The sequence below is a fragment of the Sceloporus undulatus genome, chromosome 3, assembly GCF_019175285.1.
Source record: "Sceloporus undulatus isolate JIND9_A2432 ecotype Alabama chromosome 3, SceUnd_v1.1, whole genome shotgun sequence".
NCBI lineage: Eukaryota > Metazoa > Chordata > Lepidosauria > Squamata > Phrynosomatidae > Sceloporus > Sceloporus undulatus.
In genome coordinates this window covers 256,486,443-256,558,531 of record NC_056524.1, presented here as the reverse complement: position 1 = coordinate 256,558,531, position 72,089 = coordinate 256,486,443, and the positions used below count along the sequence as shown (strand labels likewise).

Genomic DNA, 72,089 nt, shown 5'->3' with positions numbered 1-72,089 from the left:
TTTTTTTGGGCTATGTGGTCATGTTTTAGAAGAGTTTTTTCCTGACATTTCGCCAGCACCTGTGGCTGGCATCTACTACAAACTATCCAGAGAACATTCTTACTGGACACCATAGATCACAGATATAACAACATTCACCTTGAGGGCCAGATTCATTTTGAAGGACTCTTTTTCAGGAGGCCACATTCTAGTACTTGCTGGGTACAAAGACAAAAGGATGGGATCAAATATAACAAACCTCTTCCTGCCAAGCTGAAGAGAAGCATTTATATTTCTAGAATCGAGGGGAAGGGGGGCTGTGCAAAGGCTGAGAATCCACCAGGCTACGGTATCCTAGGAAGGGGCTACATGGCCATTTGGGGAAACACAGAGGGTCATAATTGAAATACCACAACCTGAAGTTCCCCAATCCTGTAAACAGAAAATATATATACATACACATAAAGCTCAGATCAAAAAAATCTTGTAAAAGTTCCAATTTTTTAAACTGTGCAAGGACTCTATGCACATGACAACATGCAGAGTTCAAACTACGACAGGTCTAAACCCATGGTTCTCAACCTTGGCTCTCCAGTTTTTGCAGACTTTTAATTCCCAGAAACCTTTGCTCGCTAGAGTTTTAAAGAACTGAAGTCCAAGCATCTGGAGAACCAAAGTAGAGAACCACTGTTCTAAAGAGATTTTAATATCCTACAGATCTGTGTCAGTTTCAAGTACAATGAATAAGCTTGACTTCCAGCCAAAGGTACTTTGGCAATATAGCAATGTAATGAAACTAGCGGTTTACCATAGCTGAAACCCCCAAGAGTAAACAGAAGACTAGCTCTCTTGTTTGAGATCTAGAGACATATCCATGTTAGTCTGGAATATCAGTATGCAAAGGGATGTTACAGAACCTTTGAGACTAATTGAGCAAAAGACATTGTAGCATAAGCTTTGACAGACTTGGTCTACTTCCTCTGATCGGAAGTAGACCAAGTCTATTAAAACTTATGTTGCAATGTTTTTAGTTCAAATAGGGCCAAGACACACTGCAAAAATAATCCAGTTTGAAACTGCCTTTAACTGCCCTGACTCAGTACTAGGGAATTTTGGGAACGGTAGTTTGTTGTGGCACTAGAGCTCTCTAACAGAGAAGGCTAAAGATCTCACAAAACTACAGTTCCCAAAATTCTCTAGCACTAGAGAATAGAGTAGTTGTTTGGGTGTTGGCCTAGGACTCTCAAAACCAGGATTCAAATCCCCACTAAGCTGTGGAAACCCACTGGGTGACCTTGGGCAAGTCATAATCTCTCAACCTCAAAGGAAGGCAATGGCAAAAAATCATTCTGTACAAATCTGGCTAAGAAAACTCTGTGATAGGCTTTAGGGTCTCCATAAGTTGGAAACAACTTGAAAGTACACAATAACAAGTTCTCTATTCCTGAGCAAGGTTGTCTCTCTTTAAAAATGAATGAAGTCTATTTCAAGAGTAATTTCCAAAGCAAAAATGAATAGACAAAGCAGCAACAGATACAATCCATGGGTCTTCTATTGTTTGGGTCCACTCCCTTTTCTTTCAGAGAAATTAGGTATTGTGTCTTAGGCTCCAGTTCCCATCTGTGAAATGGGAATACTATGGGCCTCTGGGGGGATGAGTTCTGCGCCTGAATGATAATACAATCTTTATCATTTTGAAAGGAAAGTAATCCATTTCACAAAGAATGTTGACTATCTGCAAGCAGGTGAATGCCGCATTGTTTGACAGCTCACATCCTTTTATGTTTACTTGCAGGTGGGAATAATAGAAGACTTCTTATACCAATTAGAAGATAGTTTCTTAAAGACCAAGAAACTCAGAACAGCGAGGAGGCAGAAAATGAAAATGAAGCGGCTTCAAAGTGAACAGCCGTGCTAGGCCTGCTAGGAGGAAAGAGGCTCCCATCCTGCACCAGAGATGGCAAGAGAGGACATTAATATAGCAGGAGTTTGACAGCTGGGACAACAAAGGCTGGCCTTCAAATTAATGAGGTGTCCCCTCCTGTACAGCTCATCTTTAGCAACCAGCTCCTGCACTTCATTAGTCTCATCTGACAGGAATAAACGTCCATGGGATGCTTGACTAGATTTCTATGCAGAACAGCCTTGTTTATTCAAACTTAGTGTGGAATTTGGATCATGGCAAAGTTCTTACATTTCAGCACTACCCAAGTGGTGCAGGTTTGCATAAATCTTCTCAATCCCGTCATTGGCCTTTTCCAAGAGAAAATCCTCTAGGAAAATGCATCATGGGCCCTTTAAATCCCCAGTGCTGTGAAGCAGGCTAGCTTCTCAACATAAACTGCATAGGCATGGACTTCACACACAACAGAGAATGGCTTACTTTACTGTTTTATTTTTGTTCTTAAACTGTTCAAAAATCCATTACCCAGTTATATTAGGCATGGCCACTGGGCTTGAAAATCTGTGGCAACAGGTGCCATAAGAGATTCACTAGCAAACCTCTGGAGTACTCTGTCAAGTCAAATATTGTGTAAGCACCCTAAAGACATTGGATCCCACCTAATCTTGGAAGCTAAGTGGCGTCAGGCCTGGTTAGTACTTGGCGGGAGGGCCATCAAGCAATACCAGGTACTGTAGGCTAGATTTCAGAGGAAGGTAACAGTAAACCACCTCTGAGGCTGCATCTATACTGCAGAAATAATCCAGGCTTACACCACTGTAACTGCCATGGCTAATGTTGTCGATTCTGGGAACTGTAGTTTGTTGTGGCACCAGAGCTCTCCGACAGAGAAGGCTAAATGTCTCACAAAATTAGTTCTCAGAATTCCATAGCATTGAGCCATGGCAGTTAAAATGGTGTCAATCTGGATTATTTCTGCAGCCTGAGTACTCTTTGCCTAAGAAAACCCTATGAAATTTAACAAGTTGCTGAAAGTCAACAGGCAACTTGAAGGCACATACACACACAGCATGGGGATAAACAAAAGCACATCCTTGGTGTGGGTGACTAAGGAAGATATCACACAAGGGAAATGTACCCTCATCCCGAAGAAAAGGGAAAGTAGACCCAATTCAAAAATAAGCCAAGTTATGTGATTAATTATCACCTGTGAAGAACGAAATTCTGGTCATTCCAAAGGCAAAGCAGAGCGAGTGCAATATAAGTTATCATATCAGTACATACCATGCGGATTCAACAATTCGAATGGCACCCTTGCATGTGCTCAGTGGGACTCTGAACGCATCGTGAACTTTTATGCTTCCGGGGTGAAGAAGGGGGCCATTTCCTGTTTCCTGTTTCTACCGCAATGTCTCCCTCCTTGGTCCTTTGCCCCTCTTTCCAGCCTGATGCCATGTCTTCCTCCTTGGCCCTTTGCCTCCAATTCCAGCCTGTTTCCATGTCTCCCTCCTTGGCCCTTTGCCCTCCTTTCCAGCCCGATGCCATGTCTCCCTCCTTGGTCCTTTGCCTCCGATTCCAGCCCAATGCCATGTCTCCTTCCTATACAATCATATGTAGCACAAGCATTCACACACATTCTATCAATCTAAAATCACCAGCATTCACACAATCTGTCAGAAAAAATGTTGCTTGCAAAGCGACTGGTGCGAGAGGGGAGGCATGTTCCACCCACTGCCCACCCTCTGCTCTGTCCACATTAAAATGTGAATACATTCATTCCCCAGTAGCTCTCTGCCCTTTCCCCAGTGGCATCAGAAACAGCCACTTTTCCTCTCCTCGCCAGCACTGGAAGCGGGAGGACTACCGGATGCAAAATGGTGCAAAATTGCAGCGCTGCACCATGGGATATGTGGTACCTTCGAGGTTGGCGGGGGGGGGGGGATACCAGGCCCTATGCAAACTTGCATTCCACACCAACACCACATCGAACTGACTGCGAATTAAACTTGGAATAAGATTTGTGAATTTGCTAGTTCACTGAATTTACCTATTTTTGGACTGACTTAGGATCAGGCCCGCAATGACAGCAACTGCGTGTGATAATCTCTCGCGAATTAATATGAATACCCATGATTGACTCCGGGATGACTTTGGAATAGACTGAACATTTTCATTGTGTGATAACGGCCTAGGTCTAATCCAAAGTTTCCAACATGCTCGGCTCAAGGCTTAACACTGTTTCCCACTAGTGGTGGGAATTATTTGACAGCATGTAGCCCTTTGGGAAATCTACCATAGCCTTTTGGACCTACACAGTCCTTGACATCCCAACCCAAAAAGTGCCAAAAAATAATTTGGAAGCAAGCAACTCTTCTTCTCACCCCATCCACCTCCCAAAACTTCTGCTTTTACTTGCTTTTAAAATACCTTGAAATGGTTTCTGGATCAGTCCACCTCAAGACTGCAAGGGAAAGGCCATTGAAAATCAGCCCAAGAGGCAATTGGCAGTGATATGAGATCAGGTTTGGGTACCCAAAATGGAAAGTGTATTCCTTAGGAGCTCAGGAGCACCCAAAAACAGGGCAATGGGACTTGATGGACTCAGGAATGTGTCTACCTTTGCTGTACAATTCTGAAACTAATGTGTAATCATTCAAGAAGGGGGAGGGAAAAGCTGCCCTTCCACCTCCTGCCCTGTCTGTAGCAAGCCAGCATGGTACAGGGCACAGCAGCTGGACTGCCATAAAATCTTTCCCTGTGCTCAGCGTAATAGAAATGTTTTGGCCATTATGTTTGGCTTACAAATTGGCTTACAGTTCTTAACTAAAGAAATGCATGGCCTTGATTTATTTCTCAAATAAATCAGGGTCATGCATATAAAGTCTGCAAGCAGTTTTCTACTCAGGCATTGAGACCTGCTGAGTTTCAGTAAAGTTATTCTGTAATATGCCTTTAGACTATTTACATACTTGCATTAAACGGTTTGCCATTGAGTTCAGCCAAAGCAAGTTTTGGCTAGCACAGCTTGTTTCTCCCTTTGGTTGCCCATGACTTTCTTGCCATGCATTCTCAGAATATATTGTCTCCTGAAGCCCAGCAAGATTTTCCTAAGCTCCTAAATCAAAATGCATGCAAAACACACAGGCCCACCAGCATAACAGATTGATTTATGCAACTGTGACTCAAAGAAATTGTGTAATGGAATCAAAAATTGATCACGTTTTCCACAAAATTCAAGCTACCTTGAGTCAGAGTAGACTCCTGAGATGGAGCTACAAAGTGTTATTGCACTATGGAGGCAAGGGTAGTTGTTCAAATCTTTTTTCCCCCAACAATGGAATTGTATGACACCATGACAAGCAGTCTTTCTTGATGAATGCAGGCAAAGCAAACAAGTAGGATAACTCCACATGCATCATTAAGGTTACAACCTAAATGTTTCATAAGTAAATTCTCTAGTGCTGGAGCTCTCATATCTAATGGCATCTCCTGCATAATGCAGTTTAAGATCAAGCTTTCCCCCATTACTCAGTTTCTTTTAGATATATAGGTTGAGTCTCCCTTATCTGGAATTCCAAAATCCAAAATATTTCAAGATCCAGGAGTGTCCACATGGGCGGCTGAAATAGTGACACCTTTGCTTTCTAATGGTTCAATGTACACAAACTTTCATACACAAAATTATTTAAAATATTGTATGTAAAATTCAGGCTATGCAACTAAGATGTATACAAAATATAAATCAATTACCTGCTTACAATTGGGTCTCATCTTCAAGTTATCTCATTATGTATATGCAAGTATTCCAAAATCCAAACACATCTAGTCTCAAATATTTCAGATAAGGGAGACTCGATCTGTAGATACCTTTGTTGTATAGAATTGCTCTATTCTGTTGTCTTTTCCAATTTCCTATTATTGTCAGAGGTGCTATTGTATTCTGAAGAGCATGTACCTATGCCTGACTGTCATCATCTGATGGTAGTTTAATTGTCCAGGTCAATACATGATTCTAGGATTGCAGATCAGAACTAACCTTGAGCCAAAAACTAGAGATCCCAGAGCCAAAAATTGAGACCTAGGCACCATCCTTTCTGATGTTACCAGGAGGAAGTGCTGGTGATGGTGTCATTAAGCATAATGCATTTAGCATCAGCCTCAGTTGTGATAAGTAAGCTATTCAGTTTTTAAAAAATTGTCTAACAAATGAGGAAAATACACACAGTGCTCTTCCCTTGAGATTCCCTTCCCTTTCCCCTGATGATGAGAGGCCTGGGCCTGAGATCTGGGAACCCTACTCAATTCACACCTCTCACAAAAAAAATAGTTTGCATTGGTGCTATCCTCCTAACCTTACATTTTATTACTGGTAGAAAACTACTCTTCCAAAGACGCACGTGGTGTCATTATCCTGAGTAAATATTTTTAGAAGTACATTTATTATAAAGATAACTTATATTTTAAAATAGTAATATCCTACCAAAAGGAGTTACCTGATGGTATTCAAATAGCAAACAGAGCAATGGGATAGGCGTGTGTGGAGAGGAATGACTGGATTGACCCTGTATGCATAACTAGAAGATAGGAAATGCATGGCCAGAAAGGAGGAAAGTACCAAAAATAAATAGAGGGGAGCAAATTAAGAAGTAACTATAATTTAAATAGCAGTGAAATGTTATTTAATCAGTGCAGTCTGTGCCCAGGTAACCTACAAGCCTGCTCCATCTGCTGTTTAAATACTTAGCTAGCAATAGGGAACTTCAACCTCACTTTCACACTGAAGTTCTTTTTCTTTAAACTAGGCTTAGAGCAGGCAGATTTTCAAACAGAGGACTGTTTTCTCATAGAAGCTTGTCTAATGATACCTAATGATGGGGTTTTCTTGGCAAAATTTGATCAGAGGGTGTTTGCCATTGCCTTCTTCTGAGAATGAGAAAGTATGACCTGTACAAAACTCATTGTGGCTGAGTGGAGATTCAAACCATGATCTATCTCCCAGCATTCAAACCACTACTACACTACACCAGCTTTTCATGGTCACATAGGAAAGATAAAATGCTAACCACTATAGTAGTGTCAACCCTCTGTTTTTGCAGGGATCCGTTCCAGACCCCCCCCCCCCCCCGCAAAAACAGAGTTTTGCAAATATTCAAGCCCCCTTCACTTGAATATAAGCACATGTCCCATTATTTCCCCCTCCATTCATCTCTTGTGGATAGGCAAGGGACGCAGGTTCAAAAGCTATGAGAACAGAGGGAGGACTGTGGACCTATATTGTTGCTAGATTTTAAAAAATATTTTAAAAAATATTTCTATATAATTAAATAATATTTAAATATATTAAATATATCTATACCATAGAAATATTTAAAAATATTACTATAGCACTGAAATAGTAACAGATCAGAAGAAAACAGGGAATGGGGAGGACAGCTATGAAAAAATTAGAAAATATCCTAAAATGTAGATATACAACTGAGCACAAAAGTTAGACTCATACAAGGCATTATTTTCCATATTATCATGTACAGATGTGAACACTGGACAGTGAGGAAAGCAGATAAGAGGAAAATGGATTCATTAAAAATGTTGTGCTAGAGAAGAGTGCTGAGGATACTGTGGTCAGCCAACAGGACAAACAAATGGGTCCTTGAATAGACCAAGCCAGAACTTTTCCTGGAAGTCAAGATGATAAAATTGAGGTTAACGTACTTTAGTCATGTCATGAGAAGGAATGATTCAATGGAAAATATGCTAATCCTAGGAAAGGTGGAGAACTTCCTTACAGGATGTAGAAAAACTGCACGATAGATGGACAAACTCTATTAAGGAGCTCACAGGCATGAATTTACAGGACCTAAACAGAGCTGTGGAAGATAGGGAATTTTGGAGATGTCTCATCCATGGGTTTGCCATGAGTCAGGATCAATTCAAGGGCAGTTAACAACAACAACAAATACCAAACCACCCACCCACTCATTATTCCTGACATACTGTGGATCTGCCTTGGTGCTTGATGACCAGTTTTTGTAACATCAGTCAGGCAACAAAAAGAATAGATGGGTGGAAATTAACTGAGATTGCACAAATGGCTGATGGCAATAGACACTAAATGCATTTTGGCATTTAAATTGGGCCTACTCTGTCTATCTCCTCAAAAAAACACTCTGAAGCAAAGTCTTAAAATAACTACATTTGAAAAGATCCTGCAGTCGTTTTGTATACACCACAAATTCAGAAGACAATTCTGTCAAGACAAAAGTCAAGTCTTTCTAAAAGAAACATTTGGTTTTGCTGATGAAAGTATGTTTTCTATCAGAAGAATGACATTAAACAAAAAATAGTCCTGGCCATCTTGAATGGTGAAGAAACCATGCATGTGGCAAGATTAAATTATAAAAAGGCAGAGGTGGGAAGGTGAGAACCTACTGAGAAGTTAAATGATTTGCTTAGGGGTGACAGCATGAGTCAGAGAAGAATAAGGAACCCCAGAGGATAAAATATCACCATGCAGTAATTACATTCAAAGGAGGAATGCAGAAATACACTAACCCACACTTGCTGGTTTTAAGAATAGCATCTGGCAATCTTCTCTGAGATGTGGCCTTCTGCATTATTTTAATCTTAAAACCAGCCGGGAAAGGTGGGTTACACTTTTCCAGACATCCATTTTTAAACAACAATTATTGTCACAAAGACCAGCTTTAACAGTTGAGCTCTTTCCTTGTTACAATCCATCATGAGGCGACACCAAAACTGGGACGCCTTTGTACAGCCTAAGAGAGATAATAATAGAATGCATTACCCTGACCTTTTCCATTTTGCCTGGCAATGCAGTTGGAAAGACTTTCCGTTCCTCCCTTCTTAACCACCTCATTAACCTGGGAGGAAAAAAGGGAGGAAGGGACAGACAATTAGCCTGCAGCATATTAAAAAGGTTAACACTGAATGACACATTCCCAGTCAGCCTCAGCCATGGTGAGGCATTAGAAATCTGGTATGGTGGTCTGCTTTTCTATGCTACCAGTGCCTGGATTTTAGACTGAAGACATGGGTGTTTTCTCGTGCATGACTGAGGGAGACATGTGTCCTATTTTACAAAAGACAGTCGAACTATGTTTTACAGCATTCCCAGGGGACAATCTTTTTAAAGTCTTTCTTTTAAGGGTTGTCTGGAATGACTCTGGTTTAAATATCAAATGTAAGCAAGAACAGAATGACACATACCTAGCTACTAAGAGCCAATGTGGTATGAGCACTGGACTACAACTCTGAAGACCATGGTTCGAATCCTTGTTCACATATGGAAACTCACTGGTGACCTTGAACAAGTCACACTTTCTCAGCTTCAGCAGAAGGCAAAGGCAAATGGACAAATCTTGTCAAGAAAACCATATGATAGATTTGCCTTAGGGTGACCATAAGTCAGAAATGATTTGAAGGCACAGAATGACAAGAACAGAATCCATAAAGGCGTCCAACAACTTAGAGGCTGCAGTCTTTCCCAATGTGGTACATTTGTTGAAATTCTGTTTCAATTACAATAATTATAATCTAATTATGCATCTATACATTTAAATTAGGGTGTGCTGCATCTATGCAGTTCTGGATCCTCCTTAGGGCTGGAGAGTGGCTTTGGTGCAACTTCTGGACTCTTAGGACGCATGCATCATTGAAACACCATACCTCCACTGTGACTCGAAGCAGCTTTATTTTGGCTGTCTGTAACAGGCCTTTGCCTTAGGCATGACACTTCACCAACCGATCTAGCATATCCTTGACTAAAACCAGTGCAGAGGAAGTACAACTTTAATGATATGAACACAGCTTACACAAAATGAACAACCAGAACAAACAAGTGACTGCTTTTGTTCTAGATCCAGCACTGAAAGGGGAAATTTTAACCCAGTTATAGAGGGAAGGGAAAATGAGAATCTCTGAATAAATAGCCTTTAATTATTGTTGCCTACTCCAAGCCCCTCTTCCCCATGATCTGCCTGAGCAAGGCCAAAAAATAATGTTTAAGCAATCTGAATGAGACCAGAAGTAAAAATAACTAGCGTCACAAATTCAAATCTGTCAGACTTAAGCTCATTGAAATTGTCCAGGCCAACTTTCAACAGGATGCACTAATGCAAACACAACCAATATTTTTATATTGCTGAGTTTGCTGCGCAATTTGCTAGTCTAGAAATGGTTGATGAAGTTTTGGATGGGCTTTCCTCAACCTGGTATCCTCCAGATAAATTTCAACAACAATTCCCATCATGTCTCATCAGCATAGCCAAGCTGACTAGGGATAATAACCATTACAGTGCAACTGATAAGGAGAGCATTGCATTGTGGAAAGGTCAGGATGCTTTATGACAAGGAGAACAACATACTCAAAGATCAAGAAGAAATTTTAAAAAATGTTGGTTGCAATACACAGAAGAGCTATGTGAAAAAGATGGGGAAAATGAATGACACAAGCAATGAAAAAAAGATACAGTGATGGAATCTAAATTATAGAAAGTGAGTGGGAAGCTGCATTAAGAGAAATTGGGAAGAAATAAATCAACAAGGATAGATGATATTCCAATTGAACTGCTACAATTCACACAGAAAATATCAGCTTTAATGGTAACTAAAATATGCCAACAAATATCGAAAATCATGTGCAATATTTATCCCCATCCACACAAAAAAGACACAAAAGATGCAGCAACTATGGGAGCATAGCATTAATTTCCCACATAAGCAAAATTATGCATAAAATTGTGCAGTATAGATTCTAATCATACATGGAGGGAAACATTCCAGAAGTGCAGGCAGGGTTCAGGAAAGGCAGAGGCACTAGGGACCACATAACAAACAGATGATGGTTAATGGAGCACACCAGCGAATTCCAAAACAAAATCAGCATGTGCTTTATAGACTTATAGCACAGCCTTTGACTGCACAGATCATGAAAAGCTATGGAATGCTCTTAAAGACATGGGAATGCCACTACATTTGATAGTCCTGATGAGAAATCTGTACTTTAAAGACAAAAAGCAACTGTTAGAACAGCATATGGGCAAACAGAATGGCTCCCAACTAACAAGGGGGTCAGGCAAGGCTGCATATGATCACCCAATTTGTTTAACTTGTATGCAGAAAATATCATACAAAGAGCAGCTTTAGACTCAGACGAAGGATGAGTACAGATAGGAGGAGGGAACTTCAACAATCTAAGATAGGCATGACACCATACTACTAGTGAAAAACATCATGGACTTGCAACAATTACTAAGGAAGATCAAGGAAGAAAGTGTAAAGGCAGGTTCGTTGTTGAACATAAAGAAAACAAAAATAATGACTATGGAGAATCTACATACATTCAACCTAGACAATGAAGAAATCAAAACTTAAAGATTTCCTATACCTTGGATAAAACATTGATCAGAACAGACTGCATTCAAGAAATAGGAAGACTCGAAATGGGAAAGGCAACAATGATAGAACCAGAGAAAACCCTAAAGGGTAAAGATGTACAACTGAGCACTAAAGTTAGAATAGTCTAAGCTATTGTATTCCCCATCACCGTGTATGGATGTGAGAGATGGACACTGAAGAAAGCTGATTCAACTCATTTGAGATGTGTTGTGAAGAATGCCGAGGATACCATGGATGGCCAAAAAGGCAAACAAATGGGTCCTTGAACAGATCATAGAATCATAGGGTTGGAAGAGACCACAAGGGCCATCCAGTCCAACCCCCTGCCATGCAGGAAATCTTAATCAAAGCATCCCCAACAGATGACCATCTAGCTTCTGTTTAAAGACCTCTAAGGAAGGAGACTCCACTACACTCTGAGGGAGTGTGTTCTACTGTCAAACAGCCCTTACTGTCAACAAGTTCCTCCTGATGTTGAGGTGGAATCTCTTTTCCTGTAGCTTGCATCCATTGTTCTGGGTCCTAGTCTCTGGAGCAGCAGAAAACAAGCTTGCTCCCTCCTCAATATGACATCCCTTCAAATATTTAAACAAGGCTACCATATCACCTCTTAACCTTCTCTTCTCCAGGCCCTGAACAATCCCTGGAAGCCAAGATGATTAAACTGAGGCTGTTGTACTTTGGCCACATCATTATTGGAAAAGACAATAATGCTAGGAAAGGTAGAAGACAGCAAAAAGAGAGGAAGAATGCACACCAAATGGAAAGACTCAATCAGAGAGATCATGGGTCTAAATCTACAAGACCTAATCAGAGCAGTGGTGGATAAGGGGGACTTGGAGCTGTCTCATACACAGGTTCGCCATAAGTCAAGGTTGGCTCAAGGGCAGCTCACAACAAATTTAGAGAACAACTTCTCTCTCTTACTTGTGACACAGCCTTTGATCTCCAATTCCTGAGTTATAAGATCTGAAACTCGTTAGAATAACTAGGTTCATTCCTCTCATGACTTCTCTGCTGATGCTGTGATATTGCTTTTCTCTTTTATGCATCACTGTAGTAACCAATTTTCATTGATTTATTTACTGGCATACCTCCTGCATTAGTCTCAACACTTATAGCTCTGGGCTATGATCACTTCTTCACTTTGGCCAATCTCAACACGGAGCCAAGAACTGACAATGACTAAAAATCATTAGCAACCTGATGAAGATTCAGTCTCTTGACCTAGAGGACAAGTCCTGAATTTCAATACTCAACTAATTCTCTTGGGATCTGTTTCCTAATTCAGTTAGCTCTTTCACTGTATACTCAGTTCTACCAGAATCACGTTCTAAGACCTTAGGCTATGGTTTACAGCAGGGGTAGGCAACCTTTTTGAGCCGGGGGCCGGGTTGCTGTCCCTCAGACAACTGGGGGGCCGAAGCCAATAAATAAATAAATAAATATTTAAATATTTAAATAAATAAATAAATAAATAAATAAATTTTAAATAAATAAATAAATAAATAAATAAATAAACCGGGACAAATGTAGGACAAAAATTTCAAGTGGAGGACACTTTTTTAAAAATATGGAGGACATGCTAAAAAATTTGCTGATTTTTTAAAAAATGTTAATATAAATGCATGTTTTGGAGGCTTCTATAGACAATTGCCCCCCTTGCCCGCCCCTTGCTCCCCTTGCCTGCTGCTTGCCCCCCCTTGCCCGCCTCCTCCTGATAGGCCAAAGGCTCCGGCGGCAATCGGCGGCAGGACCGGGCTGGGGCCGGTCCCAAGGCCTTGCCGGGCCGCGGGTTGCCTACCCCTGGTTTACAGCATCATAAACACACTTTCTTTACACTGCATTTGTTAAGACAAGTAAGAGAAAACAACATTTTTGAAGTAAAATGTCCACCCCCCCTTCCATGATTTCAGACATTACAACTGTCTTGCTTTGGTTGTTTTGTTTTTTTTAAATCACAGAATGGTCTTCTAGATCAAATAATGAATTTAACGTATCATCGATCAAAGGAGCTGCTATTCATTGGCACACTGCCTCTGAATTTAGGAGTTGCATACAGACATCATAATATCTTGAATTATTTGAAGATCTGTAATGTCACTGGTGTAGATAGTCCTTCCACCAATGTAGATTATAAATATTTTGTTCTGTTGCTCTGAATGCAGCTGTTTGTGGCCAAGCTTCTAGTGACAGCCCACTCTGTACTTAGCCAGTCTAAGATGATAAGAAAATACACCTCTGGGGCCACACTTGGAAGCCTTTCCAGGTTGGTAGGATGACCTGTCGGATCTTGAGCTCCACTGGCATAGCAGTTGAGAGCCCAGGATGACCCTATGCCACAGTAAGACAGCAGAGTATGGTTTTGTGTAAGATCATGATTAATAGCCGTAGGATGGTAGTTCTCAAGCTGTGGTTCTCCAGGAATTTTGCATTTCAATTCCCAAAAGCCCTAGCCAGCTTAGCCAACAGTCGGAAATCCTGGAAGCTGAAATACAAAACATCCATAGGACCAACATTTCGGAACCACTACCACATACCTTTTCTTCATGAACTGTCTAGTTTTTACTGTATCATGCGGCAATGAGTTCCATGAGTTTAAAAACTGTGAACACATTATATACCACCACATGGATACTGCTTTAAAGTTGACAAGTATGAATAATTTTCTTTGACTTCATGGTCATCCAACAAATTTAACTGACATTAGTTCAAAAAAGCTTTAAGGATGCCTCCAAAAGCAGCAATTTATCTTTTAAAGAGGTTGCAGCTCCCTGCACATCTCCTCCCTTCTAGTGGTTTGCCTTTGCTTTTATGTTTGTTGAGAGGGTTGGCGCTTTTGGTGGTCCTTGTGGCTTGCAGAGGGATCCAGGGCATAGAACTGGCCCCTTAACAGTTAGATTGGATTCCTCCGAATTCCCTGCATGGAGAAAGGGGTTGGTCTACAAGGTTTCCTCCAATTCTGGTAGCCTGTGTTAAGCAGTCTTTATGTTAACTGTTATATGGTAGACTATGTTACTGAGTCAGGCTGTGGTGAGGAACTTAGTGTTGCCAAGCAACAAGATTCTTCTTCACAAATGAAACAATTAGAGAACAGGACAGTTCACTAATACTTTTGCAGAGCTTGGAATATTTATTTTATTTATATCTTGCCTTTCTCCCCACATGGGACTCAAGGTAGCTTACAACAAGGAACAAATTGCTTTTTGAAAGCATTTCATTCCTTTTACTCAGTAGCAGGGAGGAGAATTATCTGGCTCTCCAGATTTTGCTTGTCATAACTCACCTTCTGAAATCTGAAAAGCAGACAGATTGCCAGGAGTTTATGGCTCCAGATAATGACAACCTTTGTGAATACAATGAACTGAAGGTTGAAGCTTCTCCTCAGCAAGATGTAGCAGACATTGGGGATGCTCCCCTTCCTTTGAAATCTGCAGGAGATAAGGAGAGGCTTCGTACATCCCAGCATCTGTTAATTAGGAAACACTGACTCATTAAGCACCTGGCAGCCAGAGGCAGCTGCCTATAAATCCAGCAGCTCCTAGTCTTTGTTGCTTGAAACCATTCAGTGATGGCAGCGCTTTCAGTGTTTCTGTGCTCTTGTCCATTGGACTGGCTGCAACTGATGGCTCCATGCTCTACCCCTTGTTGGCTTTGTTTATCTGGATTTCTGACTTGATATAATAACTCCTGGACTGGCTAATGGCTTTGTTTCCATTCCTCCCTTCATCATGCTAGATTATCTGTGACTGGCTTGGATTAGATTGGCTATTCTGCAGCTCTTTGCATTACAGTCACTTGACTCTTGGGTCCCTTGCCGATTGTATCACAGGGCACTGCTAATATTCAGCTCCCAGTAGCACATGCCAGGATAGCCACTGATTGGGAATGTTGGAAGTTGCAGTTCAACAAATCTGGAGGACCACATAATTCACATCACTTGTCAAGTTTTTGAAAAGTGATCCATTGTCATAACTCATCACAATGTTTTTTAAAAATAACTTGTTGTGGTATTCATTACATTAGCTGCTGGTTTTTTCCCCAATTTTTTTTTTTTATTACTTCTTGGTGAAAAATAATAATATGGATAAGAGATTCCTGCTAATTCCTATTGAAACACCTCTAGAAATACCCACTAAAACTAAGTAGAAAGTATTACTTTCACCATAACTTGCTTCCTGCTCATTACTGTTGACACGTCACTTCAATTAAACCGATGTTGGCAGAACAATAGTAACGTGAATGACTCACTGTAGGTAATGTTACTTCTAATTCAATAATTCCAAACTCTGCATGAGATGTAAAATAACAAAGAATCAGATCTGGTCACTTATATACATCCCCATCTACTCAAAACACCAGGAATTCTTTTATGGAAGGTTTGATGGAGAAAGCATTATGAACCCTGTTTGATGTCTCCTGTTTTCCTGCTAGGTACCAGGCAAATAGCTGGATCCATTTTGGGGACTTTATGCATTCTGAATATTCCCCAAGAAAGAGGACTCACACTGTACTGCCCTTGAATTTTCAACTCATTTCCAAAGATTAGACAAGAATGGTTTCCTTTTAGGAAGAAAAATAAGAGAAATCTCACCTGTATCTGAGAAAGGTAATCCTAATTAAACCTAAGGTTGTATCGCCTTGGGACGTCCTCCCAAGCATAATGCCCACTTTTTTAATGAGCTCTGAGTTTCATTTGAGTTACATTTTCAACAGCCATTCCTATGAAGTCTTCCATCTAATATGGCTTCCCAACTCATTGAGAGGTCCTGTTTCAATGATGGATGACAACTCTCTCTCAAAGAACTCCTACGCTTTACCTAACAATAGAAAGCTAGAAAGAAAAGGAAAGTTAAAATATGCCATTCTTATTAGGACTGTTTGAGCGCCAGGAATGAATTAAATGGAGAAACAGCCTCATATCCTTGTGGCTGAACTATCCCATTCTATAGATGAAAGTTGAAGGCCTTTTTGTCCTTCACTGAGATATGGCTGAGGAGATCCATGAGAAAAATGGCACATGAAAAAACACGTTGAGGCATAGAGGCACCATTAGACGGCATTTTCTCTTGCAAGATAGATTTTCAAAGCCAGGTAATAGATTTCTGAAACACAATTTAACATTAGCTATCTAAGTTAATATGGCTTGCAGACATATTCCTGCTTTATGTAGGAATAAAAACTTTTCCATAACCAAAGAAAGCAGACAAGTCTTTATTTTATATAGACATATAAAACACAACAGTTTGAGGAAGATAAAGAAACACCACACCAGCTTCCTTAGCTCCTCAAATACCCTCCTGGGGCAAGTCCACTTTTTCTTATCTTGGTTTTTTGCACCTTCAAATATTTGACACACTAAGCTGTCATGAAAGCCTTGTCTTAAACAGGTTAACTTAATGATTGAGCCATACAGAGCCTTCCTCAGGGAGATGCTGCCCAGCACTTGTCTGCCTCTCAACTGCAGATGGACATCTTTGAAGATACAGATGATGTTGGCCCTCCGTAGACCATATCGCAAGCTCTCCACAGGCAACAGGCTGCTCAGTATTAGGCAACTTCCCAGATGGGAAAAACTGAAGATACAAATTAGGCCTTGCGCTGTTTTATTACAGTACTTTCTCCTTAAAACAAGAGTGGAAAAATATAAGGTAGAAGACCTCATTCAATTTCAACTGAATGTTCAAATTTCTGATAAGTTCTTGGTGGCCAAGATTCTAGCGATGAGCAGGGCCACAGGCAAAAGGATGAGACCTCAAAAACTCAGCATACTTTAGCTTGAAGTTATTCCAGCCAGTGACTAAACCTTGAGAGAGGTGACATGAAGAAGGTGACATGGCTATCTGGGGAAACCCTGAGAACTAGAATCAGCCTCAGGGCCTGAGGTTCCCCGTTCATGCCTTGAGGCATGTTTGGGCTTTCTAGTTATGGCTAGCCCTGCACTGGGGGTGGGCTTGAGGTCAATGGCTTCTAATGGGAAGAAATCTTCCCAATCTTTGCCTTAAGAGAAACGTGCCATATACAATCATTGACAGCTAGTAGCTCCCCTGTCAATGTGGTGGAAAATGCAGTTTTTAATCCAGGTTGTAAAGGAATTGTCCAAGGGACTGAACCATAGCTCCCAAATAAATTCAGAACCTTGGATAGATCCTATAAAACTGTCCAAAACCTGGAGCAGATTTGCTGCCCCACAGATGAGGAAGTCAGGTATCTTAAATGAATACAATATGCCACTGTATGTGTAATTTTCTATAGAGATCGACCAAGGATAGAAGATAAAACAAATATTGTTAGTAAATAACTTAATAAAATTGTAAGAACTAGCAACATGCTCATCACTGGGGTAGACAAGGTAGGTAGACAGGAAAGATCTGTTTATGGCAGAGGACTACAGGAGTAACATTGAAGAATCTCTGAAACTGAAAGTCAAGCCACTTAGAGACCAAGATTGAAGGAAAGGTTTTGACCTAAAACTGGAACGGCACTCTGTGAAGAAATGTTCTGTTCAGAAAACTTGTTTTCCGCAATGAAAATGCCATTTTCTGCATAGAACATGAATTTTTCATTCAGATTAAGTACCAAACATCAAAGATGCTTAACTAAGTTTTCTGACACTTGAGAAATCAAATTTTAAATATTTTTTTCATATTCTTTCCATGCATTCCCTATGCAACATTGTCCCTGGAAGTTGGACTTTTCCAGAGGCACAAACAGTGGTTTATCAGGAGAAATCAAAGTAACATTGCATACCAAAACCAAACCATAGGAATGGTGCTTACCCCACCCCAGTGGCCTGTATCCACAGCAAGGGACAGATTTCACTCATAAACACCCTCCTTGGCCTTCTTCTCACCTTCATTTTATACTGGGATTATGCCCATTGGCCTTGCCTGTAGAGAAGGTTTGAAATATGTTACATATCCTTAGGACCTCTCTGTAATCAAGGCCCTTGGTCATATATCCAGTGTCATGTGCCCACCAGCTCAACAGGAATGATGTGCTTGGATCCAAAGTGAGCAACCTTTGTCTAGACACCAGAAACTTGCTTTATAGAGCAATTGTTAACAATGTCCCAGTAGGCTCTACAGTGAATCTGGAAGCATCTATTTCATCCTCATATTGCTCATGGGTAACACTAATGCTAAACCCTTCAGGGCATTGTGGGTAAAAGAATAACTTCTCAGCCAACCTTGGGATGACATTACAACTTCTGCTTACAGGTATATTTCATCAGGGACTGAAATATAAGGGGACTCACCAGGGGAATGTAGCCCCAGGAGGCGACTGAAGTTTGAAGCCATCCATGACCCTCAACATGAATGCCTTCAGACCAAATGCTGGGAACCAACCTTTACTTAGTATTATGGAGACAGAACAAGATGGATAACAACCCTAGATGGTTTTAAAAGTGGACTGAGAAATTCACAGATAAATGAATCAGTAAAAAGCCTAGGATGGCTATAGGTAACCCACAATTGATCATACAATGGGAGGACTCATCTCCTTTTATCTTGCCCTATGAGAAGTAGTTCACTGGCTCTTGGCCTAGGTGAAGCTGTGCTCTCATCATCCAACAGGGTTCTGTCTATATTCTTAATAGGCTATTGATGATTACTACAATAAGTTATGAACTGTTCACAACATTTTGTTCCTAAAAACAGTAGCCAGTAGAATTGTTAGTGCCAATGTCTCATACAACAGAATCTCCTGGCTTGAGAACAATCCTGAAGGTGTGAAATCCATTATCTTTTGATCTGCTTCATCTTTCACTTTGAAAGTACTAACTAATAAGGTACAGAAGATAGAAAGTAGCACATTTTTGGAAATCAACTATGCTTATATTTACATTCACCCTAGGCTTGACACTCTAGAGGTAACTGAAATAATATCTTTACCATTGCAGAGTAGCAGAAAACTTGTAGGTGCTTGCAATCCTATATAGGCAATAAATCATTTTCTCTTTAGGCAAAGAAAAAGGTGAGTTTGCATATTTATAAGGACACTGATGCTGAGAAGTACTTAGTATCCACTCTTGTTTTCCCATGCCCCCGAACTCCAGACACCAGTAAGTGGCAAAGAGGCACTATCATTTTGAAAAGGTGCATGAAACAGAAAACTCTCAGACATATGATTTATATTCCACTCCACTCCAGTCTAGAAGACTCTATAACTAGGTTAAAGCTGAGAATGTTATACTTTCTGGATAAGGAAAAAGGACACATACACACAGCAGTTCACCATGACTTTGAGAACAACAAAACTATAAAAATACAAGTTTTTCTGCTGCTCCACTTGGCTCCATCTGACTCAGTATGGGGAAAAACAGAGCCTGACAATAAATTTAGCTTCCTCTCCATTTGGTCCCAGATTAGGGAAAAGAGAAGGGCCAGATTATCCTATGACCTTCAACGTTGCATCTATACTGCAAACATCAGAGCAACAAAGGTAACCTTGCCTACAACCAATATTTGTTGCTGTTGTTTGCCTTCAAGTCATTTCCAATTTATGGCAACCCTAAGGCAAATCTATTACAGGGTTTCCTTAGCAAGTTTCTTCAGAGGGCAGTTGTCATTGCCATCCTATATATACGTTCATAATCTATTTGGCTCTAAAATAATAGATTATCAATTGCTTGGTTTTGAACAAGTTCAGTAGGATTTGAAACCAGTATTCCTCTTGCCTAGTCCACTGTCAAGGACAAAAATTTCACTCTGGGGATTTAACTGAAAGTAGCTTCACACATGATGAAGAAGCATCAGTGTGTGTGTGCAACTGACTCCTATTTCTGCTTTCCATGTTTGCAGACACCAAATCAGACTGCCAGACAACAACCCAATAATCCTCAAAACCAGAGTGGTATAGTGGTTTGAGTGTTGGACTGTGACTGCTGGACTGTAACTCTGGAGTCCAGGGTTCAGTTCGGTTCAGTTCTCCTCTCAGCCACAAAAACTGGGAGACTTTAGACAAATTACAGCCTCTCAGCATCATATGAAGACAATGGCAATCCTCCTTGAACAATTCATGCCAATAAAAACCTATGTTAGGGTCAGCATTAGGCAGAAATGATTTGAAGGGACAAAACAACGGTTGTGCACTATGCCTTTTACCCTTTTTAAAATTGTACAAAATTTGCACCTAGGCAATCCAAATCCTGTGTCAAGAAAAGCTAAATGCTCTGCAACATATTCACCCACTAACTTCATCATTAGGTTGATTGAGGGTTCTTCCAATCATGTTTACCAAAACTCAATTTTGATCCAAAACACACTACAGAAATAATCCAGTTTGAGACAGCTTTAACCGCCCTGGCTCAATGCTAGGGAATTCTAGGAACTGTAGTTTTGGGAGAGATTTGGCCTTCTGGTGGTTAAATGCCTATACTGCAGCCACTCACTCAAAACCATAAGGTTGCGAGTTCAAGACCAGCAAAAGGGCTCAAGCTCGACTCAGGCTTGCATCCTTCTGAGGTCACTAAAATGAGTACCCAGATTGCTGGGGGCAAATTAGCTTACAGTTGTAAACCGCTTAGACACTGCTTAGGTGGTATGAAGCGGTATATAAATGAAGCTTGTTTGTTTTGTTTGTTCTTCGTGAGGGAGCTCTGGTGCCAAAATAAACTGTAATTCCCAGGATTCCCTTAGACAACTTAAAAATCTATTTCTGCTTCCCCACAAAGGATGGGGATAACCATGATCTCAAAGGAAGTCTCTTTTTGTATTGCTAACAGAATTTAAATCTTATTTTCTGAACTTTAAGATAATTTGTCTCCCAGTACCAATACAGTTAGGAGGAGCTCTGCCTGCATGAATATCCCTCCATACCATCTTAACTGAGAACATCTTGACAAAATGCATACCTGTCACTGACAGTAAGGGGCTAATTTTTTCTCTCTCCTGTATGATTTTTAACACCTTTGCCTGATGAAAAAGCCAGTGGAACTTTGAAAGCTTGCAACTTGTGTTTTGTGCATTTTGATTAGCTCAATAAACATATCACTATTTTGTGTATTTTGGATGCCATTATACTGTACTTTGCTATATGCTCAACACAGCCAACTTTGAATATGAAATATGCTATGTAACCTTCAGTGTCAGCTTGTTCTTTTTGTGGAATTTCCCTAGCAGCAAGAAAACAAATAATGAGATACAAGTATTTGGGGGGGGGGGGAGCAAGTGCAAAACCATTTTTGTTCCCCCTTCGGTTCGTTTTGAGCTTTGGAAAGGTATATTCAAGGAGAGAGTAGACTCGTAGAGTCATAGAAATGGCAGAGACCAAATGGGACATCCAGTCCAACCTTCTGCCCTGCAGGAAGACACAGTCAAAGTACTCTGACAGATGGCTGTTTGAAAACATCAAAAGGAGACTCTACACTCCGAGTCAGCATAATCCAATCAAATACATAGTACTATCAGAGGTTCTTCCTAACATTTAGGTGGAAACTCGTTTCCTACCATTTGAAACCATTACTCCTATGTCCTAGTCACAGGAGCAGCAGAAAACAAGCTTACCCCATTTTCAATATGACATTTCTTCATATGTTTAAACATGGCTATCATGTCTCCTGTTAACTTTCTCTTATCTAGGCTAAACATACTGAGCTCCCCAGACATGCTTCAGCTTGTCAATATCTTTCTTGAACTGTGATGCCCGGAACTGGACATAATATTCCAGGTGAGATCTGATCAAAGCAGATTAGAGTGGTACTATTATTTCCCTTAATCTAGACACTATACTCCTATTAATGCTGCCTAGAACCATATTGGATTTTCTAGCTGCCACATCACATTGCTGACTCATGTTCAGCTTGTAGTCTACTAAGACAGCTATGTCCCTTTTAAGCCAGGTGTTACCCATCCTATATCTGTTCATATTTTTTTCTGCCCAAGTGTAGTACCTTACATTTCTCTCTAGTGAAACAGTTTTCTAATCTATTAGGATTTCAAATTCTGATCTTGTCCTCCAGAGTATTAGCTTTGTTGCTTTTGTTGTTTGATGTCATCTGTAAATTTGATAAACATGCTCTCTATTTCATCATCCAAGTCACTGATAAAGATATTGACTAGCACTGAGTCCAGGACAGAATCCAGGGGCACTCTGCTTATCATTTCTCTCCAGGATGAAGAGGAACCATTGATAAACACCTTTATGTTCCAGGTTGGTAAACCAATTACAAATCCATTTAACAATCACATTGTCTAGAATGTATATATTTGAAAGAAAGCAACTATTTATTACACCTTTTGTTTTCTGCTTCATTTTTATGGTTATAGGAAATAGCTCTTTCACCACCGCTGGAGGCAAGACACATTGACTTGCATGGATAATACAGCTACTGAGAAACTGGTGCTATCATAACTGTTCCAATCCTTCCAGATGAATCACAGTAGTCCATAAATGCCCTACTACCTTGCAAGGAGAATATATGCCTCTTCAAACAGTGCTAGGAACCTTAAATAGAACTGAGTTGATTGGAACATTTTAGTACAGTGCTGACATAGGAAGAAAGATAAATATCTTTCAGGCCATGAGTAATTCCCTCTGCATCGCTCACCCATCTCATCAGATGGGCTCCTATCCCTAAACAGTGACAATTTTGCTATCAGAATATTCTACACTGCCAGACTGTGCGAGGGAAACCTCCCCCCCAAAAAACAAACAAACAAACAAACAAACAAACAAAACAGGGAAGAAAGCTGGAAAAGGACTCTTCATCTTGGGGCATATTGCACATAAAAGGTTTTGTATATCTGCAGGTGTTTGATTTCTATCCATGTGAGATTTCTTTTCTTGCTTCCACCTCCACACAATCTATTGTTAGAGCAAGAAGCCTAACACACTTGCATTGAATTCACCCTTTTGTACTTCTTTGTGGAGCCAAGAAACAGATTTGATAAAACAGTTTATTCCTCAGTAATGGTGCCCTTTCTAAAATTGACCATGTCAGTCAGCACCAGCTTTCATAGCCTGTTCACTGAAACCTTATGAACAAGCTGTCAGAATTGTGGCATTCACAACCACTGTAATTGTGGGTCAACTTGGAAATGTCATGAAGGGCACACAACTATCTATTTCCTCCAACCCAATAGAATCTATATATTGGCATCTCCATTCTTATCTTCTGATCCATATTCTTCTCCCTGTTGAGTAAAATGGAAATGGAGAACTACAATATAAAACATTAAGTCAATCAGAAAACTTCAGTGGGATGTAACTGTGACATTATTTGACCAGGAACTATCAAAAGTAGAAAAAAAGTTAAAGAGCAATTAAATGGGAAGATAGTTTCATCACACATTTTTAAAAGCAAGTTAGAATATACATGTCCCTGATCAATTTTCCATTGTAAAAAATCCTCAAGCATTGTATGTGTTACTAAAGTATGGAACAAGTAATATACAGTTACACAGAGCACACAACTCCTTTTTAACAGCTCAACTGGCTATCAGTCTATTTCCAAGTACAGCTGAAATTTGTGGTTATGATCTATAAAACCCTTTATTATTGCCTAGGTAAGAACTATCTGAAAGATATATTTCCATATGAACCCGCGTGAGTGCTGAGATTGTCAGGAGGGGCCCTTCTCTTGCTCCCAAAGCCTTCACAGGCAGGTGTGGTGGTAACAGAAAAGAAGATCTTCTCTGCGGCTGTACCCAGGTTTTGGAATTTCCCTAGGAAGTCTGGGCTGGTTCCCATCTTTTTGTTCCAATAGACTTTTTAGAATTGATTCCTTTACAAGAAAAGAGCATTTCTTAGCATGCTGTACTCCCTTTACCCTTTGCTTTTCAACTGATCCTTTAAATGGTTTTAATCCTATACACAGTTTAAAGCCATAAACATAACATTACGTTTCTTTTATATACACTTCTGTTTCTTTATATCTTGTGAGCCTCCTAAGTTCCAAGCTTTAGAGGGTAAATGACATAAATAAAGTGGTACAATCCAATCCAAAAAACACTGCAGGGATGGGGGGGGGAGCAAAATCCATGGGATCAAGAAATAAAAAATTAATATAAACAGTTTATTTACAAATGTTTCTGCCAATATAGAATCTTTAAAAGCTACAGAAGTAATAAACTGTCACAAATTATACTGACAAGTAAGTAGCAATCTGGGTTTAACAGAATGAGAAGTTAGATGTACCACTCACTATCTCTCCCAAATGTACACACCAGGAAAAAGCTTAATATGTGCAGAAACTTAATTTCCAAAGAGTGCTAAAATTATATTATGAAAACTTGATTATTCTATACATGTTTTTGTCGTAAGGGAAAATATTAGAAATATAAGAAATACATAGTGTGAATGTTTCAAAGAAATTTATATGGAAGCCTATGAATAAAAAAGTAGCAGCTGTAGATATTGAAGTCAAATCTACATTTTATCTCCATACTGAAATCTGTGCATGAACAGTCTGTATAAAAAAAAGTGTTTCATTATATTTTAGAGATAGTTTCTTTTTTAAATGGTCTCCACTCAAAGATTATAAATACAATTATCTAAAGTGATTTTTGTGAGGTTTCTACCTCAGGAAGTTTTCCGTTTTGTTGAAGAAAGTTAAATCTAGCAGCTGAACATTAAATCAACTGAAAATCTGGTGAACATGTTTCACATTTTCCACTGAAACACCACCACTGCATGTCATGAAGAAACTGAAGAATATTCAGGCATCTAAAAACCTGCCTCTTTCCAACATCCTATAAAAGCAGGTTCATTTATGTGCTTTAAATATGAAGCATATCTTTTACTGTAGAAATGTGTTCATAGAAATAGTAACTTGAATGTAGCCAAAATATATATAAAAAGACTGTTTTAAAAACAAAATTCATCATCATCAGTCAGTGGGTGTACCATCAATCAACTTCCAAATTTCAGCAACCAATCCAAATACCATTTTATTCATGAAGTCTTTACGCTGAGCAAAATATTCTGATTATACTGATAGAGTAACATGTGCAAAGAGATAGGTTACACCCAAACTAAGATCCATGCCTTTACTTATTTTGTAGACAAATCAGATAATTCTTGATGCTCACCTTAGTGTTATCTACAAGTTTGCTAATTGCCACTAAGTGCTAACTAAGTACCGCCATTCATGTCAGTAAGGGATTGCTTGAAAAGCTATGCCACCTTTTGTCCAGCCACAATTTTAAGATGCAACTCCATTTTCCACGTAGCTCATATCAAGTGAGTAGTTGATCGACTTAAGGTATGACTCCTTTTTTCAAACACAGATGGCAGGTTGATCAAAGAAGGGGAATGGATGCCCTGTTAAAAAGAAAGGGAAAATATTGATTAAACCTCATTAGGAAGAAAGAAGTCTCAACATATCCTGGGAGTGACCAGCACGAGTGAGGTTTGAGTGGGGAAGCAAGTCAAGATAATCTCAGGAAGTATAGAAAAATATTCCTTTTAAAGCATTCCAGGTTCCAAAGTTCTGGCAAGTTAGTGTGACATAAATCCCCAGCAACACTGTTGAGACACACATGTGCCTAATTTATGTCAAAATCAGAGCTCTCCTTTAGACCTGCGATATTTCCAGGTTTTCCAGTCTCAAAGACAATGCGATTTAACTAGCCCTAACTGCATTTTCACTTTTCCAAACAAAATGGTGTCCTTTCTTCTAACAGGGAGGCTAAAAGCAGGACAACAAGAATAAAGCTCCAAGCTTTTATTTGCGTACAGGCCAAGCTTCAGGATTGTTTAAAATGTTACTCACTGCCCTTCAGCTTTCTTCACTGAGTTTGCTTTCTTTCAGATATAAACATCTTCCAATGACTCTGCTCCACATCAACAGCAAGAGAATGAAGCATGGTATAAAACTTATTTTAAAATGTTAAGTAAGTCATCTTGACTTGCTCAAAAATGTTCAAAATTATTATTTAATTATAATTAAGGTCAGGGCACAAATCCAGATCCCTACAGAGCACATTTTTTAAAAAACCACCTGAATTTTAGAAAACATGGAAAGAAGCCCAGGACAGATCGTTATCCATGGTGCATATAGTTAAGTCAAAAGATGAATCTGCTAGTGTGAGTGAACAGTACACAGAAACCCCAAGATAGATCCAGAATCTAGATTAGGGGTAGGCAGGAGGGTCCAGGGGCCAATCTCATCCTCTCTTGAACCATGGCAAGCCATGTTCAGCCATCTTTAAAAACCGCAAGTGAAAGTTCACTTCTGGTTTAAATAAAATACGGTACTATTTTGGTCTTCAAACAAGCCCAGGGAGTGAAATAGCCTTTAGCTGACAGCTACATAATTTGGGAGTGTCTGTGGGTACGATGGGTTACCTTGGGGGTGAGGAGATCAGACCCTGACACCTCACAGGCCAGTTTGCCTACCCCTGACCTAAAGGACTTAGAACAGAGTGTGTGCACCTCATTGAAAGCAAGCTATGTTGTATCCGAAGTGTGTTCAAAGAGGCGATAGAGCTCACTTTAGACAACCCTTTATTCTCTACCAACTTCATCATTAGTGGTGACTAAGCGAGAACAGCTAAGGGAGTGGACATTTAAATTTTCAGAACTGGAACCAATTCTCCCTTGCCGATCATGGGAAGTACAGATCAGAGGCCGGGGCCTAGCAGTGTGGGAGCTCCCATCAACAGAGTTGGAACGTTGCACAGTAACAACGTTTTTAATTGGCCCACTTAAGGTGTATGTAGAAGAGGAGCGAGTCATCTAAAAAAAAAGGGGGGGGGAGAGAAAGAGTTAATCTACATGGTGCATTCAAATCCAATTTAAAGCTCTCACATTCTTTCTACCAGTACCATTTACTTTAGATAGGGGGAAAAACACCTAGCTAACCCACAGACCAGGGCAACAAATTAGTACATTCTTTGAACTCTTCAGTTCAGGGATCATAGTAACAGATTCACTATTTAGAGATTATGATATGATTACTCATTACAGTATGACCAATCCTCTACATTTTTATTTTAAGGAATTTATATTTCTTCCCTCTTTAAAAAAAAGAAAATCTATTTCAGCTGTTGAGATTGCAAACTGTAATGTATGTCATCCAGTGAAACGTATAGTTGCTGTTTGTAATATTTTGTAATGGTCAATGTGCCTTATTTAAGTAAACTGCTATTGTTGTTGACTGTGCCATAATGGAAAAAGAATAAGGACTCAAGCTGTTTCTTCTTTAAGAAGAGATCCTTAGGAGGAAACCAACAACTGATTTAAACCTAATTAAAAAACTGATGCACATACTGAAACTAGTAGATTGAAACAGATGTTTCTTTGGCCCGGGACAGACGGTCCCAAAGTGGTGTTCCGCCGACGATACTAGGGTTAAGGATGGTACACAACTGCATGGTCGCTAACCCTAGTACAGCACAGTGGCAGCATCATGGTGGGGCCCTGCCCACATGGCCGCCATCTTGATGTAAGTGATGTGCAGCATATACGCCACCCAGCAACCCAAAAAGAACCTTTTTTCGGGTTCTTTTTACTCCAAAGGGACACCGCGCAGTTTGGCGGCTGCGGCATCCCTCCAGAAGGAAACAGGCCGCGTCAAGTCCAGCCTTTTTTAAAGGTATGTACTGGGCCTTTATTTAGTTTCCTACTAACAAAATCTGGTATTAGTAGCATTTTCCCCCTCCCTCCACAGTGAGGAAAACAAATTCTTCAAAGTATGGCCAACAAAAGCCCCTGGTTGCAGCTCAGTGATATCAGTATTGTTTTCAAGAAGCTTATAAACCATTACCAGAAGGAAAACTAGTGACTTCTTTTTCATATCATCATCCAGGTACCAATCCATGGAACTGTACAAAATCTGAACTTGGGATGAAAAAAAGAAACAAATTCTCCTGCTTCTGAGTTCTAGATATAGCTATAAATTTTCTGTGAAGGAGGCCCAGCTATGTAATTCCAGATGTCAAATGGCTCAAGATCATAAAATTAATTAATTGATTATAATTTTATATGCCACCTTTCTTCTAATATGGGACCCACAGTGGCTTACAGTGTAAAGTCAAACAAAATACAGTTAAAACTACTTATGCGGCTCAAAAGCAATAAATTTAGTTTTGAGAAAAAAGTAAGCCTCCCCATTTCAACAGTGGCTGAGTGGCTCCTTTTTGGTGGGCAAAAAGACAAACTTGGTCATGCTAGAAAAACAGGCCTTTGGGGGCATTGGTGGGGGGAAGTTTTCAGTGAACCATCCCCCAATGGTTCTACCCATTGGGACTATAATTAGACACCATCTCATAATACTAATTACAACTCCCCCACCCCCAGGTCATATTTATCTGTATGATCAGTTTCATCTCATGTTTTCAACTGATTTTTATAGTGAGCTATTTTAAATACCAGTGTCTATCCCTTAACTTTTTAAAGAAGCCCCTTTTGCTACAAGAACAAATTTCACACTCAAATCTCCCACCCCATCCCACCTCAACACACACATACATGCAAGTATTTTACTATCAAAGACGTTTCTCTGTGCCAAGATTTCTCTGTGGCTACTAATCTCCAAGAACCCCCATTGTTCAGGTTTTGTTAATGCTTTGTTTTCTCAAAAGTCTGAAACTAACCACAAGGGGAGAGATTTCCTTCTGTTAAATACATTCCCCAGTATCTCCATCATGTATACTCACTTCTGGTTGACATTTACAATGCACTTATCTAATTCAGTTGATATCGTCTTTTAATCACATCACCCACGTAGGTGTTATGAATTCAGAGAGATTAACAAGCATGCCAGAATAAGTTTCATTATTCAAGTAAGTGCACTGAAAGAGTCCGTCTCCCCAGGCAAGTCACTTACTGCTAGTGATGAAGTACTGGCAAGGCGTCCCCCTAAGTAGCTGTCAGTAGTTGGGCAGAAATTCTTTCCTTCAGCATTATTGTGTGCCATCAAAGCTCTTCGAAGTGCTCTCTTTGGCGTCTTAGAAAAAGAGAATGCTCGTGTAACCTGCAAAGGGTGATCAGCACCACATAAGCCACAGGCAATAAATTAAGTTGAGCCACCTTGTAATCTTGGGTTTCAGTGGCTTTTATACTGAGCCTCAGCTATGCAATGATTTCCTGGAATTTGTTTTATCTCCAGCCAAAACCCAAAGATCTCATTTTACACTACATACAGCCCAATCAACATTTTATTTTCCTCTCTACACTTAAGACAAAGCACTCATACACTGCATTCCTAGCCACCAGTCACCCTCAGGAAGGGTTAAGATCTGACAGAGGTTCCCCTTCACTGGCCTCTAGGCATAGACAGGAGTTTCTCCAACCAGGGATGGTGTTTACTTCACCCAAGAAAGCTACCCACCACCAGTTCTCCTATTGGCAGGTAATAAATGTAGTGTATGAAAATGTGGTATCCTGAGAACAAATAAAAGCTAGGTTAGATATATGTTCTCTTTTACAGACGAGCGTCTTCTTTTTACAAAGTGTGCTAAGGGACTATCCAAGCCAAATGTAATCTAAAGATAAAGAGTCATAAGGTGAGAAATCAGGGACCTTCAAATGTTTCCCATCCACCATCTTGGGACAGCTGACTCAGCACACACACAACTCTTCTGGTCAGAGTTTGCCCAACTTGGGTGAGATGTATTGTGATCTTTTATACAAATCACTCAAAATTTTGCCTCTGTACATAGAAGTTAGCCTATGAGGCTTTATGCAAATCAGTGTCCTCATTTTTTTAAAAACATTAAGCAAAGCTAACTTTGGATCCACTGAACCGGTTTCTTTTTCCAAAAGGGGCCCTTGCAACCCCCCCCCCAAAAAAACCCTGGAGGTTGGTCAGAATTGAAGTAGTGGGGAGGAAAACCAGGTGATCTCCCCTGCCCCCACTTGTAGCTTGTATAGATATGAAAGGCTGTGGATAAGGCAACAAATCCTCTTCATTCCAAACCCATCCACCCACACATTTAACACTTATGATTGTTTTGTAAACTGTTTTATAAAACAAGGCAACAAAGAGCCTTGTATTACTGTGTATGTGTCCTTTCAAGTTGCCTTTCGGCTTATGTCCTAAGGACTGACATTATCAAGAACTGAGATGCACTCACAACAATGTGCAAGATATAAACATATATAACAAATTCACTGAGGAGAGCAGAGAAATAAATTGCTAATGGTTGAACCAAACTACATTTTTCCTAGATTTAAACTAAATTTAATTACTCCCTTTCCTTGTAGTAAAAAAAAAAGTTCCAACTTGAAAAATATTAAAGTAATGCTTGTACTGAAGGCAGGCCCTCAAACTTCGCACCAGAAGTAATATGTTCAGATGAAACCACACACACTAACTGAAAGCCTCTCATAAAACCGTGAGTGACATACACAATACATTTGTACAAACATGAGACTAGCAGTTGTCAGTAGAAAATACTAATTTTCTCTTCAAAAGAGTAGAATGTGCATGTTCTCTGAATTAAAAAAGTAAACTTACCTAGAACAATGAAGGCTATTTTATTGGAATAAAAGTTTACAATTTTGTATATGGAAGCCTGGATCCTGCTCCACCACCCAAATATTGAAGATAAACAAATAAAATAAAAACTGCAACTGAGAAAGAACTTACTTGGGTTTTGCCTCAACATGTTCACAACTGGTATAGTTATATATATAATTTAAGAATAACACTTTTAAAATTAGCTATACTCTTACCTTTTTAGATGTTTTCTTTATGGCCCGGGATGCTCTACTCAATGTACTGTCCATATCCTTTGTGTTTACTTCAATGGAATCAGGATCAGTTGTATAAATTAGATTTTCCTAACAAAAAGAATGGTTAAGAAAATAATCCTGAAATTAAGATCCACACTGCAAACATCTCAGCTTAAGTGTTCAGGTTTATTTAGCAAAAAGTCCAGAGGTTTTACTTATGTAGATGAAAAATGTACACTGTGTGTGTGTGTGTGTGCGTGCATGTGCCTTCACGTAAGGTGCCAATTTATGGTGACCCTGTGAATTTCACAGGGTTTCCTTAAGCAATATTCAGAGATGGTTTTACCAGTTCCTTCCTCTAAAATTTAGCCTACATAGGGTTGCCATATCCCGCTTGGGGGCGGGACTTCCCCGGTTTGGGGCAGGGCCACATGGTCCCACCCCAGTTTAGCCCCTCCCCTGGGACCTCCCCCCAGCAAGGCCCTGGAGGCAGCTCCACCCCTCCCCATGGCTGTGTGCCACCCTCCTCGCCTTCCTGCCTGGCTTAGCCTAGAGAGCAGGTCTTCAAGACATCTGCCACTCAGAGCTATTGTCAGCCCACTTGGTATATATACCCTGCAAGAGGCCTTACTTTCCAGGTTACAGTGAGAAAAGAAAAAAAGGCCATCAATCGTTCCTGTTTCCCTGGGAGTCTAAATGCCTCATCTTTTAAATGTATACCACTCAGTATTCTTGTAATTCTTTATCACAGGATCGTTTTTGAGGCCCTAAACACCTTTCCTTGTAATATGCAAATTTCTCCCAAAGCTGACCAATGGGAAAAAAGCAATCAGCCCTCCATTTGGGTTGGTTTTCAATGGCTTGGTGAAGGAAGAGATTTTGCCTTGCAAGTTGCTGGTAAATAATAGAAGGCTTTGGGGTAGCAAAAGGCTGCAGAAATAGTTTGACTTCCCCCTTAAACATCCATGGCTCAGTGCTATGGGATTCTGGGAATTGTAGTTTCTTGTGGCACCGGAGCTCTTTTGACAAAAGGAAGCTGAATGGTCCACAGAGGAGGTGTTGCCTGGGGGCAGAGCCTCTTGCCAGCAGTCTTCTTCGGTGGAAGAGAGGAGGCTGATGGTCCTGGCCACTTCCCTTGGCTCCCTCCCTCCTCCTCCTCCTCCTCCTCCTCCTCCTCTCAGAGTAGTCACAGCCAAGATGAGCTTCTCATTCACTCTCCCTGGCTTTTCTCTCCCCCCCCCCCCGCACTTTGAGACCCCTTTAACTGCCAAAGCTCAATGCTCTGGAATTCTGGTGTCTGTGAGGCATTTGGCCTTCTCTGTCAGAGAGCTCTGGTGCCACAATAAACTACAATTCCCAGGATTCCATAGCACTGAGCCCTGGCAGTCCAAGCAGTGTGTTTTGGACACAGAGATCCTCCAAATGAATCCAGTCGCTAGCTTTTATATCTCTCTCACACACTGCAGGAATAATAACCCACTTTGAGACTGCTTTAACTCAGTGCTAGGGAATCCTGGGAATGCTAGTGTTTGGGAGACATTGAGACTTCTCTGTCAGTGATGGCTCTGAGGCCACAATAGACTACAATTCCCAGGATTCCCCAGCACTGAGCAGTCTCAAACTGGACCATTTCCTTAGTGTGGATGCACCTGGGGAGGAATTCTGGGCACTGCAGTTCAACTACGTTTGGAGGGTTATGGAACTCCCTGTCAGAGATAGCTCTGGGGCCACAATGTACTACAATTCCCAGCATTCCCCAGCACTAACCCAGGACAGTTAAGTCACTCTTAAACTGGATTATTTCCTCAGTGTGGATGCAGCTTTGGTGAGGAACTCTGGGCATTTCAGTCCAGCATTGTTTTATTTCTGCAGTGTATTTTGGACCAGAGACAAGGTGACCAGGCATCCTCCTCCTTTTCCAGGACATGTCCTCTTCTGTCAAATTTCAAAATGTCCTCCATTTGGATCATGGCTAAGAAGCATGGATTTATAATTACATGGGTGTTTTTAGCTTTTATTTTTGGCCATGTCCTACATTCTTTTGCTTGGGTGCCCTACATTTTGGGGTGAGGGCATTGGTCACCTTGGTCAGAGAGCTTTCCAGGGGTTAACTGCCATTCTGCTGTGGTGCTGGAACAAACCACCATTCCCAGAATTCCATAGCATTCAGCCAAGACAGTTAAAGTGGTCTCAAACCAGATTATTTCTCCAGTGTAGACGCAGCCCAAGCCTTTTGCCTCTCTTATGCCTGAGATTTCAAAGCCCAGCCTTGGCACCACAACAAACTACAAATCCCAGGACTCCATAGGGTGGAGTGATGAGAGTGAAAGCAGTGTGGCAGCAACCTAAGTGTGCTTAATGCAGTTCTTAACATGGTGCACCTCTTGCCTACAGAGTTTCACAAGACTTTTTTGTTTAACAACTTGTACCCATTAACTCCATTTCATGTCTCCTTTATTTAGTGGGGAGGAATACAGACAAAACAAGTCAAAATGAAGAAAAACCAAAGGGTTTGGTTGTGGAATAAGCCTCTGAAATATGCAAGAGGCAATGTTAAAATAAAGCCATGTTCAATGCTCAAATGTGCTGTTTGGAATGGGGAGAGGGGGGGTGGCCAGAAAGGGAAGTACATTTCCGTGATCTGTCTACGAATAATGTCAAAATGTCCTCCATTTTGATCATGCCTAAGAAACATGCATTTATATTAACATTTCTAAAAAAGCCTCAATTTTTTTGCGAGTCCTCCATTTTTTAAAAAATGCATCCTACATTTGAAAATGTTGTCCTGCATTTGTCCTACATTTGTCCCGGTTTGGAGGTCCTCACTTATGGCAACCCTAAGCCCGTAGCACCTGACATTCCCCAGTGGCCTCCCATCCAAGAACTAACCAGGGCTGACTCTGCTTAACTTCCAAGATTATTATTATTATTAACCTTTATTTATAAAGCGCTGTAAATTTACACAGCGCTGTACATACAATCTTTATCAGATGAGATTTCATGCCTCTAGGGTATTTACAGATTGCATATTTCACATATATGTACACCCACATAAGAGTTATTCTTCCTGGCTTCAGACTATTTTACAGCTTAGCCTGAAAGTAGGAAAGAACAAAATTAAAGCCTCTACTGCCATCATGTGGGATGTGTATGACACTGAACATTCACATTTTCAGCTCCTTTCTTTACAAGGGGATGCAAGTCAGTAAGTTCCAGGGAAGAAAAAAAAATTGCACTTTCAAATTATAACATAGCAAATTTATCTACAGCTTTTTTTTTGTACCTTCACTCCAACCTGGAAATAACCAGGCCATTACATCTCTACAATTGTTCACATTACTTAATACATTTTTTTTCAACTTTCAAGATGCTTTAGTCACAAAAGTTCGCAAAAGTTTTAAAGGGATTTTGCTCTGCAGAGCCTACACAATTTTAGCACTAACCTCTGTATGGCAGGCCATTTTGATTCTTTTCAATGTGTTTGGGGAAAACAGTCTCAGAATTATACACAAGGTTATATTGTTTTAAAATATTGTTTTGCAAACTAGGTCAAAGATGGTTCTATGTTTTTCACTGAATAATTTAATAAGACATCACATCAAATGTGGTTTTGTTTTCCCACTTATATACAGGTATCCCTCAGTTAGCCTTGCCTGTGACAAAGTCATTTTATGGGAGCCCACCCTCTCTCCTTGTTGCTGTCTTCTGTCTAGCTGGGAGATTTTTATTGTTATTATTTTGTTTTTTGCACCATAGGCATTGGGAAGATGGTGAAGGAGGGCTGGAGAAAGACACAGACCTTCAGTGTTGGGTTGCAGGAATACATCTTCAGTAAACAATGCAATAAAGCTTGACCTTAAAAAGAATGGGATTCTAATCTAGGAGAACCTTCTCTGTAGCTGTGTGCTTACAGACAACAGGGAAGATAAATAGCTGCCTCCAGAATTACTTACTATGTTCAAACAGAAAAACAGAAAAAAGGGGGCAAGTAGATAGCTTGCCTCATCAGCTTATCTTGCCACCAAGATAGAAATTGTAAGAAAAGTGGAGATTTTTCCTGGAATGAATTTTGAAAGAGGTTTTCAAGTGGTCTCAAAAAGATCCAAAGTGTTTTTATTTATTTAAGGAGGGCTTACTTGGCCCTGGTTATTTCATTTCATGGGTACAAAATGTAAGTTTTGATTAAAAAGTTTATTCTACATATTGAACTGCTTCTCTTTTTTGAGGTGTACAAACCCTATCTCTATTCTTTTCATGTTTCTGTTCTTCTTGCAGAGGGAATGGAGCTTCTCCATCTCTGCTTCCAATTATGTAATCTATTTCATTTCTATATTGGCCATCAGGTGATATCCATGTATACAGTCACCTCTTGGGTTGCTTGAAGAATGTGTTTGTTGGCCTGAACCACTCACTCTCTTGCATCATGTCTTGATCCTAGGGCAAATTTCCCTATCTTTGATTAGGGTCTGTTTTCTACTTTTGCATTTGCCTATGATTAATAACAAATCCTGTTTTGGTGTATGGTCAATTTTCTCCTGGACTCTAGCACAGAATCTTTCTATTTCTTCTTCTTATGCCTCTGTAGTTGGAGCATAAACTTAGATTAAGGATATTTTGATAGGCTTCCCCTTATATGTTTCAGTAAGATTCTGCATTATATTCTTTGACTGTTTTTGCTACATCTCTCTGCACTATTAATGCCACCCCCTTTCTTCTCAGATTTTGATTTCCTGAGTAAAGCACTCTATCTGACTCAAAATGTCCCATTCCTGACACTTTAGCTAACCCACCCCAATCACTGCAATGTTTCTATATTCCATTTCTTATTTTACTATGTTTGGCTTCCCCTGATCCATGCTTCTCACATTTGGCACATTTTTGGCTCCTCAGCAAAAGCCTGTCCAATATGAGAGACCCCAACAGCAACCCTGCTGCACAGCCTCTTCCCTCACAGCAGCAGGCAATCTCAGCACCACAGAAAGCTTACCACATTTTAAACAGGCATGCAGATGAAAAAAATGTCTGCATATAGTAATGTTCACACTGAGTACCAATGCAATAGATCTTTAGGCATGCCATGCAAACTAAAATTGTTGTACCTCTACATTGCACTGTTTGGGAATAACACAGCCTTAACAAGCTACTTTGGCTTACATTTTAAGTTTTGTGAAAAATTATTGGTAACTACTCAAGACATGGCAAATTTGTCAGCATTCCATCTGCCCTTCTGCCTTTGTCTAGCAGTCTTCCATTGGTGCCAGCATGATATCACTAAGCTGAATAATGATATATAGAACTCTTACACTGTTTCTTTTTCATCCAGTATTGGGAACTTACAGAATCTGCTTTACATATTGTGTTGGCTACATGCCGACACAGCATCTTCAACCAGTGCTCCTTGGGAGGTTCCTCGGTTGTTATCTGGAAACTGAACAACAAGTTGGTTTGTTCTGTTGGTGGCCGCACAACCAATGCAAATGCTTTGTGGCAGTCTGCAAAGAATACAAACATTTATTTTAAAAATTTAGTGTAGGCCTAAAGAAGGCAAGCATGGACAAGAAGTGAAAGTTATGGGATCAAGAACTAATATGTCCCAGAATCAACATTTAAAGAATTGAATGTCAAACCTAATCACCTGCTATTTTTGTGCCTATAAAGGAGAATCTAAGACTTGTTTCCTTTTCATTGTGGTGGGGCATCAGGAAGATAATTGTACTAGTATAGAAGTTAAAACTGGTCTTAGGTAGGATGCCTAAGACCAAAGACCAAGCCAGCTATAGGAATGCTTATTTTTGGAGGCACTCCTATCTCTATGACCTACAGTGAGTCAGCTTTATCTAATCACAGAAAACAAGAGGGCAAAGTTCAATAAGGCTCTAAAAACAGTATTGAAGCTGCAGGATGTTTCATTTAACCATTATAAATTTGCAGTGACTGAGACAAAATCCCACAGGACAAGGTGAGCAGTAAAGACATGTCAGCAGAATAAAGATACAGGAGTTTAGTATCCAAGTTAAGCCACAACATGGTCACTGTAGAGAATTCAGATGCAAGAAGTAAGTATTTATTTGGCATGACTTCAGTGAGAGGGGTCAAACCTTTAGGACTTTCTCCCCTCCCATGCTATGATAAAAAAACAATTTGTGTTGCTGTCATGCCCTGACTATAAGAATTGTTACACTTCAAATATGACAATGTATCACGTAAAATTATCCTTTCCTTGTACTCAGATTATTTCTTCTGCTCAGCAATCAAATACAGTGGTGCCTCGGGTTACGAAATTAATTCGTTCCGCGGCACCGTTCGTAACCCGAAAAGCCTTCGTAAGCCGAATTGCCATGGGCGCTAATGGGGAAAAGCCGCGGTTCCTTTTAAAATAGCGCCGAAGTTTTTTCGTAACCCGAAAAAACATTCGTAACCCGGAACAATTATTTCCAATGGCATTTTTTCGTATCCCGAAAAATTCGTAACCTGGGTATTTCGTATCCCGAGGTACCACTGTATAAACTCTCAGCATGTCCTCCAGGAGCTGAAGCAAATATGCTATTAATTGGAGTTTAGGGTTCCAGAAAGGTTCATAGAATATGGTAAATATCCACTGCTATGGACTCCTAATTACCTACCTCACTAAAGCATGTAACATTTACCCTATCCCTCCTCCAAAGAGCTCAGGACTGCATATATTTGTCACAAAAAAACTTTCCCTGGTCAAAACTCACCCAGTGGACATACAGTCCAATAAGAACTGAAGGGCTGCAAGATTCCCACCCTTGGGTTATGCCAATCCTATAGTCAATACTTATTGTGACTATACCACACAGTTAAAATATACCTGGGAACATTCCTAAGGTTACTTTAAAAGCTTGGTAACTTTAGGCCCCATACAGACAGGCCAAAATAAAGCTGCTTCGGGTTACTTTGGAGGTATGCTGTTTAAATGTTGCATGCATCCTAAAAGTCTGGTAGCTGCCCCAAAGCCATGATCTTGTCCTAAGGACTGGTGCACAGCTTTGGCGCAGCTTCTAGACTCTTAGGATGCATGCGTCATTTAAACAGCATACCTCCAAAGTGACCCAAAGCAGCTTTTAGTTTTGCACTTAACAGGTCTATACAGAGTCTGATAATTTCCTAACAGGAAGAGAACCTTCACAGATTAGATCACTGTTATGCTAAGCAATACATTAAATGAGTGAAATTAAGATTGTAGCATTCCATACAAAGACATTACCTTGATTTCATTGGGGTTTATAGGCATATTCATGACATAATCTAAAGAAAGGTACACATGGTCTTTAGATGAGCGATATGAACTTAATTTCTATTTGAGAGTCAAACTGCTAGTCACATAAAGCTTTGTTCTGAAAAGATAAAATGTCCATGTGAAATTCTTTATTTTCAGACAAAGAATGTGCCAAGACACATGGAAATACTGTGTGGACTCTAAAAGCTTTTAAATTCCCCCCCCCCCCTCAACTACAGTGCACCCGTACCTAGCACGGATGCATTTTCCGTGGCTTCCAGCTTATGCGGAAGCCGCTTGGGGAGGTAAAGAATGGCCGCATGCACAAGCCCCATTATTTCCTATGGGACTCGAGCATAGGCGGATTTTCCCTTACACGGGGGGATCCTGAATAGATCCCCCGCGTAAGTAGAGGGCCCACTGTACAAGTTTGGAACTGACATTTGACTGCCTTCTACCACTGTTTCTTTTAACAGTTCTTTTAACTGATCCCCTAAGGTGAAACCTTTTTGGAAGAGTTCTCGTGGTGCCACCTATGCCACAACATATCAACATATGAAATCATTACTCTGACAATAAGTCCTCAAAACCGCCCACTTCTACTGCAATTGTTCCAACCTTCTGTCTCTCGGATGTCTAGCACTTTCTTGATCTGAGACAACGGCATGAGGATGATGTGCTTGAGGCAGGCTGGTGGCCTGGTATGCCCATGCGGGCTCTTGAAGCCACCAATGACTTTGTGTCGTTTTCGTGCAATCTGTTTTTAAAAAATTGAAAAATTAGCTCCCCAGCATTCTCAGAGACCTTTAAATGGCAAGTACTGTAGCAACAATCCTAAACCATTCCAACATATGGATTTCTGTTTCTGTTTCAAATGCCAAGTTTCCCATCAATTATGAGAAGGATTCACAGTTTTTATGTTCCCTTGAACACCACATGCTGAATTCTAGTGCATATCTTTCCTCTCTTCTGCCTCATACTTGTAAAGTGTCCCAGAACCGCACATGGTTAGCACCAAGTACATCCAATTAAAAACTATCACTTCCTCCGCAGGTAGATACATTTCAAATTAAGTCCCAGCTAATCTGATAGATCTTGTAAACAAGCATACATATGGCTCTAAAGATAATACCTTGGGGATTTCAGTTTTGTATAGATGTTGTGCCAAAGGCCCAAACCTGTTCTTATACACTGGCCTGCGTTCTAACTCCAATCATCAGTCCAAATACATCAACCTGAGCAGCCAAGTGAAAGGCAGCATGCTTACATTAGAAGGTGAAAGTATATACTTTATTAACACATAAATAAATTGGCTTAACTATTTGCTGATGTCCAAGTTACATTAATTAAATGCAGTTTAATGTTATGGCTTGTAGTAGTGTTTCTGCTATAGTGCAGGCTTGTGGCTACCAAGATCTGGAGCTGCTATTGGCCATCTGTAGAACCTTCACATTCTAGATCCATTTATTTCTTTTAATATATATATTTATGCATTAAAAATACCCCCACCTTGAGTTACCAGCATGAATACTGGACAGGGCTCCTTGTGTAGAAGCAGAAATTTCAGAATATGTTGTTTGGTATCTTGTTGCAAGACAAGCAACACCTGCTGAAATTCCCTCTCCTACACAACCCTTAAAAGTACTGGAATCCTCTCTTTGTTTTCAGTTTGGCAACCCTATACCCACCCATTCCTTGCCCAGATGTTTTAGACCCAAGAGAGGCCTTTAATAAACAAGAAAGCACTCTGGAAATTGACTTTTTGTTTACTCCCGTTTCAGAAAGGTATGTCTTGTGCCTAAAGCCACCTGCCCAACTGGCTTTTATCCTCTAGGGATCATTTTTAGTTTTAAAAGGGGGAGGGGTTCCAAAAATGGGGGGGGGGCCTCTGGATCTCAAAAAGGTATTGGGATGCATGTGCCCCATGCATTTGCCTATCCCTGATGGATTGTCAGCAGGTATGTGAAGATAATAATGATAATAAATTATTATTGTCATTGTTACTAGTAGCTTTATTTATACCAAACTAGGAATTAAGATGACTTACACATTAAAATTATTACAATATAGTTAGAAACATACAAAAGGTCAGCATTAAAATAGAATTAAAGTCCTAGCAATACTGAACACCTTGAAACATACAATTGAAAATGTAAAAAGGTCATTTAAAAAAATAGCACAATTAACACAGTACAGCACATTTTTAAAAGCCTTTCCTTTAAAAACCTTCAGTTTTCAGAAGCCTGTCATATTTTTTTAAAGTATCTGCTTGTCAACAGAAGGAAAATAACAAGGTAGACATTGTAGCCTCATTAGTAAAGGAGTCTTGAGGTCTAAGGGCAGCCATTTAGAAGCTATAATAAGCTATTCAGAAGGCATCTCTTGTTTCCATAAATTAATCTATCTCTTAACAGTAGAGAGACTTAAAGGCCCCACTAGAAGTTTGACTTCCAGTCTCATGTGGCAATACCTAAACATTTTTAAGCACCACTTTTATATGTACACATACTAAGGTAACTAGATTAAATTATTTCAGCAGCCTCTACATAGGGTTTATTTCAAAAGTGTCAAAAAGCTATAGCAGTTAGAAAATTAATTTTTCTGAATGAATAACACCAATACTAGACTAACCTCACTGGCTCTTGATTTGTTTCAAGACTCAATTCGAAGTATACTTACCCTGAAAGTCACCAGTTCTTCAGAAGCTTGATAGCTTACTCCTCCAAACACATGAGCTTTCTACACATACGGGTTTTAGAAGGAAGTGGAGGTTCTGTTTTATCGCCCATATTGCACCTAGGATACCTAGTTCCTCTGAGTGACATGGCATGTCTGGTGTTGGCACCAAGGCTGTGAAACCTCCTGCTATAGGAGATCTGCTAACACCCTCGCTTATGTACCTTTAGGGGTTGTATAAATCTGTACTCTTCCTCTCATGGAACTCACCCAGCAGTCATTCCAAGGGAGGCAGATGGGAAGCAAAGCCACTCATAAGCCACTTTCAGCTCCTGCTCTTTTTAAACTGATTTTTTTTCATTGCAAGTATTATGAGAATTCTGCAGCTTTAAAAACTAGACCTTGACTTATTTTTTTAAATTAAATTCTGCCTACCTTGTGCTTTTTTCTATTGTGTCACATGTTAGCCTGGGCTGATGCCTATAAATCCAACCTAGAATCTTTTCTTGGCTGAGGAATGGCACAAACATTATTTAAATAAAGGAACAATGCTATTTAGGCATACATTTCAAGTTAGATACTCTGCTTGCTGGTCCTTTAATGCTGTTTTTATCTTTTCATTTTGTCTGAATTGTATTTTTTAAAATGATTTTAACCTCCTTAAATCTCCATTCTGTGAAGCAGAAGGACAAAAATATTTTAATAGATGAGTAAGGAGGGAGTAGATTCCTCAGAAGGTGGATGCCACAAGTAGTCTCTCCATTGTACACAATCCTGCTATAATTGTGGCAACTAAATCTCAATCGGCTATCTGGTTTAAGTATTCATCATGACAGATCAAGGTCCGTATTCAAATTAACTCATGGTCATTCAGGGCACATTTCTTTCTGAAGTTCTACATCCCTCATCATACAGCTTGTACACACTACAGTGAACATGTGCTTTACAGTTTCTCCCATGCTACACTCCGAAACTTCATTAGTTTGTTTTCCCCTAGCTCAGTATCTTTCCAACAGCAATTACTAGTTATATTGCTTGGTTATACTGCTTGTGTGGACACTTTATGTGTACATTTCGTGTAGCCTAAGCAGAAGTAAAACAGACTTACCTGACACAGACCCGTTATTTATTCACATTAAATTACAAATAAGCCCCATGAGAATTTGTGTGCTGCTGAGCCACTGTCTTGACAGCCTGATACAATGCCAGGATTGTAAGCAGCACCAAGAGACCAACTAATTCTGATGAGTTACACGTGTGCAACCAAGATGCATCAATTCCCAAGATGCAAAAACAATCAGCTACCATCTCATGCTTATTCTGCATCAAGTGGACATTAGGGAGGGAAAGACAGTAAAAGACAACAGGTAAAAGGAGACAGTTGAGGCAACTGAAGCAGTTCTCCTCCATACTTAATTACTGAGTTAAGAAATCAGTTTAACCTAAATTCTGAAGTACAGGGAAACCAAGTTAATGCACTTGAATAAAGAAGCAGGACAATGGATATTGTTCCTCCTTATAGTATGTTTCCTGACTGACAGAGATTGCAATGTTATGCATACTGACATGGAGTAAAACCTCACTGTACTCAGTCGTTTATATTCCGTGGATAGACAGATAGATAGACAGACAGACAGACACACAGATAGACAGACAGATAGTCATCCCTCCATATTTGCGGCTTTGATATTTGCGGCTTTGATTATTCATGGATTTCATTAATATGTTCTCTCTAGGACTGTCTAGGTCCTCCAGTGCAACTCTGTGGTCAACTTTAACTAAAAGTTGCACTGAAAGACCATTTGTAGCTACTCCAGTGCCATTCTATGGTCAGTGTATGTTGGACACTGACCACAAAGTTGTACTGGAGGACCTAGAGGTGTCCTCTCAGGTAAAAGCAGTGTTTTTGTTATTTGCAGTTTTTCCATATTCACGGGGGTCTTGTTCCCCTAACCCTAGCGAATATGGAGGGACAACTGTATATATGATCACGTAAGTACCATTTGAACCTTTTTTCAGCCCACTAGAACTGACATCGTAATAGACCCAATTTAGACAGGCTTTCATTTACTAAAGAGGTAGATTCACTCTACAAAATCTTAACCAGGTATCCTCTGAAACAAGTGAGTAATATTTTGCACAACTACATTGCACTGCAGTTATTAGCTATGCACCGACAATAGTTATGCAGATTGGGTCTGGGCCACAGGCAGATCTGTGTGTCTTGCAGCTATTTTCAGGAGCAAAAAGAAAAAAGTGTGTGGTGCACCAAGAGAGGCAGAACTCTGTGTGTGTGTGCGCGCGCTTATATACAAATAGGAAATATTTTCAATGGGTATTCTGCTACAACCAAAACAATAGAATCCCGTAGAACCTGAAAGAGTAACAAATGTTATTTAGCATAAACACTTGTGGAGACCAGCCCAGTTCATCACGTATATATATATTGGGTACCTCCGTAGGCAAATTATAGCTTACAGGTCACAGAAATAGGTTACTAGCCCTTGTGGCTACAAAGCCTACTAAAACCTCAGGAACCAAAGGATACAGATGAGTAAGATTTCCTGTGTACAGAAATTGGGCTTTAGGCCCAAAATGGTATGCCAATTTGTTCAATTTGACAATCTAGACAAGTTGTAGAATTCAACTTCGCATCACAGAATTTGTGCTTTGCTTTCCTTCCTTTTTTTTTTCTTTATACACACAGCTCTGATTGTATGTCAGTAACAAATTTAATGCACTATACTTTATTTCCGCAAGAACTTACACAGGAGGAAGAGAATTACTGAAAGGTCCCTCTCACTGCTTCAATAACAGCACCCCCTTCCCATCAGCTTTCTGTTCTCAAGAAATCCTTTTACTGCCAGTAGCAAGACATAGCAACAGAAAGTTGTTTTGTCTTTCTCCCTAATTCCCCCAGTATCGAGCTACAAAGCATTAAGTCTGCAGAAATAAAGTGTTCCTTGTGACAATTTGCACAGCAGTTCTTACCAGCTGAGTGAGTGCTACATATAGCGGAATACTTTCTGTCAAGACAAGAAAAAAGTGTTCAAGTTGTCCTTCACAGACTCCAGGTATTTGGAGTGCTATTTATTCCTCTGGGTTGGAGGTCCATTCCAGAATGTCACAGCCAAATGAATATCTACAGACTTACCTCCAGGCAGTCGTTAAAAAGGAACAGAGTGACCTGCTCCCCTCTGTCACAGAGGTCGTCACCAAGTGCAACCGTTTCCAGGCGCTGAATTAGACTTCGGTGAGATGACAAGAGGTTGGCCTTTGGGAAACAGAAGCTCATTAAAAAATAATCATCATAATTCAGGAGGTTGCTGCATCACCCAGAAATAATGATAAAACAGTGTTCTTTTAGCCAGAAAGATTTCCTAATTAAGGGGGGGGGGGGATGGTCACGCACAGGTACACATAACTGAGTGCCTAGTTAGTTGCTGTGTAGATAATGTATTATGAAGACTAGGTAGACCCCACTGCCATATCAAGCTTGGTAATACATACTAGGGGGTTCACAATTCAAAATACAAAGGATAAAGAAAAGTTATGAAAACAATGTCATCTCTTCCAAGTATTTACAGTTTCCAATCAGGAATTACTCTAAACACCCTCCTTCTCTAAATCATGATCAGAAAGATCAACATCATGCTCTCTCAAATACATGAAATTTCAGGAAAAAACAGATAAGGTAAGGAGAGGGAGAAAAACCAAGCTCCCTGAACAGAGGTTTCTGCTTTCTTCCTCCTGTTACTACCAAGTGCTTATCTAAACAAAACAGCCACTTAAAATCATACAAAATGTCCATCTAGTCCAGTATTCCATTTGTGCAATAGCCACCCCAATACCTAGATAAAAACACAAGTGAGACATAAATGCAATATCAACTTCTCCCTTGGGTTCCCCAGCAATCTCATATTGAGTCATACTACAACTGAGTCATACTACTACATACATCCACTAAAAAGACTCCACCCCATAGTCCTAGATACCCCATTACTTACTGGACAACCATCTACTTCATAAACTACATCAAAAATCTGCCTCTGGGCTTCAGTTTTCCTTTTATCTTCATTAATATGCCTGGGGGAAAGAAAACAGCAAAGGATTTCAGTTTCCAGGTTGCAATGCAACATGGAAAGAACATTTAAATATTTGGTTCTCAAATTAAGTGAGGGTCAAATATACCACTTAGCTATATAATGTTCAGTGAAGGTAAATACTATAATAGATGTGAACATGTGGACATGTATGCATTTTTCTCAAACTTTCTACTGGTGAATGAACATCCATAAATTAGATGTACTAAGCTTAGACAACTGTAGGCATTACTTTGTAACTTTTTAAACATAACCTTGGGCTTAGTGGCTCAGAGTGGGATGTTTGGCCTTTGATGCTTGTAAATCTTGCAAAGCAGAATTCAAAGACATAGGCATGTTAGTCTGGAAAATCAGTATGTAAAGGAATCTTGCAGTACTGTTGAGACAAACTGAAAGATAGAAGTTGGCAGCATGAGCTTTCATAGACCTGAGCCTACTTCCTCAGATGCATGTGGTGGAAATATGCTCAAGTCTACGAAAGTTCAGGCTACTAACTCAGGGGCAAAATAGATTGTTAAGAAGAGCCGGCTTCCCGGGTGACTGAGGGCATGGTGGTCAGACAGCAGCATGCCCCCAGTCTGCCAGGAAGCCACTTGACCGACTGCACTGTTTCAGTGGCACAGAATTTACATATGCTGCATTGAAGAAACACCGAAGAAATGCCACTGCGGCTGCAAAGGCACCCTTTCCCCAGCGCACCCTTTCTGGCGCTCCTTTTTGCGCCGAGGAAAGGCCAGGTTTGGAGCGCTGGATGCAGTTGCTGTGGCCCCAACCTGGCGAGCAAAAGGGGAGCCTGTTTCGCCCCTTTGTCTCAACGGTGCTGCAAGATCTCTTTGCATACTTGCAAAGTAGTTTAGGCTAAGAAATTATGATGTCCCCCAAATAAGCAAGGAGGTCCATGACTTGAATGTGATTTCAGTTCAGGTCTCCAGACCTAAACCAACATTCTAATTAGTATTTGACCTCCATTTCCCACTAACCACTTTTCAGAACATGGCAAAGTTACATTTTTTGGATTACAACTGCCAGAGTGCCCAGAATGTGTGGCCAAACTCTGCCACTCTCACAAAATGTACATGAAGTCGATTCTGTTTTATGTTATATTACCCAAATTGCTTTCATTTACCATTCCAAAGCTGACGACTTCAGGTGTTAAGAGTATCACACAATATTCTATGAACACGATCATGACACACACATTTTTCTTCTAGCAAATATATTGGAATCAACTTGTCAATATTTTGCCCCCTAAGCTCTAAATTAGAGGCAGGCAGACTTCCCTCTTATAGGATCTACTTTGGGGTTTTTTGAGGGGTGAGGGATTAACTAGAATCCCCAAGATCCACCACCCATATCAAAAGAGACACCTAGCACTCAAACATTCTGAACTTAGTGATTTGTTTCCAGTTCAGGAAATTGAATGAAGCCCAGCCTGCCACTGGTTATTCCAAAATTCTTCATTTCAGTGTGGTTTAGAAGGGAAAGGGTTGTAATTTTGTTGCTATTATTGATGAGCAATCTCAAATCAGAAATTCTTACCCACCTATGCATCTCTCGCACAGGTCTACTACCAGATTCTTATCTTCCACCTGCTAATCTCTACAGCCTTGCTCTTGCTAAAACTTGCTCTAGCTAATGTGTAACAAGTAATCCAAAATGGATTGCTATGCCAAATATATAACAAAAACTTGCCCATGGGTTATTCTAGAGTCCATCATATTTGCCTGAGCTTTTCCTGGCTCAAGTGGAAAGAGAAGAAGGTTCAAAATATATCCCGTTGTTTTAAGAAATGGTGCTGCTGCTTCCTGAACAGGAATAAGACAGTCTTTTTTCCCCCTTGCTACAAAAAGGCTCTCAACAGTAATGAATAGCTGTCTATAAAACAAAGCATCTCTCACTGCAAAATGAATTATCAAAAGGATAGCAGTGCCAGAGGTATAGAATGCCGGTTTTCTGGGAGAACTAAATGCTAAGGGCCTGTTGTAATCAGTCCAATTCAAGGCCTAATTTTTTGGATGGAACTGTAGCTCAGCTCAGCATTTAGTTCCTTCAACACAAAAATGTTCCCATGCAAGGTATCTAAAGCAGATTTTGACAACCTGCAAACATGAACTGAAAATATGCCACAATAAAAACTACATAAGGAGTACATTCATGCTCAGCAGACAATACACAATATTCCTAAATTAATCTACTACACTAATTTCAGTATTCTTTTCTGGGTTGCACTGATGAGAATTACCACTTACGTCATCACTTCCTTTAGCGACTCAATGGCTTTCTCTAAAGTGGTTTTGTCAGGATTGTCTTCTGCAGTGTGTTTCCTAAGGTCTACAGCAGAAAAATATTAAGATCGTATTACTTTTCATAGTGCTGGTAACTAAATAAGCACTCACTATGTGTATAGCAACTTGGTCAAATGCATGTTAAGTACATGGAAGTTGCTACAGAAAGTTTGGATCCCAAATGAAAGCAGTTAGAGAGAGATCTTGAACTCTTTTGATCTCAAACACTACTACAATATTTTAAAAGTCTAATAAGCAAACTTAAACACTTACCATTTAGAAGAAGGGCAACACTAGGAAGCCTCTGAACAGGGCGGATGAGGAGCTCTGCCAAACTCTGGCGGCCACAGTCTGGTTTAGCTTGATTTATCTATTGCAAGAAAATATGTGACATTATTTATAACAAAGAAATATCACTTTTGCAATTTCAATCCTTGCCATTCCTAAGGAATAAATTCTTCATTTTTCCAGCTTCCTCAGTCTCCATTTCCCATGTTGACAGGTAATTAAATTATGTTTTAAAAGCCCACACTCCTGACATGTTAATAAGCTGTTAATTGCTTGCTTGTGAATACTATTAAAAATGTTCATATTCAAAACTGGCTAAATCAATATCTTGAAAGACAAGCATTTAGCACAACTGCAACATTACGATTTCCTCTTTTCTTTTCCCAGCAGCTATTCATATCAGCAGCACAGCTCCAATCATATCTTCTTAAATGCTTCTCTAATATTTTGAGAAGAAATCAGAGTACCAAAAAGACTCATCCATACACTTAGCTAAAAATAAATGACAAGCAGTCAGATACCTGCTTTTATTTAGCTGGAAGAGCTACCACAAATTATGGCCCACAGCACACAAAGGAGCAATCTGGTCAGTAGTAAGAGACCTCAGCTTGGATCTTTTCCAGCTCCATGGGACACAAAGCTATTTACAGTTTGGCAAACCAGTGTTCATAATGTACTATGAAGGACTGCAAATTCCTTCAAGTCAATGGTGAAACGCTATCAGAGCTATAGTCCAAAGACATCTTGAAAGCCACAAGTTTCTCACCCACGCATTGATGTAAAAGTTATCTGATAGTACAAGTTTTTCAGCTACTTCATACCAGCCATAATCACTACATTCTTGGTTTGTCTCTATGATTATGTGCTGAAGAAAGTGGTAGATAGACTTTGAGCTTTCAGGATCTATTTGCATATTAGTGTTATCATTACACTGTCCATCAAGTAGAGGCAACTAGTCTCTTGTCTACTTGTACTAAAAAGTTATCTTTCCACCACCATCACCCACCAAAAATTTTAAAAAATTAAACAAGGAATACATTTGCTTGCTTGTCCCAGCATGTATGGGGAAGCCCTCACTGGGCCCTCTAAGTGGAAAAACTAACCTCCAGAATGTTGAAGAGGACTGAGGTAAAAAACAGGGAAGAAGCCAGATGTAAGATTGTGGTTCAGAGTCAGCTATTTACCGTACTTACAGAGCTACATACCGGAATTATTTGTGTTTACAAGTGTAAATCAAAATCTGAGTTACACCACTTAACTTTCAGATCCTAGTTGCCAAATTTTGTGGGGCAGGGGGAGTCTTTTGTTGCTACTGTTAAATAAGGACTAAGAAACCCTTGCACATCTACTGCAAATCATACAGTGATCTACCAATTTATCCCAGTCTACCTTTTGTCTACAATATCCTCAAAGAATTAAAATCTAATGCTTATATGCAGTAATAGATACAGTCCAAGGATTTGATCCTATTTTTAGTCCCCCTAAAGTTGAATCAATGACAACTTGTTGAGTCTACATATATGAAAGTACCACCGATTCAATGGGTCTACTCCAGTTGGGACTAATAATTTAGTTTAAGACCAAATCTCTACTGCAGAATATATCTTGCACTACTAAACAACACCAACAACAATAATACCAAGATTTTATTTTAATACACTCTTGCTTTTTCAGTGCTCAAAATCACGATTGCTTGTCTCCATTTCTAAAGTCAAGCCTTTCAGAAGGTGGCATTACAGGCCAGAGAAAATCAAACAAATAGAAAACCATTACCTTCAGGAAAGCATGAAACCTTGGTTTCTGTTTTTCACACTTAGTAATGGTTTCCTTGCTCATTTCGAAGAAGTTCACAAATGGTGGGTATGTTTTCAGTAAGTCTTTTGACTGAAAGAATAAATAAATTTCATTTACAACCTGCTCCATGTAGCTGAAGTGCAAAAAGATACCATTAAGAATATTGGTGTTTCAAAGCAGCTGTAATTGTTGGTGCTTCATAGCAACTAGTCCCAAACATACCCTGAAATAGATAAGGTTACTAGTAAATTGGCCAAAAATATTTTATTACAACTGCCCATATTTTGGTGATCCTGCACCATGCTGGTGTTAATAGGAAGTGTGATCAGTCACACATGCTGCTGTGAGATACTTTTGTACCCAGTCACTGAGATGCAGAAGAACTGGACATCTCAAAGTGAATAGTATACTTAAAAGTTTACACACAAAGTTTCAAACATACTTGGGCATTATATAATCTTGCTCCCAATGTCCTCTCCAGTAGAAAAGACCTTTTTAACATTTTATATTTAAATTAATTTCTGTAGAAAGGCAACTCTATTAAATTTGACAAAGAATTTTTACTTACTGTATATACTCATGTATAAGTCTAGAAATTTTAGTCTAAAAATTGACCCCAAAACACTTGAGTTGACTTACCATGTGGTTAATGTAAATGCTGTATTTTAAAAAGGAATCATACCCTGGTGAAAGGAAAGAGTGTAATCTGTCCTGGAAGCATTGATACCCCCCACCCCCTCTAGTCTCTCATCCAAACAGTTATGCCTGCTGGAATTTTGTAAGTTCTTTGGAATGTTTTCCTTTATTTCATCCTTTACATCCTTTGTTACGTGCTCCTAAGATTTATGCTTGATGTATCCACAGGTCATATCAAAATCCCTAATTTTTGGCCCTCAAGCCTGTCTTCAAATTATACATGAATTCTACTTATAGTCCAGTACAGTGATTTGCAAACTTTGGTCCTCCAGGTGTTTTGGACTTCAGCTTCCAGAAGCCCCAGCCAGTTTGGCCAACAGATAGGAATTCTGGGAAATGAAGTCCAAAAGATATGGAGGACCAAAGTTTGGGAACCACTGGTCTAGTATATAATGTAATCAGAACATCACCAAAGGCTTAAAACTGAGCAGCAAGTTTACATTGCTCGTCACATACATAACTGGGGTCAAAGAAAATCTCTTTGGTTATTTGTAAGTAACCAAATACAGTCCAGTTATCCCTAAACCACAGCCAGATGATTCTTCCAAATGACATGCCCATATGCCAATTATCAAACTCTTGACAATAAAGTACAACCAAAAATATTAAGGGATCCCCTGTGTGGGGAGATAGATACCATTGGACACTCTTTATGGACATTCCCATGTTGAGAGTTGCAATCTAGATATGTATTTTTTATAAAGCCATCATTGATAAAGTTAAGATCAATAGAGGGTCAATGCCACAGTGCCAAGAACAGTATGAATAGTCATCCCCATCAAACACCACAATGGTCCAAAGAAACAAATGTTGTCTCTACACCAGGGGTAGGCAACCTTTTTGAGCCAGGGGCCAGGTTGCTGTCCCTCAGACAACTGGGGGACCGAACTCAAAATGGCGCCCGGAGTGGTGTGGAAGCTGCGGCGGGGGCGGCAATCAGCGGCAGGACCGGGCTGGGGCCGGTCCCGAGGCCTCGCTGGGCTGGATCCGGCCCGCAGGCCGTAGGTTGCTGACCCCTGCACTACACCATGTTCTCAACACATAGATTATGCAGGTCTGCTACTACATAGAATTCACATACATGTAGATCTGAAAAATAATGCATAACTAATATAAAGGACTTACATATTTAAGGATGACTTCACCAATACTTTTGCTTTCAGTCCAGTTTATCATAAGGTCTTCAAGGTCCTCCTAGAACATAAATATGAAATAGTGTCTATTTTCTTCAGGCATTTAAAATTCCTAAAACAGAAGTATCAATTAATATTCTGTACATGGGCAACGTTGAGGTTACTATTATTCTGATAGCAAAGGCAAAGTAAGGTAAAAAAGGAATAAGCTTTATTAGTTCTAGCACTGTACTTAATAAGAGTGAATTTGAGGAAGTTCATTAACTAGGTATTGTACTAAAAACCAGTGTTAGAGAAAGTAATTCAAGATGTAAGAGCAGATTTTTTATAATCATCAATGGTCAAAGAATCTGTCAGATATTTAAAAAGTGATTTACCGCATATACTCGACTATAAGTTGAAAAATTTATGCTCCAAAATCCTGGGTAGACTTATGGAAGGGTCAATGAGTTAATGCTAATAAATTTTGTGAAAGAAGAAGTGCCCACCTTCCTCTGTAGCCTTGTAACGGCTCCCTGTTTGAAGCCCCGGCGCCGGCTCTCCTCTCCTCCTCTCTCCCTCTGTGTGTGTGTGTGTGTGTGTGTGTGTGTGTATGTGTATGTGTGTGTCTGTTTCCCAGGCTCTCAGCCTTCCTGCGGAGCCAGACCTAACAAGCTGCTGCTGAGAGAAGGAACACAAAGAAAGTATGCCCAGGCTTGTACCCCGTTTTGCCTGGAAGTCCTGGGGGTGAAAAAGAGAGAGAGAGAAAGCCCTGTTCTCTATTTCTGAAAGCCATGAGTCTTGGGAGTTCTGGGGGTGAGAAGGAGAGAGAGAGAAAGCCCTGTCTTCTATTTCTGAAAGCTATGAGCCTTGGGAGTGAGAAGGAGAGAGAGAGAAATCCCTGTTCTCTATTTCTGAAAGCTATGAGCCTTGGGAGTTCTGGAGGTGAGAAGCAGAGAGAGAGAAAGGCCTATCCTCCATTTCTGCAAGCTATGAGCCTTGGGAGTCCTGGGGGTGACAAGCAGAGAGACAGTGGGGTCTGTCCTCCTTTTCACAAGCCATGTGCCTTGGAGATGCTTTTGGTAATGGGAAGAGAGTGTGTGTGTGTGTGTGTACGTGTGTGTGTGCGTGCACGCTGAGGTTTGTTTCCCCTTTTCCATGCTGAGACTGATGCTTGGGAGAGGTCCAGAGAGTGAGATATAGGGAAGGAAGTGGTGCTTTGTTCCCCCCCCCCCCTTTAGATCTTTTGTAACATTCTCCAGTGTTTGCCCCTCGACTTATCCACAGGTCATATCAAAATCCATGATTTTGGATCCAAAACCTGCCCTCGACTTATACATGAGGTCAACTTATACATGAGTATATACGGTATACAATACTAGAATTCTCACCATGTGTGCATGTCTAACCCCCACATTTATTTTATTTTAAAATGTATGAAACATGCCTTCATCTCCAAAAGGTGTTGAGGGCAGTAGCCAGAAAACAAACTATGAACAATATCACAAAATGCACTTCAATAAAAAGCTGAAATATTTTTCCAATATGATCCAAACTATCTGATACTCAGGAAGTTTCACAAGAAATTTATTATCTATAAATGTTATCTTAAAAACTACCTTTATCTTGATATGGACATCAAGGATGTCAGGAATGCTGCCAAAGATGGTTTTAATTTCTTCTGGTGCAAGGATGGGGCCTCCAAGCTGCCCTTCCTTTTCCAAAGGCACTTGAAAGACCTGAAAAGGGATAGTAATGGTTTCATAAAACACATTGAACACAATAAAATACTCCATTTGGAATGGGATACCAAAGGCAGATTCAGACCTTCTGGAGACGATGCATTTCCTCTATATTAGTATTTATCAATTAGCATCTCCTGGGCTGGACATATGCTGCTTCCTACTTCCTCCCTACTTCACAACCTATGTAGAAAGGCAAACTGTTCTAAGACTTCTACAGCCCATTCTCTGTTTCCATTATCTCACAATTGCTAATCTACATGTGGAAGAGATGGCAGGCCATTTCTGGGAAATAAAACCACTAAAGTGAGATACCTAGGAATAATAATCATGAAAAGAAATTCCGAACTGTAGGAAAACAACTATGTCAAAAGGGGGGGGGGGGGGAGATAAAAGAATATCTTAAAAATGGAAGACATTAGGGAGAATCACTTCTATATAAATGAATATTCTATGCAAAATGCTATTTTTGTTCCAGACAATAGCCATTATAATGAGTGAACAACCTTTCAATGCATGAATGAAAGACTTGAAAGAAAATATGTGGCAAGGGAAAAAGTCAAGGATTAAAACAGCAGTAGTAATGCAAGATTGCAAGGAAAAAGGAGGGCTGGGCATGCCAAACCTACAAATAGACTATAACGCAAGTATATTCATTTGGCTAAGAGTGGATCACATTAGAAAAAAAAAGACTATTAGCCCTAGAAAGAGACAACATCCAGGAGGGATGGCATGCTTATCTATGCTATGACAAAGCAAAAACAAAGAATTTAATAAACACCTGGTAAGTAAAACATTGTACAAACTTGGACAAAATATAAAAAATATCTATACACAAAGATTTCTAGATGGACTTCTACACATGAAGCATTTCATAAAAGAGAGAATCTGTACAAAGAAAAATGGCTCAGATATAAGGGTATTTTAATTAAAACAGAGAAAGGAGAAAGAATAAAAACAAATGAAGAAATGCAGAGAGAAGGAATAGACGCCCACTGGCTGTTCCATCGACAAATCTCAGAAAACTTCAAGAAAGATATCAAGATCCAAGGAATTGAAAGTGAACCCAGAGAACTGGGAAAAAATCCTAGTACAAGAAGAAAAACATATGATAAGGAGAATCTATAAGATGCTTTTAGATATAGATTTAAAAGAAGAAACAATCAAGGAAAATATGATAAAGTGGATGCAAAATATAGAAAAGCAAATTCCATTAAAAATTTGGGAGGAAGTCTGGAAAGACAATCGAAAATTCACCAAATGCAATAACAAATAAAATTATTATAAGCTATTTTATAGGTAGTACGTTACACCATCGAAGCTTGCAAAGATTCAGAGTAAGAGCAAGAACAATTGTTGGAAATGGAAAGAACCAAATGGAATGCTGTATCTGTATCATATGTGGAGGCATTGCAAAAACCCAAACAATTTTGGAAAGACAAATTCATAAAAATCTATCAGACACATTACAAAAGAAATTAAAGATAGGCCCAGAATTATTTTTATTAAAAATAACAGATATATTAAAAGACAAATTTGATTATGAGGAAAAAAGAGTTTTATTATATATGATAATGGCTACATGCATAATTTATGCAAAATATTGGGGAGAAAGGATGTCCCCTCAATTGAAGATTGGAAAATAAAAATAAATGAGTTAGCAATAATGGATAAATTGACGGTGCTCACCAATGGGAAAACAATGCAACAGTATAAAAAGAAATGGGAAAAATTAAATATACTTTGGAGTTAGAATGATTTAACAAAATGACTATCAATGTAAAAAGGAATGTAAGATAATATAATCAGCTGTTTTGTAGATAGATCAATTTGATTTATACGTTATATAAGAAAAATGAAATAAAAATATGAATGGGGGAAAAAAGCAAAGGGCAGACAGAATGAACAGGTAGAAACATCTGACACTGGAGCACAAATGAAACTCAATAGACATAGAATTGACCAGATGTTTGGATAAGAAAGTGTTACTGTTGTCTGAATTAACTTATGGTGATCCCAAAGTGAACCTATCATTGTGTTTTCTTGGCAAGATTTGTTCAGAGGTTTCCCATTGGCTTCCCCTGAGGCTCAGAGGATGTGACTTGCCCAAGGTGAGTTTCATGCCCCAGCAGGGAATTGAACTCTGGTCTTGAGTCACAGTCCAGCCACTACGCCATGCTGGCTCTCAAGAAAGCAATGGATGCCCATATAAAAGCCTGTTTCACAGTACTCACATTCAGTGTTTATATGCCAGGAAGCCATATCCAAACACAATTCCTTAGTGCATGACTGTCATCTCTGCATCTTGAATGACTTCCACTAGTGCTGTTTTACAAATGGGTGCAATAAATACACCTTTGTTAAAGGAAGGAGGGGAAGACCTTTTGTCAATTCTCCCTGAGCAATCCAAAGATATACATCAGAATAATACTGTGACCTGAAATCAACATGGAAAGTGGCACAGAGAGAATTGGCAAAAATTCCTTTCTCTTCCATTAGTAGAAGCATCCACTGAACAAAAGGTCATTCTGTGAGTGTGAACAGTACCACTGAACTCCACCTATCCTATGTCATTACAAACTCACATCTCTCATTCTCCAAAAATGACCATATGTAGCAGAGTAGAGGCTGGTGTTGGGAGAGTTGGGGGAGGTGAGAGCGATCAGGTGGAGGAGATAAGGGGGAAGGGCCCAGAGAAGAGAGAGGTGGAGCCGAGGGGAGAGATAAAAAGGCAGGAAAAGAGTTGTACGGTGAGAGGAGGAAGATGTGGTTGAGTTAGGGAGAGTGAAGGTAATTCGCAGCCCCCACAGGGCTGGAAGGCCTGTGTCCTTGCAGGCTAAGTCAAGCCCTAGGCCTCTGGGGCCCCATGAGGCACTCTGGCTAAGAGACCCCTGAGAGGAGGGAGACTTCTCATATCCAGGCAAAGGGAACTGGAGAAGGAGGGACCCTGGAGGGATAGAGAACAAGTGGTGGGACGACAAGGGGAGTTGTTGGGAACAAGGACCAGAACCCCAGGACTGGAAGAAATCCGAAAGGGAGCCCCTGGAGAAGCATTCTGGCGGTCACTCTACTCAAGGTAGCCTGGCAGCTGAAGACACCTGCGAAGTTCCCCAGGCCTGAGGAGAGAGGCTGGTCCTTTTGTTTGTTCTGGGAATGGGACTGTTGTTTCTGTTCACTTGAGCACTGTTGAGTTACTTGTTGCCATTAAAGGAGCCACAGTTACTGCAGCACCTGCCTTGGAAAGTTTGTTTCCTGTGTGCTTGGATAATGGGAGAGGGCCTTGGCTTCCACCATGCAGCCTGCCGCTCCAGCCCCGCTCACACCATGAGATATATAGCATAGCACAAATAGGCACATCATGTACATAATGGCCACTACAAAACCTATCTTAGCATAAAACCATTTCAAAAATATAATATAATATGGCTTTTGCAGTTACAGAAAATGCAGCTTTTACCAATTTACCTGGATGATAGTTGTCAGGATATCTACATAGTTGCTTTCTGTCTGATATAGCTCCTTTGCAACCTGCCACCTTGCAGACTGCTTTGGAAGAAGAGGAGTCGAGTTTTTGGATGGCTTTGCACATGACTTAGGAGTTTCTATGAACAATGGAGAAGCACTATTCAGAATATGTTGCTTCTGACAAGCAGCAAAACTACTACAGGTAATCTTAAATTTTTATTTTTTTCATTTAATATTTAACTATTTTAGTAAGAAGATTTCTGCTCTAAAGTGCTACACAACATTAAAATAAAACAGACATTACAAGGGTGGTTTTCAGTGCTGTCAAACCATCTCCCTTTACTACAGGCAATAACCAGCACCTGCCACATTAATAACAGAAAGGAATGTAACTGGAATATCTTCATAGAGAAATTAAATTTTATACAGGGTATTCCAAAATTATCTTTATAATTTCAATTGTGTATGGAACTGAAATTGTAAAGATAATGTTCAGACCCATGTATTCTACAGCAAAATGACTGATTAGGTGGACATTATGGACAATGATTCTAAAATTAACCTTACTAGTGCACACCTGTTGGCAGCATAAATAAAACTATGTTTCAGATCCTATTACTCAACCATTACTGTCATTAGTAGATATCCCACCCAGAGAAATGCACTTCTCTTTAAGGTCTTGATCCTTGTTGTTTCTCTCATAACCATTTCCTGCATCACTAACATTTGAACAAGTCGAAAAAAGCTCATTTTCATCAAAACCTTCATTGCAAAATGAAGTATTTTTGGTACAAGAACTACACTCCATGTTTAGTTCTGCATTACATAAATGGTTGTTGCTATCTAAAAAACATTAAGGAAGACAACTGATCATCACCTTGTGTTATTCTTGGTACATCTCTAACTGGATGGTGTAAGACAACATCTGTCAAAACTGGAAAGGAACAGAGCCTTACAGGAATTTCCTCGCTTTCCATAGGTAAAATAATGTATTTCTGAAGATTTATTTGAGGCATTCCATTGACTAGGCTTTCAGATAGGTAACCACTAGCTGCCTTGACGGTTTGCTGAAGACTTTCTAAAGAATTTATACAATTTATACAATGTTTAGGAGCGGCATTATCCGGATAAATACAACTGGAACGTCTGCATGATTTCTTCCTCATTCGACTAAGTCTAATGACATGAGAGCTGCCTTCCTGTCTATTGTTATCCATGTTCTTCAGTTCTATCCTGTTCCCTGCATAATTTGAGAAGGAAAAACCTGTTACTTAATGTCAGCAAAATGATTCAATGGGGGGCTTGGTGTGGGGTTTTTTGCTCTACACTTGTTAAGCTACACAGTACTATTTGGCTGTACCTCCATTAGTCACACTTGATTCAGGTGTGTTGGAAATGTCAAGTAAAGATCCCATAGAAAGGGAATGTTCAGCTGATGGCCTTTTCCGTGGTGGGAAAGGAGACATGTCTGTCTCCCTGGTGAGCTGTGCAAGGGTCTCTCTTAAGCGGCGTCTCTTGCGATTGCTATTTGGAGTATTCAGAGAAAGTTGTGAGACAGATGTTTTCAGTTCAGAATTGTCTGGCTGTAATAAAATACAAATAGTTTGCTAACTTTACATTCTGCAGCTAACGACTATGCAAAATTGTATCACAGTTGCCTCAAAAATGATTGGTTACACTGTAAGCTTGCAAGAAGGAACAGAAATACAGTGGTACCCCGGGATACGAAATGACCGCGTTACGAAATTTCCGGGATACGAAAAAATTAAATAGGAAAAAACTGCACGAAATCGCGGCTTTCCAGCGCTAGCGGCTATGGCTTTTTCAGGTTGCGAAATCTTTCGGGTTACGAACGGCACCGCGGAACGAATTAAATTCGTAACCCGGGGTACCACTGTACCATTTTACATTGAACAAATGGAACTGGAAGAAAATGTCAAACTCATTTATATAATAAAAATGAAACAACTTTAAAAATTTATCCCCATACAAACCAGCTAGAGCCTTGAGGTCTTCTGAGGAAGGCTTTCTCTCAGTTCTGCCACCATCTCAGGCTCATTTGGTCAGGACACAAGAGAGAGCCTCCTCAGTGGCTGCTCCCTCCCTCTGGAACTCCCTTCCATGGGAGGCTAGGCTGGCCCCCTCCCTGCTTGTTTTTCACTGGCAAGCAAATTTTTTTTCTCCAAGCAAGATTTTAATGTGTTATCAAAAGAGGCGGTTTATACGGGGCATATGTTTTAGTGACTTTTTTTAACATATGTTTACTGTGAATTTAATATTTTTTTTAAAAAATTATTGTGAAGTTTTGTTTTTATCTTGTAAGCTACCTTGGGTCCCTTTCTGGGAGAAAGGTGGCATAGAAATTAAGTAAGTAAATAAACAAATAAATAAATAAAATGTCATTCTGACTGCAAATTGCAAATTTCTGTCAGCAGCAGCTTACCTTTTCAAATAAGTACATAGATTCTCCAGCTCTGGCGTCCATCTGAATGCTTCCCCAAAACCACTAGAGGGAGAAAAAGCATTTTCTGCAATTACTTCAAGTCTAAGCAAGAAAAATTATACCATAACAACAACAAACAGTTAAAAGGATTTTCAGTCTATAAATCGCATTGTTCACTTTACAAAAATCAGTGTGACAGTCCAAAATGTTCTGCCAAAACTCACCTCCTGCTTTACAACATAAAGGTCTTGAGACGGTTCAAAAGGAAGGTCTTTCACTATGTTTTCTTCAACTATTAGATGAGTACACCTTTCGTCACCAACAGGCAAATGCTGTCCACCTGCAGAAAGATAGAATAGGTAGAATTAATCTGTCCTAAATCCTATAACTAATTTTAAAACACTGAAGTAATGTTAAGAAAATAGTGGTATCTCACTCTGCCTGCAAATGTGTATAATACAATCCCTAGCACCTATTCTCAATCATTTAAAGGCAAAAGTTAGAGAAATTCTTGTATTAGAAACAATGTAATCCCAAAATACAAAGAATATTCAGTATAAGAATTCAAAAAGCAGGATACAGATCTAAGGCTTAATGACAGAAGTAAATGCAAATTTCAAGAGGCAGAGGAGTTGTAGAAAGGTGAAAAAAGCATCTCCAGGAGTTTGTGTGACATAGTGACCAACAGCGTGAGCCAGAAAGCCCATCTTGAAATGGCAAAATCATGAACTTGTTACTTGGACTTAGTAACTTGCCTATTATTACTGGCAGCATTGTGTCCTTTGTCTCTATAATTTTGAAATACTGACCTTTCTTAGAATGATGTTGTAAAGGTTCTGAGGATTTAGGGAGTGCTTCAAGAACTTTAAAGTACTAAAAACAGTTACAAGTAGGATTCATAGTAGGGAAAAAAGATTATAGTTGAAATCAAGAACATTAATTTCTTCCGCGTATCTTCAAGTTTTGGTTTCTATACACATTCCAAATCCATTAGTCCTCCATTTTACATTCAAGAGGGTTAAACAGAAATTACAAATCAACACAACTAGCACAATTGCAGATCAAGATTAAATAATATATCTGCTAAGTAACTGCCCTCTGTGGCAAATACTCAGTCTTTAGATCCACTTTGGATAATTCTCACTTGTGGACAACCTGCTAAACTACCAATTGCTACAATACATTTAACAATATCGAAAATAAGATTAATAGAACAGCCATTATGGAAACTGGGGCAGCAGTTTATTTTAACAATGCTCAAAGAACCAGTTACCACACACATCTGTGCCATTTGTTCCTTAAAGGCTTCTCTGTTATTTGTGCAATGTGTCACTCTACCTTGCCATAACACACACATGAAAGTATCTGTACTTCTGATGCAGTTTTTGTAAAGGGATTACAGAGTAAAGAGAAGAATAAAAGTATTAAACATTTATATAACTCATTTATACCAATAGTTCTTATACACTTACCCTGCATTTCGGTCATTTCTTCCATATTCTTCTTCTCATCATCAGAAAATCCAAGAAAACTTAACATGCAGTCCTGAAATGGGCGAACTTTAAATTCTTTCCTGAATTCCTCATCAGCAGCACAGAAGTCTCTAAAAGAGGAGAAGTGATGGGGAGAAAAGTTTAAACCCAATTGCCTAAGAGGAGGGCCTTGTTTACTATATTGCCACGGCAGATCTTTAAAAAAAAAAGCACAAATATCACCTCTACACAAGTTTATACATACATGTAATTTCTTCTCTCCCAAGACTTATAAATCCATTCTGCTTTCATGATTGGTGTGCCTAGGCTCACAGCTACCTGAAAACCAAGACAGAAATAGGTAACATGGAATATCCCTTTATACTTCAGAAACTCAAAAGTACAAAAGAACTGGATTCTTCCTAGAGAACATATTTGAAAACTGTAAAATATACCAGTTCACGGCAATAACACTAAGGAGATTGTATAATTTAGTTTACAAGCGTTTAAAATCCATACTGTGCACCCAAAAAATTAGAATTCTCCTTTTGAAAAGGTGGCTGCTTATGGGGTTTGTTTTGTTTTGGCGGGGGGAAGGTTGGGGGGGAGATGTCATTTTTATTACATAGACTTTTTAATGGGCTTTGTATGAAAGTCAGCATGCAATTTAAAGTGCTATTCCACTAAGAGCTTTCTCTGAGGTCTTACTCTACATGGTTCTTCATTTTTATGAATACTGTCAGCTACCTATGTATTTATTTATTTGTTAAAATGTGCAGGTACGATATAAATAATAATAATAATATTTTATTTATACTCTGCCTCTCCAGTTAGATTGAGACAGCTGACAACATTAAAAGAACATTAAAATACAATAAAACACAATATCCCACAAAACCACCCACCTACAATGAAAACAATACAATTAAATTATTAAAATAAAGTATTAAAACAACACAGGCAGGCAATGGGAGGTGACCACAATGCTAATCTGGGAAGGCTTGTCAGAAGAGATATGTCTTGACCACTTTTTTAAAGCAATCAAGGGCCTGTTACAGACAGCCAAAATAAAGCTGCTTCGAGTCACAGTGGAGGTATGGTGTTTCAATGATCCATGCGTCCTAAGAGTCCAGAAGACAACAAGTGCACCAAGCCCACGCTCCAGCCCTAAGAGTGGAGCGTGGCTTTGGTGTGGCTTCTGGATCTTAGGACGCATGCATCATTGAAACACCATACCTCCACTGTGACTCAAAGCAGCTTTATTTTGGCTGTCTGTAACAGGCCAAGATTAGCAATATTCCGAATCTCCTCCAGCAGGCCATTCCATAACTTGGGAGTGGCAGAGGAGAAGATCCTCTGGGTAACCACACCAGCCTGTTTTTGCTGGCTGCAGTAAATTTTTCCGAGGACCTAAGTGTGCGGTGTGGATAGTATGGGAGATCCTGTAGGTAAGCTGGGCCCAGCCATGAAGGGCTTTAAAGGTCATAACCAACCCTTGTACTGTGCCGGGAAACTATAGGCAGCCAGCGGAAGAACTTTAAGGTCGGAGCTATGTGGTCACCCATAGATCTCCCTGTGACCAATCTGGCTGCCATGTTTTTGAACTAATTGAGTTTCCAGACTAGGTAACAGGATGCCGTATATAGAGCAGATTGCAGAAATCAAGTCGTGAAGTTACCAGTGCTGCGCCACAGTAATAGCCTGGACAAACATAACAACTCAATCCATGATCCTCTAACCAAAACTCTTAAGGAACAAAACAACCAGGGCAAAGTTTTTTTGTGGATTTTTTGGGCTATGTGGCCATGTTCTAAAGAGTTTATTTCCTGACATTTCGCCAGCATATGGCTGGTATCTTCAGAGAAAACCAAGGCAACTCTCAAATTTACAGCCAAACATTGTGAGACACACATGGCCATGTATATACAGGTGAGTCTCCCTAATCCGAAATGCATGGAACCAGCATTTTGGATTTGTGGTATTATTGGATTTTGTGAATACCTGTATTTGTTATATACAGTGGACTCTTGGTATCCAGGACCCCCGTGGCATAGGTCTTCTTTATATAAAATGCCAAAATCAAGGTTTGCCTTTTTTGGACTTATATTTTTTTTAATATTTCAAGCCGCGGATGCTTGAATCCATGGATAAAGTAGTATTCCTCTTTTATTGTGCCCTGACATCATGTGCCTATATATCTCTTCATATAGAATAATCTGCCTATATTCTTTTTCCTGTCCCTTCTCAGCTTATATATAAGGAATCAGGAAATGTGGGGAGATCTGAATAAGACTCCACATCCTTAAAAGCAGATAGAAGTGTCAATGAATAGAACAGTGGGTCTGATTGAAGGTGAATTCATAGATTTCTGAACCAAGCCTAGAAAAGCACTGCTACTCCTTGTGGAAGCCAACCTGGTTTCATTCCATGTAGAAAAGTCAGTTTTTTTCACCCTGCTTGTTGATTAATGGGTTAGAACTCCATTGATTTCAAACTCATGTGTTTGACATGCCTAACATTTACCTTCACGTCCATTAGATTTAGTCTTATACATTGTACCTTCTGGCATGTACAAAAGAAGAATCATTTGCACCCATACCCAATGGGAATTTCACATACTCTGAATTTGTCCCCTTGTGTTGAGTTAGCCACCAGATGCGTAACCTTCGAACTGAAATCGCGTCGAATACATCCTCCCATATGATGGGCCAAGGTCACAGTTTTACCTATGAACAAAGTTAGAATGCAGGTAATTTTTATTTACTTTGAAATAGGACTAGTGTTAAGAGAAAGGTAATATGTCATCCATATCAAAACAATTTCCAGTTTGAAGAGATGCTCTTCAGTTACTCTACTACACAACATCCAGAGCACGGCCCCACAAAATGCTAGGCATTTTGGAATATTGTGCCATTTTTTATTCACTACTGATGAATCAATACCTTCTCTCCACAGCAGAATCCCAAAATAGTGTATATGACATTATGTTCATTTTAGCTTCACAAAAATTGAACAAGCCACCATTACTCAGCTGAAGATCTTCTAGTAAATTTGAAAATTGACTAAAGGTTTAAACCTAGATCTCCCTAGCTCATTGCTATATGCTGTTAACTATTGGACAGTGAATTTTACTTTCCTGTACAGAACAGGAGAACCTGTTGAAAGCGCTAAAAGAAACCTCAGAGATAGAGTCTTGCTAGCAGGCACTACTATGGTAATCAACATCAGTCTCAAAGCAGATCTCCAAGTAACTGCTCTATACTCAGGCACACAGCTTCTCAACAACTACTCTAAGATGTGTAAGAGGAAGCCAGTCTTACCAATTCTTCTTCTTCCTGAAGCCTGTGAAGCCAACACAAGATTCAGCATACAACCGCAGTAGAGTGGACGACATGAGAAAAGGGAGGGGCTAAAATAGAATTAGATAATCAGTCATCTCCTTCTCAAGATTCAGCTATGCAACATGTTGCAACTAAACAAAAAACATTATAGCACCTCATAGACTTAGTTTTCATGGACCAGAGCGGCCCAAGAATGCTTCTGCCACAATAAATGTATTAGTTCTTAAAGCACCACAGTACTATTGGTGACTCATCATAGAAAACTACTGTAAGCATACAGTGAAAACCACAATCCTACAGGATTAACTCTACTACTCATGAAACCACAGCCCTGGTTTGTTCATAACCATAAATGATAGGGAATTCACTCACTTACTCTGCCCTAATTAGCATCCAACTTCCTATAATAAATAGCCATGATGAATAGATTACCTCCAGCATCAGAGACAGTTTGCCTCCCATTATCATTGCTGGGAACATGAGCAGAAGGGTATTATTGCACTCATATCGTGCTTGCAGCCTTGCCTTAGGAGCTTTAAATATTACTTGCTTTTGTACATAAGAATGTAACAGTGAGATACTGGTCAAACAATCTATATTGCCTGTTGTTCAAAGTTTTATTGTAGGCTACAAATTTTTTAATGGCAATTCCTGTCAAGTCTCATTTTTTCTACTTATTTGTAAGCTACTTCAGATGTGCTCTGAGTCAGAAAACAGTGCAAGAACTCAACAAATGCATTTTTTCAAACAGAATGGTAAAGAAAAGCCATTAATTGCATTTAAATAATTATATGCCTTCTATTTAGAGTAGAAGCTGGCAATTTCAAGGTTTCTTATCCTGTATTCTTACCTCGCCTTTTCTGGCACACTGCAATACTACTGGAGGCCCAAGGATTCTGCAGTCTGCCTTGTACAATTCATTGAAAACAGAATGTTGAAAATCTGCTACACAAAAAAATGTCTCAAACTCCAGTGATTCAGGTCCTGATACTCATCCACTGTCTCCGTCTTTATGTGGGCACTTTTATTTCCTTGAGTTGTTTCCAAAGAATCCAAAAGTTATTTATACATGAAGTTTAATACCAAAGTATACCAATACTTCCTTCCATTAATTTCACCACATAGGTTTATTTCTTTTTCCAAAACACAAGTGAACATAAGTTTACAAAAAAAAATAGGTTCTATCAAAAAAGTGACAGAAAAAACCCCCCATCAAACTGGAAGCTAGTTCAACAGAAACATGAGTGCTTTTTCCAAGACAAAGTTAGAGATGTAATATAAGAAATTTGAATTCCACTTCTTAGATGTATACTCATTACTTTAGTGATAACAGTGTACATGAAGCTCAGCATTTGACTTTGGGCCAATCACTGTCCCTCAACATAATCTGACTCACAATTTGTTGTGAGGATAAAGAGGAGAAAGGCAGAGATGTATGTTACTTTGATTTCCCTGGATAAAAGGTAGGATTAAAGATAACTAACAAGTATATAATAAAATCAGAAACAGAAAAAACATCTGAGCAATTTTAAAGGTAGTCTAAGTTTCAGTGTAAACTAGCTTCACTGTGCATCATTTACTTCAACTGTGCCTTTACTTTCCTATTTTTATCATGCTATGATAGCAGTGATTTCCCCCAGTCAGCCTCAAATGCAACAAGCTGCATGCAGTTGCCCCAACATACCATTTGTATAATACTTTTTTAGCTTTTCTTCCGATTTACCAGAACTAGTTTCCTTTATCTTTATCACTGGGACTTCCATTATCTTAATGGTCTGTTGAAGAGGAGAACTTCAGCATGAGAATGAGGAATATCCCAAATCCCAACTGCAACAAAATTTCAACACCAGTAACGGAAAAAAAAAATACTCACTTACCTCTAAAGCGTTTCAGAAGTTCTTCAGATTTTGCAGCTTCCTGAACTCGACAACCCCTGGTTTAACTTGGGGCATTTCCTCTGTTGGAAATGGGGCAGAGAATGAGGGGAATGTAATCAGCATCTAGACCAAAACTGATTCTAGATAAATTCTTACATCTTTTCTATAATTACAGGCAAAGGTTGGAAACCGCTGCTCTAAGTGCTTTGGACTTCAACTCCCAGACGCCCCACCCAGCTTGGTCAACCAGTCGGAATTCTGGAAACTAAAATCCATAACATCTGGAGAACCAAAGTTTGGGAACCATGGGGACAAATAGACAGTACAGTCTCAGCACCAAAGTATACTTAAACACTATTGTGCACACAAAAAAAACCCTCAAATCCCAAGGCCTAGAGATAAATGCAACTACTTTGATGTTACTATGTTTGTAGTAATAATCATTGTTACAAAATACTGTGTTACAAGCAATACTACTCCGCAATTTGAAGTAACTAATATTCTCTCCTTTACCTTCCCCATCTGAAGTAAATCGAGTGAATATGTTTTCCTTGGAAGTTTCATTAATTCTGGAGTCAAGAATAGAACAATCTGCCAAGATGCTCTTCCCAGTTTCAGCCACAGTGTGCTATTGTCAGCCATTGTTAAAATAGCATTTCTCTTCTACACCTGAAGAAAAACATGGCAATAAAGAAAATGTTAGGAAACAGACACACAGATAAGAACATTTTATTCCAAGTAGTCTTTAAGACAAATCACTCTGTAGTCCACAAATGGCAACATAATTTCAACAGAAGACTTCATTACCAAAGCTTGCTACCTATGGGCATTATGAAAGTGTCATTTTTCCTGTTCCACATTCATACAATTACCAGCCTTGCTTCCTCTTCAGTTTCTGAATAACATCAGCAGTTTCAAGCAGTGGAAAGAGGGAGACAGAGACTTTACCTGGGCTTGATATCTTGGGGAGAGCGGGGTAAGAGAAGAAGGGGTGTGGAGGAGCTGGCCTGTAATCCTGTTACCATAAAGAGTGGGGAGGGAATAAAAATGAATTGCAGAATCATACTTGGGGATGTTTTTTTACAAATTTATTACCACCCCATTTGGGGTGTTCAAGTATTTATATGATGTACTGCAGCCCGTCAGCAACTTCTTAAAACGTTATTCATGTAGAGTCTTTAGTCAGTTGCAATGTGCTTTTTAAGTATAAAATACTCCTCCAGAGATGTGCACTTGGTACTTATGAGAGTCATAGACTGTCAGCCTTCTCATCCTATGTATGATTGCTGTGATGTTGTGTTTATTAAAAGTTTATTTTGAATATGTTTCATCCCATTGCAACTGTTGTTTTAGCCTTTGTTGCTTTTACTGATTGTTTGTGATGCTGTTATTGCTGTGGGCATCTTTATACAGAGAGAGAGAGAGAGATTTGAGATTTTACTTCTCTTTGTAGTAACCGGATATTGGACAACTAAACATTTAAAATAAAAATAAATTTAGGCCCATTAATAGCTTATTAGTTTCAGGCCCTCTACTATTCTCCTATATAGTAGAATCAACAAGGGGTTTAGGCAATAAGATTACTTGTTGACCAAATTTGTACTAGGCAGAATAGCCAAAAGGATGCACAAACCAAGTAATAAGTGGAGAGAAAGAACCATGACAAATAGATATATCGGGGGGGGGGGGCATAGGAACTACAGGTATACAGGCCATAGATTACACTAGACAAATGAGTTATGTCTCTGGTGACACTAAATCCCATGGACCAGGAACGTGTCATAGATAAATCTGTATTCATACATTCAAATCCACTATCCAGATCGCTGATGGCAAGTGCACCGCTAAGCAGTACACATCCTTTCTCTGGACGTCTCACTTTCACTCCCGTTTTTGAGCAGGGAAAAAACCCAGAATTCTCTTACAAACACCACAAGGAATACTATACTAGCTCTGTGGGTTGGATATTGGATGGGCCTGGTGCTTTCACTCCTAACCTATGAGGTCCGTTTCAGAAAGTGACATAGTAGAAGTAGGTTATTTAATTCAATATGCCAGAGTAATCACTCCACTGGCTGCCATTAATTTCTGGCCAAGGTACAATGTTTTATTACTTATTACCTTTAAAGTCCTAATGGTTTGGGTTCAGGGTACTGTACCTACTTTCCTCTGTATAATGGGACCCCATTGACTAGGTTCTCTGGGGGACATTTACTTCCATCAGCCAGAACTAGGCTGGCAGCTGTTACCCAGAGGACTTTTTCTTTAGTTGCCCCCAAATTGTGGAATGACCAGCAGAGGAGATTCAACAGCAAGATACACTGAGTTTAAAATGGTATAAAGACCATTCGCTTCCTGCACCTGTTCAGATGATTTTTAATTATAAATTTGTAAATTAGGAATTGATTGTTTTAATATTTGTGTTCTTTGACTGGGTTTTGTTGCCTTATGTGTTTAACTGATATTATGTGTCCACCTTTGTTGTATTTTAATCGATTTCTCACCCACCTCGAGCCAGGTAATGCAGTTACCTTCCCACTGAAGTGGTACTTATATATCTACTTGCATTTGCATGTTCAAACTGCTAGGCTGGGAGAAGCTGGGACTGGTGACAGGAGCAATCATGCAGCACTTGGGCCTCAAATGCCAACCTTCCATATTCCATTCATCAGAATTGGCCATCTTAACCACTAAGCCACCACAATCCTGGAAAAATGTACAAGCAGCATAATATGGAAGTGGTGTGACTAAAATATTTCTTAAAACCAGCTCTCAAACAGAAATGCAAACTGGGTGGCAAATTGATGGTTCTGACAAGCAAAACTGAATAAAAAAGAAACTGGATCTAGTCCTGCAAGCATTTCAAAGTCTCGATTAATGAAAGTTACTGTATATACTCATGCGTAAGTCTAGAAACTTAGTCAAAAAATGACTTCAACAACCTGAGTTGACTTATCCACGGGTCAGTGTGAGTACTGTGTTTAGCTCTTATTTTAAAAACGAACCATCCTTTGGTGAAAGACAAGAGTGCATTCTGTCCTGGAAACACTGACTGCCCTCTGCTCTCTCATCCATTCAGCCTTTAGTATGAACACAAACAGTTATGCCTTCTGGAATTTTAATAATAATAATATTATTATCCGCCCAATCACTGGGAATCTGAGCAGTTACAACAGAGGGGATAATAGACAGTTCCCTGCCCTCAGGCTTACAATCTAAAACACAGGACACAAAAGGAGAAGGGAATGGTGAGGAGGGGAAAAGAATCAGGTCCAGCAGTTTATCTCTCCCTCTGAGGCCTGGACCAAGGCAGATGGACTGGAGGGGGCTCTTCTTCTTCCAGGCAGGACTGGTGGAGCTAGCCTGCCTCTCTCTCCCTCAAGATGGTGGCTGAAGGGAGTTCTTTGCCATTGTTTTCTTTGCTTTGTCCTTTAGTTCCTTATCGCAGGCCCCTAAGTTTGATCCTCAACTTATCCATGGGTCATTTCAAAATCCATAATTTTGCCAACAAAACATGCTGTTGACTTATAAATGAGGTTTGAGAATATTTTGCATTCATGACATGCCAGCTGACAAAAAACGCCTTTACCTTTGTCTCACATGGCTACTCTCCACATCAGTATCCAGCAAAACTGTAGGACAAGTACTGTACACGTACTAGTACATAAGGAATCACACAAGCTGGGCAAGCTTGTTATTAGTGCAGCCATGCATTACTGTCAATGTGGAACCCAACTGTTTTCCCAGCCAATTACCAGCCATGTGAATTAGGCATCATTCGTAAGATCAATGAAGACTAATCCAGTGAACAATGGAGCAAAGAGGCAGTATCCAAACTGTGAGTTCTGAGAGTCACATGGGGAGATTAAAATACATACAATTCCCTCTTAAATTCCATTCATAACTGCAACATTTCAAGATTCAGGTCCTACAGTACCATACTTCCTGAAGCAAAAGACACAGACAGAGTTTGATCACAATCAGTTCTTCATTTGCAACATCATGTGCAGATCTGTAATTTTTCCCAACTTCTTTTCCAATACCTTTAAATATCACCCTCCTTCAGAACAGTTTAAGTGTATGGCTTCCAATTTATACAGAAGGGACACTAAGTGGCATGATCAAAGCTATGGCAAAAAACACATTTGAAACAGTTGCCTCAATCAGACTCAAATCATTAGTCACACAGGAGATTCTAACCACTGAAATCTATCCTCCCCACTTTGCTATTTCCATTATCTCATGCCATCTAGAATCAGTACTGTAAGCCATAGCAACTATTTAGTAAATACCATCTTTGTATCATTTGAGAAATTAATAAAACCAAGTTTAGCAACATAGGTCTAAAACACACTACAAAAATATCCAGTTTGGAACTGCTTTAACGCCCTGGCTCAATGCTAGGGAACCTGAGAATTGTAGTTTTATCGTGGCAACAGAACTCTGTGACAGAGAAGGCTAAACCTCTCACAAACTACAGTTGCTAGGATTCCCTGCACTGAGCCAGGCAGTTAAAGTGGACTCAACCAGGAGTATTTCTGCAGTGTGTTCTGGATCAAAGTTTTCCACAAGAGGAACGGGTAGACCTGTCGAAACACCTTTAAACAGGAATTTAAAAGTAGTTGAGTATTTGTTCGGTTCAACCAAGTTGTCACTTTATTGTTTAACTTGAACAACCTCAGTGCTATAAACTGGAATTAATACAGTACTGTATTTTACCATTCTTGTTGTTAAAGATGAGAAATGGCACCAGCTGTTTCAGATACAACAGCTCCAAAGCATCTCTATTTTAAATTGCTCAATGAATCAAATTCACATCTGCTATTAGTGCACTACTAGATGGATTTTTTAAAAAAGAGATAAGTTCATAGATGAAAGCCAGCCATGGTGTAGTGGGTGTGTTGGAGTGTGACTCTAGAGCTAGGGTTCAAATCCTGCTGAGCAAGCTTGGGCAAGTCACCCTCTCTCAGCCTCGAGGATGGCAATGGCAAACCTCCTCTGACGAAAATTTGCCAAGAAAACCATGACAGGTTCATCTTAGACGGGGCACCATAGTAGAAACAACTTGAAGGCACATAAACACCACTAATTCCACAGATAAGCCAGTTTGTTATCCACCATGATAGCTAAGGCTTCATTCCCACTACCTTTTAAATGGAACATCAATGGGTTTGAACCGATTCAAACGACCCTGGTTCCCACTTAATCTGAATCGCTGAAGTAATTCTGAGAGGGGGCCATGCTCCAGACCTATTTAACTGTGTCTTTTAAATGCTGGTTTTTTCCGCTTCTTTTCCAATAAATCGATTCAGTGCTAGTGTGAACCACAAGTGGATCGGAATCGATTCAAACTTTCCCTTTGGCCGGCTGGAACCGATTCAATAGTGAATGGGACCACAATAGGTTATTTTGGCGACAGAAAATGCGATCAGGGCAAGTGTAGTGGGAACCACGATCCGATGTCGAATCGACCCAGTAATTCGGATCGCACCCAATTTATCTGTAATAGGAAGAGGCCTAAGCCAGAAATTCTGTCATCACCACAAATCCTTCTTCAGTTACAGCCAGTTGGGAGGCTAAACAGTGTACACGTAACTGCTATGCCTTGCTACACAAATTCTCATGGGAATTTTGACTGACTGCTCTCAATAAAAGAGTAATGATTCGCACAGCATTCAGACTTATTTAGTAAAATGGTTTACCAAACTATTGCACATGTAACATTTCATCTACACACGCCTCCAGACTTTTGTTGTGTGCAATTAAGAAGGTAAATGTAATTGCTGTAGCCATGGACCTTATTATATCTAATATAACAGTAATAGTAATAATATAGTAATAATAATTTTATTTGTATTTCTCCTGAGGATCGAAGCGGGATTACAACAGAGATAAAATCAATAAATGCAAGGTACGTATTATTAAAAATGCAATCAATAGAACGAACAACAAACTACTACCAATCGCTAAAATGACCAAACTGTCGTCTGTTTTCCATGCATAAAGTCAGAAGTGGGAGTGTTCTGTGAGATCAGCTATAGAAGGGCAGGTGGGGACCTGCCAGAAGAGATCCGTGTTAAGTGTCTTCTTAAAGGCTTCTAAGGTGGTAATAAGGCGGATCTCTTCCGGTAGGTGGTTCCACAGTTTAGTGGACGCGGCTGTAAATGCTTTAAAATTAAACATATGGTAGGCTCCTCAGGAAGCTAGCTGCAGACAACGCTTCTCAAGCAGCCAGTGGCCCAGAGCCCCCAGTCCATGTGGCTGCGCAATGTACAGGGGTAGAATATCCCTGAATTCACCTTTTGCACGACACACAAACAGAAGGCAAACAGATGAAGGGAAGGCAGATGGAGACCAAAGTCTGTAAGCGGAAGGATTTGCAGTGATACCCGTACTATGTAGTTTATTTTGTATGTTGTTTGTTTGTGTGTTTTTTGTGCTATGCGGCCATGTTCTAGAAGAGTTTCTTCCTGACGTTTCACCAGCATCTGCGTTGCCAGCCACAGATGCTGGCGAAACGTCAGGAAGAACTCTTCTAGAACATGGCCGCATAGCACAAAACCCCACAAAAAGCTATGGCTGCTGGCCATGAAAGCCTTCTGACTTCACTATGTTGTTTTTTGTTGTTTTATA

The 72,089-nt window shown here is 39.7% G+C and overlaps 2 protein-coding genes across 2 annotated transcripts in view; one reads left to right on the top strand and one right to left on the bottom strand.

Moving 5' to 3' along the window:
• Positions 1-2,079, top strand: part of LOC121926243 (spermatogenesis-associated protein 16-like) — a 79,358-nt gene extending 77,279 nt beyond the window's left edge. The window contains exon 5 of the mRNA XM_042459049.1: positions 1,775-2,079. Coding sequence (XP_042314983.1) covers positions 1,775-1,897 — 123 coding nt within the window. The 3' untranslated portion in view covers positions 1,898-2,079. The remainder of the gene's footprint in view (positions 1-1,774) is intronic.
• A 22,217-nt stretch (positions 2,080-24,296) lies between these two features.
• On the bottom strand, positions 24,297-66,098 carry ECT2 (epithelial cell transforming 2). Its single transcript, XM_042458544.1, is given in 26 exon segments — positions 24,297-25,564; positions 29,073-29,219; positions 30,923-31,030; positions 36,260-36,414; positions 38,781-38,919; positions 43,993-44,112; positions 44,846-44,924; positions 47,191-47,272; positions 47,500-47,596; positions 49,288-49,398; positions 51,130-51,198; positions 52,736-52,855; positions 56,324-56,460; positions 57,684-57,906; positions 58,767-58,829; positions 58,991-59,106; positions 60,239-60,369; positions 60,504-60,577; positions 62,858-62,964; positions 63,371-63,393; positions 63,559-63,589; positions 63,592-63,637; positions 63,639-63,647; positions 64,430-64,563; positions 65,970-66,077; positions 66,080-66,098. Coding segments are annotated over 26 exon segments (2,538 nt in total). The 3' UTR covers positions 24,297-25,474.
• Positions 66,099-72,089: the final 5,991 nt, after the last annotated feature.